This window comes from Asterias rubens, chromosome 6 (assembly GCF_902459465.1).
Source record: "Asterias rubens chromosome 6, eAstRub1.3, whole genome shotgun sequence".
In the NCBI taxonomy this organism is placed as follows: domain Eukaryota; kingdom Metazoa; phylum Echinodermata; class Asteroidea; order Forcipulatida; family Asteriidae; genus Asterias; species Asterias rubens.
Genome location: NC_047067.1, coordinates 9450318 through 9520899, shown reverse-complemented (window position 1 = coordinate 9520899; position 70582 = coordinate 9450318). Strand labels below are relative to the sequence as shown.

The 70582-nt window shown below is 37.3% G+C and overlaps 6 protein-coding genes across 11 annotated transcripts in view; 3 read left to right on the top strand and 3 right to left on the bottom strand.

Annotated features, from left to right (window-relative positions):
* The window catches only part of LOC117291598 (proton-coupled folate transporter-like), an 11527-nt gene extending 8601 nt beyond the window's left edge, over positions 1–2926 (top strand). For both annotated transcript variants that reach the window (XM_033773414.1, XM_033773415.1), the window contains exons 4-6: positions 1044–1127; positions 1799–1955; positions 2321–2926. In XM_033773414.1, the coding sequence (XP_033629305.1) occupies positions 1044–1127; positions 1799–1955; positions 2321–2444 (365 nt within the window). In that variant the 3' untranslated portion in view covers positions 2445–2926. The remainder of the gene's footprint in view (positions 1–1043; positions 1128–1798; positions 1956–2320) is intronic.
* Positions 2927–10801: 7875 nt separating this feature from the next.
* LOC117291528 lies at positions 10802–25304 on the bottom strand. Of its 4 annotated transcripts, none has more exons than XM_033773304.1 (10): positions 25228–25304; positions 22906–23000; positions 21197–22293; positions 20272–20319; positions 19030–19136; positions 17812–17900; positions 16040–16246; positions 14849–14950; positions 13620–13790; positions 10802–13565 (listed from the first exon to the last, which is right to left on the bottom strand). In XM_033773304.1, exons 2-10 carry the CDS (start codon positions 22972–22974, stop codon positions 12861–12863), a joined length of 2595 nt encoding a protein of 864 aa, XP_033629195.1. In that variant the 5' UTR covers positions 22975–23000; positions 25228–25304; the 3' UTR covers positions 10802–12860. The 4 variants fall into 4 exon arrangements, with proteins under 4 accessions (XP_033629195.1, XP_033629196.1, XP_033629193.1 ...); XM_033773305.1 differs by having other exon boundaries at positions 10802–13511; XM_033773302.1 differs by having other exon boundaries at positions 10802–13790.
* Positions 25305–25835: 531 nt separating this feature from the next.
* LOC117291746 (transcription initiation factor TFIID subunit 5-like) lies at positions 25836–45662 on the top strand. The gene is made up of 17 exons (XM_033773635.1): positions 25836–25922; positions 26984–27090; positions 28257–28335; positions 30794–30872; positions 31662–31785; positions 32060–32178; positions 32604–32681; positions 34273–34373; positions 34731–34822; positions 35887–36006; positions 36927–37103; positions 38705–38893; positions 40598–40709; positions 41510–41623; positions 42120–42297; positions 43341–43434; positions 44600–45662. The coding sequence occupies exons 1-17, from the start codon at positions 25866–25868 to the stop codon at positions 44721–44723; spliced, it is 1944 nt and encodes a 647-aa protein (XP_033629526.1). The 5' UTR covers positions 25836–25865; the 3' UTR covers positions 44724–45662.
* Positions 45663–47435: 1773 nt separating this feature from the next.
* On the bottom strand, positions 47436–50414 carry LOC117291588. Of its 2 annotated transcripts, none has more exons than XM_033773402.1 (2): positions 49980–50414; positions 47436–49322 (listed from the first exon to the last, which is right to left on the bottom strand). In XM_033773402.1, the coding sequence occupies exons 1-2, from the start codon at positions 50287–50289 to the stop codon at positions 48601–48603; spliced, it is 1032 nt and encodes a 343-aa protein (XP_033629293.1). In that variant the 5' UTR covers positions 50290–50414; the 3' UTR covers positions 47436–48600. The 2 variants fall into 2 exon arrangements, with proteins under 2 accessions (XP_033629293.1, XP_033629294.1); XM_033773403.1 differs by having other exon boundaries at positions 50185–50414.
* Positions 50415–52029: 1615 nt separating this feature from the next.
* LOC117291611 (tRNA wybutosine-synthesizing protein 5-like) lies at positions 52030–58267 on the bottom strand. The gene is made up of 8 exons (XM_033773429.1): positions 57987–58267; positions 57186–57340; positions 56628–56697; positions 56176–56220; positions 55140–55277; positions 54273–54360; positions 53701–53817; positions 52030–53206 (listed from the first exon to the last, which is right to left on the bottom strand). Exons 1-8 carry the CDS (start codon positions 58053–58055, stop codon positions 52956–52958), a joined length of 933 nt encoding a protein of 310 aa, XP_033629320.1. The 5' UTR covers positions 58056–58267; the 3' UTR covers positions 52030–52955.
* A 264-nt stretch (positions 58268–58531) lies between these two features.
* Positions 58532–69092, top strand: LOC117291119 (m-AAA protease-interacting protein 1, mitochondrial-like). Its single transcript, XM_033772652.1, has 5 exons — positions 58532–58960; positions 59764–59835; positions 60408–60534; positions 63161–63320; positions 68153–69092. The coding sequence occupies exons 1-5, from the start codon at positions 58658–58660 to the stop codon at positions 68268–68270; spliced, it is 780 nt and encodes a 259-aa protein (XP_033628543.1). The 5' UTR covers positions 58532–58657; the 3' UTR covers positions 68271–69092.
* Positions 69093–70582: the final 1490 nt, after the last annotated feature.

Below are 70582 nucleotides of genomic sequence, written 5' to 3'. Positions count from 1 at the left end.
CCATTCTTATTATTTACTTTTACATTTATGAATTTTTTCTACAGAAAGTTGCGAGTATACATTGTATAGACCAAGATGTTGCCACTTGTTTAAAGTTCACTTTTGTATCGCTTTAATAAAATGCATTACTTTCATTTTGACTACATGTTAGAGCATTTGGTATTATTCATCTTGAATTACTGTGATTTCTGCATTATAGGCCTACAATTTTGTATTAATCATTTTGAATTGCTGTGATTACTGCATTTTTGATATTCATTTGAATTACTGTGATTTCTGCATTTGTGATATTCAATTTGAATTACTGTGATTTCTGCATTATAAAATTTTGTATTATTCATTTTGAATGACTGTGATATCTGCGGTATAACATTTTGGTTTATTTATTTTGAGTAATTAAACTGTGATTTCTGCATTATAGGGGCCTAACAGTTTGTATTATTCATTTTGAGTTACTGTGATTGCTGCATTTTATTTTATTCATTTTGAATTACTGTGATTTCTGCATTTTGTATTATTCATTTTGAATTACATGTACTTTGATTTCTGTATTATAACATTTTGTATTATTCATTTTGAATGACTGTGATTTCTGCATTTTTGTATTATTCAATTTTAATTACTGTATTTTCTGCATTATAACATGGTGTATTATTCATTTTGAATTACTGTGATTTTTGCATTTTGTATTATTCATTTTGAATTACATGTACTTTGGTTTCTGTATTAGAACATTTTGTATTATTCATTTTGAATTACTGTGATTTCTGCATTTTTGTATTATTCAATTTTAATTACTGTATTTTCTGCATTTTGTATTATTTATTTTAATTTACTGTAATTTCTGCATTTTGTATTACTCATTTTGAATTACTGTGATTTCTGCGTTTTGTATTATTCATTTTAAATTACTGTAATTTCTGCATTTTGTATTGTTCATTTTGAATTACTGTGATTTCTGCAACATTGGACAACTGTGATTGATGTCAATGTCCGGTTAGTATGCTCTCTTTTCACTTTGACTTGATTCCTCTGTCTTGCAGTTAACGTCGCTGGATGCTTTCACGCCCTTCCGCCAGCTCTCATCATTGCCAGGATGTCAAAACTTATTGAACCATCCTTACAAGGTGGATTGCTAAATTTCTCCTACTTAAATCTGATTCGCAATTGTTTAGCCCTCAGAAAAATCTACAAAATTGTGATTAAACAGCCTAAAAAGTGTTAAAGCCTACACCATAGGTGCATGGAGGTCAGCCTTTTTACTCAATAAAAAAATCTCCTTTACGTTTTCAAGGGCCAGAAATCATACATGTACTTGACATTGTCTATTTTGAATGACCCTTAAGCCAGTATTTTATAGAATGGAATTGTCTATGTATCAATGATATCACATTCCTCATAATAAAGACTTAACTGAATGTAAACATTTTCTTCAAAAACAAAAGCATTTAGTGTGTGTGCCTACTATGCTAAACTTAAAAAAGAAGAAAAGTTTAATAGAAATTTGTATCAGCAGTTTAAATCCCATCGTTAATTGGTATGCCAGTTGACCCCCCCCCCCCCATCCCCGACAAGGACTCTGGTGTAAGCTGAGTTTCGCTGACCCTTGTTATGATAAAGTAGCTAGGAATTTTTATTTTTATTTTTTGCTTTCTCGTTTCCCTTTTGGTTTCTTTGTTCCTTTTAATGTCTTGTAATGTACTTGTTTTGTTGAGGTCGAAAAAATTAATAATAATTAAAAAAAGTAAATAACACTAAGAGTCAAACTAAAGTCAATCCTACTCTTTTCTTCCTCAAGGTGCCTTATTCTCCTTGACTGGGACTATAGAGAGTCTTGCTAACATTCTTGGTCCCTTCATCCTTGGTCTGATCTACCAGGCTACCTTAAACACATTCTCACTGGCTGTCTTCATTGTCATGATAGCTTTAACTGTTGTAGCTATGATCATTGTTGGGTGAGTACTGTTTTTTTTACTCCATGTATAAGTGACTTAATAGATGTTAAATTTGCATTAGAGATAAAGAATATTCATTTTATTTTTGTTAACCATAATATACACCGATGTGTGCCAGCACTGTACACTCAGCACTGGGTTTGAATCCCACCCCGAGTAGTGTGCCAGGGATGTGAAAAAATACATTAGTCTGTAATGACTTGTTAAAAAAAGTTCTGCCCCTGCAGCGATGGAAAATGTATTTTTAAATGATTATAATAAACCAATGATAGTAATGAAATCTTAACATCACCTTAACCCCTGTTGCTATGGCCCTTGCAGTTATTGTAAAATTCACATGTTTTTGTTTTCGTGTTAATGTACAGGATATTGATGCTAATGGAAGGTTCTCTGGATGGCCAGAAGTATCAAGAGTTCATGAGCGACAGTGAGCAAGATGATGATATGATAACATCTACGACTAGCCCAAATGTTGGCTATGATGAATAAAATACCATCGTAAATGCAACTACTATCAAATCAGGTTTAAGCGACTATCATTACCCCCCCCTCCCTCCCCATTGCAGAGGTTCATTGTTTGCTAGCTTAATGACAGTGAGCAAGATGATGATATGATAATGTCTACGACTAGAATGTTGGCTATAATGACTAAGACCATCATAAATGCAACTACATGTACTATCAAATCAGGTTTGAGTCTGTAGTGACATTCTTCTCCAAGTCCTAAGAAAAACAGACTGAGATTTTCTCCGGAAGCAAATGTTCATGAGAAAACGTTTTTGGTTGGAGTTTTTAAAAAACAATTTTTTTTAAATATATTTTTGTTTATAAATAATTTTTGGACCACATTTCCTCATTCTGCGATAAGTCACTATACTACAGAGGTCTTTCTTTTGAACCACCCGAGTAATATGCCTGTAATTTCTTGTTCACACCGCTCAGGAAAGTACTGAGTATACAGTGCTAATACACATCGGTGTATATATGGGTAAAACCAAAAATGAATATGGTGTATCCCCTATGCAAATTTCCATCTGTTGAACCAATGATGTAAACAAAATACAAAATTGTTGGCAATATATGACAAAAACCCAACGTCATTAACCTTTTTTATTTACTATTTTAGTTGATACAATCATACATATATAGTGGTGTGTACATATGAAATCGTAAATTGAAGAAATGTATAAGTTATCTTCAAAATTGACATGGACGGCGTGTTGGTTATATCTTCCAACTTAAATGAATCCTCCAATGAAACATTCATTAGGAAAACAAAATAATCAATTTAGGACAATTTAGGTAAAGGTAGCTTGCAAACATAGCTAAGGTTGCAAAGTAGTACAATTTGTACCTTTGATTTTATGATTGGGTTCTCCAGATGTTCTGACTCTGTGAAGGATACGTAATTTGAAATGGATGGTGAGTTAGGTTTGTTTAATTGTTTTGGAACTGCAGTATGTAAAATGTTTGTCTGAAATAGGAAACCAAAGGAAATGGAAAAACAACCTAAACATAACTTTTTTATTTGGCTTGTTTTTGGTTGATGTAAACTAACTGTGTCAAAGTCCGGTGAAATATTTTATATTAGTTTTGACATATTTCCTGTGGTGTTGTATTTTTAAGGTTGTTTGAAGATGGATTAGATTATAAGATTATATTTCTTTATATCTGCATTGAAATTGTATTCCGTTGGCAACTGAAACATTAGAATCACAAAACAACTCTTATAAAAACAACCACAGTAGGCTTAAAGACAATGGACACTATTGGTAATTGTCAAAGACCAGTCCTCACTTAGTGTATCTCAACACATGCATAAATAACAAACCTGTGAAAATTTGAGGTCAATTGGTCATCGAAGTTGCGAGATAACAATGAAAGAAAAAACACCCTTGTCACACAAAGTTGTGTGCGTTTAGATGGTTGATTTCGAGACCTCAAATTCTAAATATGAGGTCTCGAAATCAAATTCGTGGAAAATTACTTCTTTCTCGAAAACTATGTCACTTCATCAGAGGGAGCCATTTCTCAAAAAGTTTTATACCATCAACCTCTCCCCATTACGTGTCACCAAGCCTTGGTTTTATGCTAATAATTATGTTGAGTAATTATACCAATAGTGTCCACTGCCTTTAATAACAATACACATTGACTACCAAGATATAGAAAATAACAAACAATTACCTTACAATTACATACAAGCGTGACCTTAAAAGTTACAACATTCCAAAAGTTCAAAAGGTTGCTAACTATGTTATACATGTACATATACCACCCTCTCAGTGGATGCCAGAGATGTGTTATTTACCGCCTGGTTACAGAATTACACAGACGGATAAAGTTATGAACAAGGATTTCTGATAGCAAGGGGGGGGGGGCGGAGTCTAGAACCAGAGCGATTTAAAACAAAGCAATTACAAAGTTGGTTGGTCGAGTCCTTCATGTTTATAGAATTTAGCTTGGCAAGCAGTTGTCTTTCAAACCCTAGCTCTAAGGGTGTCAAACTTGTGCAACAAGGGTTATTATTTTCTTGCACATTCGATGGATTGAGTCAAAACTTGAGATATACCAAGGGAGCTGACTACTGGTCTTTGACAATTACCAACAGTGTCCAGTTCCCTGAACATATAAATATTATTGATTTGTTTAGTTTTGCCAATTCTCAGCTGACAGAAAGATCATATTTTAGCATCCTCTCAATGTTGTTACATACAGAAAGGTTCAAAACTTAGACAATCTATCAATGGAGGAAGGTTGAAGGAAACGTCTAGTACATTAGGTAAAACTGAACAGCAAAGTTGTTCCACGTTATGCTCAAGTGTTTGCAATGATAAAGTAGCCTCTGTATATTTTAAAAATAATTTTAGGTCAAAGGTTGCTTATCGGATGGGGTCAGTTGTCACTGGACTGGAATTGTTGAAAGTTTGTTGCTAGTAATATGAGGACTTTTCAAAATCAAGATAAACTTATAAGCGACCTGTGGAAAGTAAAGGTCACAGTTTTGATCTGTAATCAATGACGAGGCTTAAAGGCACTGGACACCTTTGGTAATTGTCAAACCATTATTATCACTTGGTGAATCCCAATTCCCAACATATGCATAAAATAACAAACCTGTGAAAATTTGGGCTCAATTAGTCATGCATTTTGCGAGATAATAATGAAAGAAAAAAACAACCCCGTTGCATTAGTTTGTGTGTGTTCAGTGGCATAAAATAAATGTGAGGAATCGCCTTTTTCTCAAAAAAATGTTACCTCAGTGGGAGGCGCTTCTCTCAATATTTTATACTATCAACAGCATCTCCATTACCAAGTAAGTTTTTTTTGCTAATAATTATTTTGAGTAATTACTAATAATGACTTTCCAGCAGTTGAGGAGTAAAAAGGGAGACTTATGTAATGATGTATGACACTATGCTGTAATGTTTGTAAATTGGTTTTAGTTTTGGTCAGTTTTGGTCGTTATTTGTTGCTGGTTTTTATTGGTTTTATTTGTATAAACCATATTATAGGCTGTAATCCATGAAAGGTAAAAATGCACACTGGGATGGAAGATTTAAGGGGACACGCTGCCTCGGATCATGCGAGTTGGTCTATGAAAAGCGTTTGAAACCATTTGTTATAAAATGCTTATTGTTAGAAAGATGTTTTAAAAGTAGAACATAACGATCCACACAATCATGCCTCGAAATGGCTTGATTTTCCCTATACTTTGCATACTAACACGGTCGGCCAGTTTCTGGAGGAAAAAAATATGGCTCCATAAAATTGCGTGTTAGTTCACAACGTAAAAAGGCATATTTGTGTGGATCATTATATTCTACTTTTAAAACATTTTTACCGTTATAACAAACGGTTTAAAACACTGGTCAAATACCAAACCTGCCCAATCCAAGGCGAAGTGTCCCTTTAACTTAGTTCGTTTGTGCAGTGTTAGATTCAATACTCTGAAATACACCCTCACTCACTGTTTCTTTATAAACCACTGTATACATGTAGTTTAGTTTTTGCACATTATGTTATCCATAATTTCTGGACATGACTATATTCAAATGTCTTCTAAATTTGATTTGATATGATACCTTGATTTTGATATATACTTTGATTTGTTTGCAGCTAATTCAATACCCAGGTCAAAATTCCAGTTGAACCTAGTTAAACTGGGTTTAACTGGAACTAGTTGAAACCAGTTGATAAACTAGTTAAACACAGTTAAAACCAGTTGGTTTAATATGGAAAATGGACAGAAGCCAACTGGTTTATAATTTCAACCTAGTTGAACACAGTTAAACCTAGTTCAAACCAGTTGGTTAATATGGAAAATGGACGAGTTTGGTCACTATCCAGTTGAACCAGTTGACCCCAGTTAACTAGGTTCAACTGGAATTTTGACCTGGGTATGTGCAAGTACATGTACCTATATAGGCCAAGAAGGCCATTTTAATAGAGGTTGAATTCTGGCTCATTTGTATTGATCCAGTAGAATGGCAATTGATGACATCATGGGTGGGTTTTGTTTTTTGTTTATTGGAAACTTGATGTTGAAATATATTTTTACTTTTCAGAAAAGAAGAATATATTTTCTCTTTCTTAAAAATTTAAATATTAAGAATGTTATCTCAGCCTTCAATCTATCAAGTGCCTTGTTATGCCGAGTGGCTCAGAAACGGTCAGTCAAATGTGACCATGAGGGGAATTTGGATACTATGGGCCCAATTTCATAGACTACTGCTTCAGTGAAATAATGAGCAGGATACCAGTCACAAACTGTACATGTGACATGGTAGTTTGGGTGGTAACCTTATTCTAAGCATAATTTTGTTGTGCTTGGCTGCTTTTTGTGTTTACGCAGCTCTAAATTGGGCCTAGTTTCTTATTGTCTGATCAAGATCTTAGTCTTGATTTGCGACCCTGTTTTTGTATTGGCCACTGGTCAGGGGCACAACATCAACTGTTGAGGAAGCTGACTTGGAGAGACTGGGAAGTCTCTTAACCTGTTATTGACCTTTCCATTGTTGATAAACAAAGTGTGTCCGTCAATGCCCCTTATTTTTGACCGCGCGTGGGTGCTGTAAATAGTATTTTTATCACTTCCGAGGGTACACACGATTCGCCCTGCACAAATTAAAAGGCGTTGATCTGTCACTTTTGTTGCGCCGTAGTTTCAATTTGCTTTAGAGGTGGATTATACTGGCTCCTTTAAAAGTCTTATTGTCTGTGATGGATTAGATGTCTGTGGTGGTAATGTGTTCCAATCTTTAAAAACTGTTTTGGGTATGAATGAATATACCCCCGGAAGTGATTGAGAGCGCCCTCACACGGTCAAAAATATGGCCCATTGCGTTTATAATAATTGTGACCAAATTCAACGTTTTCTGTAAAGATTCATGAGCTGAAATATCTCATTATGACTTGTTGATTTGTTTCCAACAAATTCAAAACACTTTTGAATATTTGTGTAGGCCTAATGTTTCTACAAGCTATATTGGCTCTCAGTTTTTGGTTTGCCTTTATGGTTCTCCTTGATTTTCCAACCTCGGTTGGTAAAAACTTTGGCTGTGACGTTGCAATAGAAAGGTCTATATAAAAGATGTTTGGTTGGTACTATGTCTTATCCAGTGATTCGTGTTGGGCACATTTATTTTGTGTCGCAATATCAATGACGACTATGTTCACAAAAACAACATTGACTTGTATAATAAGTAAAGAGTTGATGAGTACTGTTTCAGCATGGTAGATGTAACATGAGTAGTGATCTAGCCGTGGTGTTTGGAAAGTATCGTCTATCCTTCAAAATGGCTTACCTTAAGTATCGGATCAGGAAAATGTTTTTATACTGAAATAGCATACTTCAATGTGCAATATTTCATTGAAAGATTGGAAATTATGTCAAAGGTAATTTTTTTGTAAACTTATTATTTGGTACAGTGAATTAACTTTGTAAAAAAAAAAAACATCGACAAATATTAATTTAAAAAAGTTAATAAAATGAACTGCATACTCTTATTATCCCGTTGTAATCTGCTTAGCAATTTTATTTGTTTGTACAATTCGTTTTTAAAATTATGATTCCATTCAAATTCAATTCAAATTCAATTCAAGAATACATATATTACCATACTTAAAGAGAAAGTTACTTTTGGTAAATCAATAAATGTCAATAAAAAATAACAAATAACGTCAATAACAAAAAAATTGAAAATAACAAATAACGAGGACCTCCCTCTCCCACTGGAGAGCACCGGTCATTATGGTAGTTACTCAAAATATTTGTTTGCATAAAAACTTACTGGTAACAAGCAATGGAGAGCTGTTGATAATAATAACCAATTCTTATATAGCGTATTTCACAATAACCGTATCAATGCGCTTTACATTAGTGCCCTGGTCGTAGGGCCAATAACATCCCTTTTAATGTTTCTCTTGGGAGTATACAACCTGGGCAACAGTTTATATCGCTCCAAAGGCTTTTTTCACTCACAATATCAACCTCTACTCTCACAGGTACACATGTACAATGTACCCATTTATACCCCTGGGTGAAGAGAAGCAATTATAGTTACGTTTCTTGCTCAAGGACACAAGTGTCACGACCGGGATTCGAACCCACACTCTGGTGAATTAGCACCAGAACGTGAATTTGATGCTCTTAACCACTCGGCCATGACACTCTACATAGAGTATAGAACATTGTGAGAAACGGCTCCCTCTGAAGTAACATAGTTTTTGAGAAAGAAGTAATTTCCTCAGCTGCGGTCTCGAATTCAAGCATCTGAAAGCATACAACTTGTGCAAATTCGATGACCAACTGAGTTAAAATTTTCACAGGTTTGTTATTTTATGCATGTTTTGAGAAGACTGTTCTTTGACAATTACTACTAGTCCAGTGCCATTGACATACCCATCCCCCGCCCCCCCCCCCCAAAAAAAAAAGAAAAAGAAAAAAAAAGAAAAAAGAATGAACTAAATTTTGAAAGGAGAAAAGCTCCAACAAGAAGGTTAAAAAGTCTTTGAAAATGTATACATCCTAAGAATCCTAATCCCAATCAGCATGAGAAACGGCTCCCTCTGATGAAGTAAGGTAGTTTTTGAGAAAGAGGTAATTTCTCACTCAAATAATAATATACTTCAGTTGAAGCCTTTTATTATGCAGCTGAAAGTATACAGAGTGCAGAAAGGGTGTTTTCTCATTTTCGCATGCAAATTTGATTACCAATCGCGTCAAAATTTTCACAGATTTGTTAATTTATGCATATGTTGGGATATACTGGTCATTGATAATTGCCCAACATGTCTAGTGCCTTTAAGATGCATAATGCATGCATGCCATGCTTTTATTGGAGAACAGTCATGTTAAAACTACCCTGTGAAAGTTTCATTGCTAGTTTTCTAAAATAATTTCAACAGGCAGTTTTAAAACCATTATAGTGACATACAAGTACCAGCACAAACTGATCTCTAGAAATAAATCGTGAAAACCAGCCAGTTATACAATGCAAATTTCAAAGTTCCCAATTGTCAATCCAGGTACGCATGTAAAATATTAAAAGAGTAATAAATCTTTCATTGATTATTTTTATAAAGTAATAACTGAAAGTGCCCTTTCCTTAAAAAATAACATTAAAGGCAGTGGACACTATTGGTAATTGTCAAAGACTAGCCTTCACAGTTGGTGTATCTCAACATATGCATAAAATAACAAACCTGTGAAAATTTGAGCTCAATCGGTCATCAAAGTTGCGAGATAATAATGAAAGAAGAAAACACCCTTGTCACACGAAGTTGTGTGCGTTTAGATGGTTGATTTCAAGACCTCAAGTTCTAAATCTGAGGTCTCGAAATCAAATTCGTTGAAAATTACTTCTTTCTCCAAAACTATGGCACTTCAGAGGGAGCCGTTTCTCACAATGTTTTATACCACCCACCTCTCCCCATTACTTGTCACCAAGAAAGGTTTTATGCTAATTATTATTTTGACTTATTACCAATAGTGTCCACTGCCTTAAAGCATAGCTAACGCACACCACTAAACTACTTTTATCTGTTAAAATGTTGCCTTGTTGTTCTTTGAATTTACCAATAGCGAATAGTATAAGGAAACAAGGCGCCTTGTTTATAAATGTTTATAAACCGTTGCTGTACCCACAGCTAACACATAGGATTCGAACTGCCTCTAGCAACAGGGCTAGCTCGGTGGTCAGGCGGAAAGACATCTGCTCTACCAATACAAAGGTCTTTGGTTCCAATTCCACATTTGCCTGTGGATTTTTTTCACAGAACTCGGGGAAAGTACGGTGTTTGAAACGCATCGATGTAAAGGGTAAACAAATTATATTGTTTGTTCAAGATGGACTAGTCAGCAATACAAGTGTTACGGCGTACTTCATGAGATGTGCTACTTGAGAGCAATAAGGTTACTAAAGTAAGTAAGGTTTGCGGTGACACCATGAAAGAAATCTCTTTTGTGAGTAGTGGTTGCTCTGATCTGAGATGAGCCATTTTCTGCTCGACTTCTTAATCAATGTGCTCTCTGACCGTGAGTAGTGGCAGCTCCGAGAAGAGTGGTGGCTCTGGGAAGAGCTAGTGTCTGTTCAATGTTTTGACCAGTGTGCTTCACCAGAAGACGGTCTGAGAACACTTGTTCGAAACGTCAAGCAAAAACTGGCTCTTCAAAGAGCCACCACAATTTTTGTATATTAATTGTTGTTCTCTTAATGATGTCCTTTTAATCTTTTTAAAATATTGTATCATAGTTGCAATTCAGTTTTTATGCTGTGATTGCTATTGTCAATAAACCTTTTATCTATCTATCTATCTATCTATCTATCTATCTATCTATCTACTCGCAGGAGAATTCTTACATGGTGTCACTGCAATCCGGACTTACTATCTTTCCACCATGCATATAGCCTTAAGTCTTATCTAACAATAAGAAAACAAAACTATAACATCTATTTTGAATACATAAACTTAAAAGTTTAAAAAACAAAAGGACGTAATTAATTATTTAGTACGATACATAGCAATTTCATTAATGAGCAGCTGATTATGCAATATATTAACTTATGTACTCAAGCTTTACACACCAATTAAAAAGAATCTACACCAAGACTGACAACAATGTATTTACAGGTTAAGTTTTAAGAAAAATTGTGACTTTGCATGAATTATATAATTTCTAAATATTTTCACAACTCAAACAAAAAGAGATGTAAACATGGTTCTACTGCAAACCTCACCTTAATATATTTCCAGTTGTGCCTTAATAACATTTAATTACTACTTGTTGCACCAAACTTTTTAACACTCTGCGTATAAAGGCTTATGAAACGAAAATGTCTTTATGACAAAAAAATTAACTCAAACTGCTTAGTTTTTAAACAAACACATCGTACCTAACAACAACAACAACCCCAAAACGGTTCCTAATTTGTAACGTCAAAACATTTCCAGATACGTAATATTATAGGAATTGGGTTTGAACAAAGATAAATTGACTGCGCCGTACAATCGACCTCCAGAATAACCTTGCCCAGTCAGTTTTCCTTGGTGGCTTTTATGACTTGATATTATATGAATGTACAGTTTATTGATAAATAGCGAAATCTCATTCCTGGTCACTAATATTAGGTGGTATTCAATTTGGCGGCTGCGACAACGACTGTTGTTAAGGGTGTCGCTAAGGACGGCCGATACTTCAACATGATGATGTGGAGATCAAGCTTTAGTCCTAGCCATATATGCCAAATTGGACATGGACTTTCGCTTTAGATGTCTAATTTTAAACCCTTATATAATTAATGAGAGTACCAGTAAAAAAAAACAACTTCAGTCTAAAACTCACAAATTCTATTTTAAAACTATTTCTTAAATTCATTGTATTGCACTAAAGCATTATTTATATACAGGAAAAATTAAACAATCTTTGTATATCAACAGATACAGCATGGCACTTTTCTTGTAATAACCAAACAAAATAAAACAGCATTCTGGGCAGCATTGATTCTGGGTATTCAAACGTTCTTAAAATATATGACTTATTGGTTCTAACACTATCTAATTCCTTTAAGAAAAATTCCATGACAAACAACATTACATTGTAGTCCAGAGATATGTGATTGTCGCAGTACAAGTAATAATCCAAATGCGGATAAGATAGTTTAGTTTTTTTGTACAACTTTTTAGTTTTTCTTTTAATTTTTTTTTATAGATTAGATAATCTTTAAGTTTTAAGGCAGAAGATACACATTATCGACATTGAATTGATGTAGAATGTGCAAGTCTGGTGCAAATTGAAACATTTGGGAAACCTCATGTTCAATACAAGTTTATTCTTCCAAGTGTGAAGAATTTATTTTTTAAAGCGAGTCTAAAATAATGTTCAATTCAATTCATGCAAAGTCTGTATACAGCTGCATACATGGTTTGTAAATTATACAATTATAAATATCATACAATGCAACCTCTAAAAGCTACACATCTCAACAAGCAAGCGTTTTGTAATCACTCTTAACATTAATGGCAACAAAAAACGTTCAGTTTGAAGCATAAAGGAGCTTTTGATAGTATAAAGCATTATGAGAATCATCTAACTTCGGAGTAATGTGATTATGTACAAATATATCAGTTTTGACGCCCACAAATTTGAATCCGAGAGGAGCTTCTCAGATTGTGTATTCCTATTAGGGATTATCATTTCTGCATGGACATAATACTATCTCTGGATTTTTTGTGGGAATCTAAAAAACGTGACTGCCTTTTGAAATGAATTGTTCACATGTTAGTTTTATTGTATAACATCTACATATTACTGCTTACTTCCTCATCTGAAAAATGCCAGGCTTCCTACACTATGGGATTTTGGTTTCTTCCCCATTGAAGAAGTTGTGACTTCTTCACTACCTAACGATGTTTTGGTTTTTTTATCTTGTTCTGACGCGATTCCTTCTTAGTTTTCTTTGAAGATGTTGCGTTTCCTGCACTACCTATTCGTGCGTTGGTCTCTTCCTCCTTTGAAGGAGCTGAGGTTCCTTCATGGCTTGATTGTGCCTTGCTTTCTTCCTCCATGGTAGACGCTTCGCAGTCTTCCTGGTTTGCTATTTTCTTCTTATTCTGACGCGATTCCTTCTTAGTTTTCTTTGAAGATGTTGCGTTTCCTGCACTACCTATTAGTGCGTTGGTCTCTTCCTCCTTTGAAGGAGCTGAGGTTCCTTCATAGCTTGATGGTGCCTTGCTTTCTTCCTCCATGGTAGATGCTTCGAGATCTTCCCAGTTTGATGGTGCCTGGTTTTCTTCCTCCTTCGAAGAGGCTTCGGTCCCATCCCGGCTAAATGGTGCCTTGCTTTCTTCCTCCATTGTACATGCTTCGCTATCTTCCAAGCTCAACGGTGCCTTTTTTTCTTCCTCCTTCAAAGCGGCTTCGGTCCCATCCCAGCTAAATGGTGCCGTGCTTTCTTCCTCCTTCAAAGAGGCTTCGGTCTCATCCCGGCTAAATGGTGCCTTGTTCTCTTCCTCCATTGAAGATGCTTCGGTCCCATCCCGGCTTAATGGTGCCTTGCTTTCTTCCTCCATTGAAGATGCTTCGGTCCCACCCCGGCTAAATGGTGCCTTGCTTTCTTCCTCCATTGAAGATGCTTCGGTCCCATACCGGCTAAATGGTGCCTTGTTCTCTTCCTCCATTGAAGATGCTTCGGTTCTTTCCAAGCTTGATGATTCCTTTCCTCCTGGCGGTGCTTTTGTTTCTATTTTCTCAAACCTTTCATCTGGGTATATGTTTCGGAAGGTTAGATTGATGCGCAAAGTCTTTGGCTTGGACTCTTTGGGAACTTGATGCTAAATTTTACAAACAGAAAATAGCACAGTTCACATCAACGTAGTGGCAATATTGAGTTCCAAACAAGTCAATTAATAAATCTTAAAATACTGTGAGATGCTCTTTTAAGAGAGTCAGCACTGCATGTATGAAACGTTTAGGTTTGGGTGGAAATGGCTTCAAGATGTCAATCTTTCTCATAGATGAGCGGTTTTTTATTTTTGGCTGAAAAAAATTGCATGGAGAGGTGCATTTTTTACTAGAATCTATTTCTACCTTTATACAAATTTAGCCGATAAAACCTAAATATTTAAGTTATTACCTTTTTATAGCCGACTAAACATCACAGATACCGGCTAAATTTGCATTAAAGACAATGGACACTATTGATAATTGTCAAAGACTAGTCTTCAAAGTTGGTGTTTCTCAACATATGTATAAAATAACACACCTGTACAAATTTGAGCTCAATCGGTCGTTGAAGTTGCGAGATGTTAATGAAAGAAAAATAACACCCTTGTCACACGAAGTTGTGTGCTTTCAGATGCTTGATTTCAAGACCTCAAATTCTAAATCCAAGGTCTCAAAATCAAATTCGTGGAAAATTACCTCTTTCTCTAAAACTACATTACTTAAGAGGGAGCCGTTTCTACCGATGTTTTATACTATCAACCTCTCCCCATTACTTGCTACCAAGACAGGTTTTGTGCTGCTAAGTATTTTTAGTAATTACCAATAGTGTCCACTGCCTTTAAGGTGGTAAGAATTCAAGTAAAAAATGCACCTCTCTGTGCATTTTTTCAGCCAAAAGTAAAAAAGTGCTCATCTATAAGAAAGATATAGTATTCGACCCCTTGAAGCCAAATTCCACCCAAACCTATATGTTTCATACATTTATTGCTGATTTTATCAGCAAAAAGACAATCAACCAAACAAATTTGTTTACTTGTATACAACCCTTCGCATTGCCTCAAACGAAGTTGATTTTAAACTTAACTCAAATGTACTAAATATAAACTTATAAGAAGACACATACAAAGAGGGAACTAAATACGGAATCTAAAAAAAGACTGCTCACCTGCCAATCATCCTGTGTATGTTTGGACATAATGAGAAAGGAACCATGCGTAAGGGGTACCTTCAGCTTCTCACAGTTGGTATAGTCCCTTGATCTTCTATCCTGAAAATAGAAGAATTACCAAAAAATTAAAAGGCAGAGAAAAATGCGGGTACTTATCAGAAAAAAAAAATACTCATGTGGGTTTAACCCCAATAAATTGTTTCAATCATCCTGAGATATATTTATTTGTAATTTTTTTTTTTTTTTTGTAGTCATGTTTAGCGACGAAAGCTCTGTGTTTTGTCCTGCAAGGTAAGGTGTGTGGAGCATCAAGTATGAGACCTTTTCCTGATGATAACACCATTTAATGCTTTACCAAAATGCTTTATTGCTGTGTCACAATATGCTGCCAATCATACCAGGAATACCGGGGCAAACCCGCTCTCTTTTACAATAAGTGCTCAGCCATCGATTTTACAAAACTCTTCCTAACTTAAGACTAATCTTACAACTTAGGACGAGTCCCAACCCTGCACTGTAGCATGCAGACCTTAAGATTAATCCTAAGTTAGGACGAGCAACTCGAGATAGACGAGTCCTAACTCTTTGTGAATTCGGCGTCTGGGTTCTTTTAAATGCCTTACAAAACAAACGGGACCAACAGCCTTACATTCCATCTTGAGGACGCAGAAATAGTGGTTAGCGTCTTGTTAAAGGACACGAGACACTCTCCTGATCAGAAACACCAGAGCTTGAGTTCTGCGTTCTTATCCGCTCGGCCAAGACACGCCACTTCCAAAACACCATACAAAGCTTTTAAATCTTACATGGGTAATGTGGCCGAGCAAATAAGAGCACTGAACTCGAGCTCTGCTGTTTCTGTTCAGTAGAGAGAGAGAGTGGGTTTGAGTCCCAGTCAAGACATTTGTGTCCCCGAGCAAGACACTTGCTTGTGTCCACCCAGGGGTAAATGGGTACATGTGAGAGCAGAGATGGTTCTTGTGATTTAATAGCTAAGTAGTGCATGTTTGTTGCACAGGCTGTATACTCCCCAGGGAGCTGAGATGGCTTAAGGAATGAATTAAATGACCCAGTAACCAGGGGTAATGGGGTAATGATGTTGGAGGACTTTAAGAAGCCCTTCGTGTGTAAAAAGTGCGATATAAAAACTGATTATTATTATCATAAAGTAAATATTATCAATGATACCAATGGTTTCTTGCGCATTTCAAACATCCTTTCCTCTCCCAGTGAAAGTGAAGCAATAGTTGGTTGATCTCTCAGTCCGTATTCATCATCACTGTGCCATGCCACTCCGTCGTGTTGATTACGATACTTATTGCACAGCACCGAGTTGAACGTCATCCCCGCTTTAGCCTCAATTCTTTTTCTGACTTCAAGAAGTTCATGGGGCCACTGTACATATAGACGAAACATTAAGTACTTGAATTGTAGACCATATGGGTGAGGAAATAGAATTAGCTGTTTGCAAACTGCAATATCAACTCAAATTACCTATGCTATAAACAAAAACAAAAGTTATTGGCGTAACGTTTTGGGGTCCTAGCAGAGGCTATCTCGAAAGACAAATTCATCTCAATAAACAATCACATTTCAGCTTTTAAGCTGAATTGATTTCTTACGATTCCCGAGAAAGTTATTTATTAAAATAAATAACTTTCTTGTGAATCGTAAGAAATTTTTGGAAATATGTCTCTTGTTCAACTATTTTGTTCATTTTGCAGCCCCAGAAATTGTTTTTTCTGAATCTAAGTATTGTCATTGAGAAATTTGTAAGCTATTAAACAATTTTTTTATTGAAATTAGAAAACATTAAAAAAAATCCAGTCTTAATGGCTTGATATTAAATCTTTGAGTCTTCAGGGCTGTGGATTACAGAAATAAAATCTGATAATCTGTGAAGATTGAATTTCATGTTGAGATCAAGTTGATAAAAACTCAAGTGAAATTCACCAACATAAATAAGTCTGCATAGTCGCATTTCAATTAATCTTGACTTCACTACTTGTATCAACTATTTTTAAAACCAAAGATTGTGGGTCTCTGTAGACCTGTGGTAAACATCAGGTTGAAGTGTAAAGTATGCATCGTAATAGACGCCACTGCAGTATAAGCAACTATTTTGATGCATAAAGATATATTAGAGCAGACAATATCAAGTTGGGCTTGGCGACTAGTGAAATTCAATACCATGACTAGTGCGCTTTGATTAGTGGCACTGCGTCACTATCCCAGTCAGGACTACTTTTTTTGAGTAGTTTGTGGAGGTGAGGTTAACAGGATTGTTGAAAAACGGTAGTCGCAACTAGACATAGCAGTCAAAAGTTGCAATTTCGACACAAGTCACACAAGTCACACATGCTACCCTCGCCTAAAGGCACTGGACACGTTTGGTAATTGTCAAAGACCAGTATTCTCACTTCAGACTTGGTGCTCCCAACATATGCATAAAATAACAAATCTGTGGCAATTTGGGCTCAATTGGTCATCGAAGTTGCAAGAAAATAATGAAAGAGTAAACACTCATTTGAGTGCTTTCATCAGATGCCTGAGAAAGGCTTCAGGCCTGCAGTCTTTTACAGATTCAAACATTTTTATTGAGAAATTTAGAGTCGTTCTTCGCAATGCTTTACACTATCATTGAATATGACTGTGTCGTCACAAAAGACACATACAATTCAGAAGGGTGCGGGCATCACTTGACCTTAAAAAAAACATGGCGGCACCCATACGATTTAGGCATCATAGTATAGATGAAATGAAATCTCTCAAATGCTTGTTGCCAAGCAAGTTTTTACGCTAACATATTTTTTGAGTAATTACCAAACCTGTCCAGTGCCTTTAAAATGAATCTTAGAGCTTTGCAAAATTTGATACAGCTTATCAGTTTTTCGGTTTCTATAAAAACCTCTTCAAAAAAATATAAAAAAAGTATAAAATAATGCATTTAAGGAACCTACTTTCTGATTGGCTTTCATTTGGACTTTGGAGTATGCGTATGGATGCTCTCCATACCAGCATACCTGACGAGGTTCTTTGTAATCATCCCCTGAAGAGCAATCAATAAAAAAAAATTGATTAGAATTATGAGTAAAAAATATCAGAAACTCAGGGAATAACACCATTTTGCACTATTGACCCAATGCACCTGACGTCATCATAAGAATAATCTTGGATGTGCCACATTGGTGGGCAATGTTTCATCATGCGTTATTCAGTGAAGTGCGCATCTTGGCGACGCAGCATTTACACGCAAACCCATTCCCCACCAAAATGGTGAGCGTGGCACAGTCGCCACGTGTGACATGTGTGCAAGGGGTCAATAGGCTCTGCAACAAAACTAATAGGGTAGCCACTTAATAGCATTTAACATACAAACACACAAAATGTTTTTGAGTTGAAATACGGTTAATGCTTATAATAAATGGCAGTAACAACTTCAGAGTGTCCTGATTTGGTTGCGGTCAGTTGACCAACTGACGTGAATGCACCTGTAAGCACCTACTGTACAAAGCTGAGCAAAGGGTACTAAAATAGATGCTCGAAATCTCCCTTCTCCGAGGGTTAATGTGTTATCCCTGGTTCAAGACCTTGGTCTTTTTTTTGTGTACAAAAGACGTTTATGGGAGATATATTGCCAGCCATTGTTATTATGTACATTGTAATTGGCATAATGGAGGTACAAGTGTATGTTTGACATTCCAGCATACCATGGCTAATTATCGACACAATAATTAACTCACCCCAGACCAAAGTCAACAAGTAGATGATTAGCAATAACAATACTAATAACGGACGAATGGATACTACGCCAGTATCTGCCTTATTTAATGAGAAATTAAGACAACACACACACAATGCTTGGTCAGTGGACCCGTCTTTATCCGCAAGGATAAAGACAGGTACCTGTTGCTCAGATCCAGTTATTCCAATGGATACAATGATATCATTGGATAAACGTGCAGTGACATGAGCTTTCCATAGATGCCCAAACAGTATAGAATTTGACTGTGTATCTCTACGTGAAATGAATGTAGGTCAAAGGCGAATGTAAACGCCGGCTGGACAGGCCTCTCTCTCTCAGTATTCACAAGCCTCGAAGTGTGACGTCAGATGTTCAGGCTAGGTTAGGACAAATAAAAAGCAATGGTCATGATGACTTGTATTAAAACACTCACCATATCTGTTCGTATTTGTTTGCTGATACCAGTCAATTTCCTTATCGAGAATCTCAAAGATTCGATCAGCTTCCTCTTTTGTTAAGAAGTCAAACATCAGTTCCACCCTTCAACAAATGAACAATGTTCAAAGTCAAACCAATTTCAAATGTAAAACATGCTGAGCAATGCAACTACTTTCTTATTGCACTATTGGTAATTACTCAAAATAATTATTAGCATTACTTGGTAACGAGTAATGGGGAGAGGTTCCCTTTGAAGTGACGTAGTTTTCGAGAAAGAAGTAATTTTCCAAGAATTTGATTTCACGACCTCAGAATTAGATTTTGAGGTCTCGAAATCAAGCATCTGAAAGCACACAACTTTGTGTGACAAGGGTGTCTTTTCTTTCATAGGTATATCGCAACTTCGATGACCAATTGAACTCAAATTTTCACAGGTTTATTAGTTTATGCATATGTTGAGATACACCAAGTGAGAAGAATGGTTTTTGACAATTACCAATAGTGTCGAGGGTCTTTAAAATTAAAGTGCTTTCATTTAAAATTTTAGAGGATAACACACCAAGAAAATAAAATTAGCTGTTGCAAAAGTGCTTGCCAACCAAAAGGACCTGTAAATGCAAAAAATAGTAAATGCCTGGATGTTTTGACCCTAACAGTGTCTTACCTTTTTAGCCTAAGAGAAAGACTCTGCTAGGGTCGAAACGTCAGGCCATTAACTATTTTTTTGTAGGATAATGAAACTTTACAAATATTTTGTTTGTGGTTGCAAGTGATCCTATCAACAAGTAACAGCCATCTCTTTTGTTTAAAAATAAATAAACTATCACTAAATCGTCATGACAATGCAGTGTTTATGAACCTCAAGTCATACTGACTAATTTCATTTAATTTCATTTCATTAATTGATTCTGGTTGTGAAGCCAAGGGCTCTCAGAAAAGCAAACTTAATCACTAAACTAGCCAAGAACCCAAATGGAGAGAAGACAATAAAGTACAGTTTTTAGATCTGGAAGGAAAACCCCTGAGAATGATTAATCCGGGGAAAACCCACGCAATCAGGTAGGGACTTAAAACCATATATCCATATAATGCCCCGGCATGATTCAAACCGGGGGTCCCAGAGAAGGAAGGCAAGGAAAGATACCACTACGCCAAAGTGATCGCAAAAATTTGCTGTTTTTATTCACTGTGGACTCAATAATTATTTAACAAAAAATCAAACAAAGATTTTACTTACACAGACTGCCCTGATGGTCCTTCACTAAGGATATGCCTTCCGTTTTCCCTGCATAAAATAATTTAAGCAAAAATTGTTTATGAATAATGATAAATCACACGATAAATCATAATGCAATGAAGCAAAATATTTTAGAAGACAACTGGTCCAAGACCCTAATGCGTCAGTGGTCCTTGTTTGTACAACAAACGGGCATCTATAGGTTAGAAATTGGGGCTAACACAATTATCCCCGTGAAAAAAAACAGAGACTTTGAGTATGCAACCACGGCCCAATTTCATAGAGCTGCTAAGCAGACAAATTTTCTTAGTATGAAACTTCTTCTTCGATAAAAACAAGATTACCAACCGAATTTCCATTTGTTGCATATACTGCTTGTTACTGGTATTCAGCTGTTGTTTACTGATCCTGAAAATCACGTGGAAATTCGGTTGGTAATCCTGTTTGCATCAAGGAAGAAATTTCATGCTAAGCAAATTTTTGTGCTTAGCAGCTCTATGAAATTGGGCCCAGGTATCCTTTGATGTACGGGGAAAACAAAGTGCAACACACTACCGATGCACAATGTGATGTCTGGAGGGTGTTAACATCACACACTGTTGACATCATACCCAAACAAAAACTGGTTCCGGTGTGTTTACACGGTCAGCCATTTTGTGGAGTCAAAATTTTTAATTAAAAAAAATGGCCGATTGTGTTAGTTCGCGACGTAAACAAGTAAAACCATGCAATTTCGAGGGCATGTTTGTGTGGATCATTATATTCTACTTAAATTATCTATCTTACCATGCATTTCATAACAAACGGTTTCAAACGCTTTTCAAAGATCAACTCGCCCGATCCAAGGCAAAGAGCCCTTTTAAAGAGGCAGCACTTTACTTGGATTTGATTTTGAATGGAGCAGAAAAAACAACAGTTTACTTACACTATCACTCTCTCTTTAGCCTTTGTAGGTATTACGATGTGTTCAGTAGGTGTCTCATATGTAAACTGAGGTCTGTCAGTAAATTGCCGAGGTCCCCTTCCTCTTCTGCCAAACTGCACCTGCTGTGGAACACCGCATCGTTTAGTAGACTTAGACTGCTGATTATAACCTCCTCCTCTGGCAGAGTTTGGTCTCCTCTGGTCGTCATTCCATACTCCACCAGGTTTGGGATGCTGGTTGTCAGCATTCTTTGCTCCACGGAAACGGGGAGGCTGCTCATCATTCCATACTCCACTAGATTTGGGATGCTGGTTGTCAGCATTCTTTGCTCCACGGAAACGGGGAGGCTGCTCATCATACTTCCTACCTCTATCGGACTGATCTTGCTGCCAAATACCCCTTCCTCTACCTCTGCCTCTACCAGATTGCGTCTGTTGCTTATGACCCCCTCCTCTACCATGCGTTTGTTGCTCATGACCACCTCCTCTATCATGCGTTTGTTGCTCATGACCACCTCCTCTATCATGTGTCTGTTGCTCATGACCCCCTCCTCTACCAGATTGCGTCTGTTGCTTATGACCCCCTCCTCTACCATGCGTTTGTTGCTCATGACCACCTCCTCTATCATGCGTTTGTTGCTCATGACCACCTCCTCTATCATGTGTCTGTTGCTCATGACCCCCTCCTCTACCAGATTGCGTCTGTTGCTTATGACCCCCTCCTCTACCATGCGTTTGTTGCTCATGACCCCCTCCTCTACCATGCGTTTGTTGCTCATGACCCCCTCCTCTATCATGCGTCTGTTGCTCATGACCCCCTCCTCTACCAGTTTGCGTCTGTTGCTCCTGACCACCTCTTCTACCAGATTGGGGCTGTTGGTCCCTTCCTGAAGAGGGCTGGTGTCCCAGATCCCCTCCTCTACCAGATCGCTGCTGGTTATAATCCTCTCTGCTAGAGCTACCAGATTGGTGGGGCTGCTTTGGGCCGATTCTGCTACCAGTAGAACCACCTCGTCCTTGTGATGTTACTGACGCGGTTTGCCAGCTGGCTCCCTGGATCCGACTTTGTTTACGCTTATTCTTACTACTATCATAAAACTGCACAAACAGATAAAAATGGAGTAATGCTATGTAAAGGGTTATTGTTTGGTAATGACTCTGAACATGAATGGCAATAAAAACTTACGTGGTAAGAAGTTAAACAGCTTTAAATAGTATAATGCATTTTGAGAAATATTTCACCTCGAAGTACAGTCTCATTATAAAGAGCACTATTAAGAAGAGGTTCTGCATACATAGGCCTATATTAAGTATCCAGAATCTCATTTCAAATTTTATGTTTCTTTGCTTTGCTGTCCTCTTACAACAAGATTCCTATTACAAAAGATGCAATTTGGCCAGTCCAAGCGATCTTGTTTGAATGAGAATACTGTATACTACGGTTTTTGAATAAGATAATATCACCTTTCAAATTTTGCAGATTTGCAGCCTGATGCCCAGTTCCATTTCTTTGTGTGCAAGAATAGCGTCATAGGTTTATAAAGTGCAGCCAGGGGAAAAACGGAGCCAAAATAACAAAAGAAAAAATTTAGGAAAGGGGAAATAAGAAAAAATGGATGTCTCATGAATGCAGAAAGTTCTCAGACCTACTCAAAATATGAATGACATTGAGGGATTTTATTTACTGCAACCCTGAAGAGAAAAACTCACTCTTTCAAGTGGTGGAAAATCTTCATCCTTCTTGGCTTGATACTGTTGAGATTCTGATGAAGAGGCCATCTTCAACTTCACTGATTTTTAAAAACCTGAAACTTGACAATTTTAGTGAGAATTAAGACAATGTCCACAGATTTACATTAAACTTACACCGTTTGAAGATGATGATAGTAGAAAGCGTACCTTAAAATATTAGTTGCTGAGGTGCTGTAGTTTTGGAGAAATTAGTAAAACAATGTCATGAAAACACGTTTTTACATCCTAAAATAATTTTCGTCTCATGATCACGAAGACGAAACTTTTTTTTTTACATTGTTTTACTCATTTCTCAAAAACTACAGCACCTCAGCACGTAATATTTTCAGGGAAGCTTTCTACTATCATTATCTTCAAACTGTGTAAGGTAAGTGTAAATCTGTAGACATTGTGTTTTTTGTCCTACAAAAGGAAAATGGACCCTTTAAATTCAAGTCCCATAATGTTATCATTATTAAATATGTTGCAACAAACATGTAACGGTTCACAGATGTACTGATATAGGCCTACAGTTGTTTGGAGATAATAGAAGAATGAACCTCATAGTTCTAGCATCAAAGACCAGTGCCTACTCTATGGTTCTAGGACTAGGACTATACCGTTCAGTGTTGGTTATCTATTTAAGACAGGGCTGGGAGGGGGGTTGGTGCTGGTAAAAACCTTTAACATTTGTAAGGCAATTGTTACATTGTAGAAGACATTGGGGCAGTTGTCCGAAGTGGTAACATACACAAAACAAATCATACCAGTATCTAGTTAATGTAAACCCTCTTCCTTCTTCTCTGGGAAAGAGGAGAAAGTTATCGCAACTAACCAGTACCACAACCAGGTAGGCCGGGCCTGTAAACCCCTGTATGCTTCAGTTTTGAAAAGGCAATGTCACCAATTAGGCCTAGTGGAACATTTCAAGGGGAGAGGGCAATTAAGATGATATGGAGGCAATCGCCTTGCCCGTGTTGCCTCCACGTGAGGTATCCGACACTATCGACCCCGACCTGACCAGGAGTGACATGGTTGAAATTAACATGCTCATTATTTTGTGCACACATTAAATCAGTTTCTAATCTATCTAGATTCAGACTATCGTACAGCATCATATGTCATCAACCCTCATATGTTTTCAAACTCATTCCCGTTTACTACGAGACTGTGCAAGCTCCACCGGTGACAGAAGCTCTGCTGTTTACTCACGGTCTGTATTTTTGTCAGGCTTAATCATGCTGAGAATAAAGTTTCCTGTCGAAGGTTATGCTCAAACATGTATAAAATGATGATTTTTTGGTATAAATCACTAGTGCATTATTATGCCAACAATTAAATGAGTCTAAGAAACCTCTAAATTTCAAAACAAAATTATCATCTGCTAGATTGAGTTTCATTCTCCTTAAGTCACTAGATAGATCACATGATGTTGTTGCTATTAGGGATTCTACGGTGTGCCAATATGGGGGAAAAATTAAAACATTTTAAGTGAAAATGAAAAAAAACATATTTTTTTTCATTTACCGCAGACAGTAATAAATTCTGATAAATGTAATAAATAATATGTCTACATTAGAGAGACAATACAACAGATTGGTTTCTTAGTTATGAAACCAAACATTGCTGGTCTGAAATTGGGGGAAAACGGATTGTTTTGAAGTGTTTGTGCTTCAAGGGGTTGGGGTGTTTTACTGTCATGCCTTGCGATATCTCCGGATTCTAACCAAGTAGCCATATGTCTTGGGACAAAAATGTAATTAAGTTTGTCTAATAGTAATTGAATGAGCTTTTTTATTTATTTTGCATGCCATGCTAGCTTCTGAATATTCAATAAAATACCAACCAATGAAAGGTTTGAAAACATATAACGTCGCTCCAATGCAGTACATGCATTGGAACTGTAAATAGTGGATTATCTCTCCCAACAGAAAAACAAAACTTTTAAGATTTCAACACACGATTAAGTGTAAGTGTCATTGTAAACAAGTTGGATAGATGATTTTTTTTTTAAATCGTTTAGTTTTTGATTGTGAACAATTTTCCTGTTATCCTACTGAAAACACATGACACCAGGATATATCTTTTATAAAGGGATGTGTTGTTTTGTTTACTGATTGTCACACGTACGCCACGTAGCCTACCATTACTTTGTTTTAAGTAAAAGTTAAAATATTCTTTGTAAGATTCACCAACTGAACTAGGGCACGACGTGTCAGGTTCCCATATTAGTGTTACTGTAACGATAAATAACATTTTGAATTGGAAGTGGACTAAAAAATGTGCAAAATACAAACTTACCAGGCTTCAAATTGTCGTTGTTGCGCCACACTTTAGATCGTTGTTTCTGTCTAGGGGAATTTCCCTCATTGTGAAAGAAGAACGGCTGTGTCCGAAACGGCGACTTCGGCTACAGCTACGGCTAGATCGCGCGCGTCTGCTATTCTTCAACACTGGTAGACGCACTGATCTAGACGTAGCTGTAGCCGAAGTCGTCGTTTCGGACACGGCCTTCGGCCGACAGGTGTACCGCCCTCACTCGACACATTATTTTTAGGTGCCTTTTCGTGCGCATCTGATGAAGAAGTATCCGAAGTAAATAATAGTGCGCATGGCACTTTTACTAAACATTACCCATTCCATCCAGTATTATTATGGGTGTAGGTCGATTAAAGTCTTTAAAACGGTCAATCCCTTTATTTTGCCCTTTTTCGTTGTTGTACATCCCAACGACATTTCTTTTACAGAGGCTGATTTTATACATTTTATTCAGGCCTATTGGCTGTAAAATTAGTATCATGTGAACGGTTAAAATAAGAAATGAAGTAAGGGAAGGACTTTAGGAAGTTTATTGTAGCACAACCGGGAATTATTGTACTGCGGATACTTATCGTGTGTGAGCATCGAAAAGCACCAAAAACCGCCGTTTTGACTTCGCAATGGACAAACAAACTCTAGCAGCCGTTCTACAGTTTTTACGGAAAAACAACTTAGCGGTAAATATTTCCCTAGTTTCTTAACAATCTTTTGCAGGACATAACCCAAGTTAGACAAAACACAACGATAACACAGGGCCCAATTGAGCTGCACAAACATAAACAAAACAAAATTATCACGGATGAGTATTGCTAAGCCGAATAAACTTGTTTATATTATACTGATATTATTACATTTATTTTTTAGTTACATTACACTTATAAGTCAAAATACATTGCGGTATTCTCCATTATTGCTAATTAGGGATTTTGGAAAAGTTTCCCTATGGCGCCACCACTTTTTCATTCGATATGAAATAAAATAGTATCTATTTACCTCAATAATGAGATATCCCTTTTTGTGAAAATTAGTGAAAAAGTGGTGGGGAATTGACCTCAGACCGAATTGCATGTCTTTGGATCAGGTTGACCATTAGTACCCGGCCATAGCTAGCTAGTTGCTAGCCCAATTGCATTATGCAGAAAAGTAGTGATAAATAGAGATAAAACCATTCAAATTAAAAAAAATTATAGTTTCATTTAATTTTAATTCATATTCGGCTTACCTGCTTTCGAAAAAAAACCAAAAAAAAAACCATGAGTCAGTGGCTTTATCATTGCCATTTTAACTTATATATAACATACCTCAGTTTAACTTTGTGAAGGGAAGAGTGTTCAGACACAATAATTTCAGAGAAATTTCTGTTATATAAATCTGTTAACACTTTTTTTCACCAAAAGCAATGCATATTGTGTATTGAAGTGAGTGAAACAGTGGTGGCTGGATATGGAAATTTCCATAATTTTTCAATAAGAAGTTGTCTCTGAGTTAATTAGTAGCTTTCAGATCGTATGACAATAAGGAATCCAGGCCTAGAGTTACATGCATGGCACACATCACAGAAGCCATGGCCTCTGTTCCCCCAGTCTTTGCCTTGGTGACCCCTCAAAAGTTTCCCATTAACTTTAATATTCTCCAAAGAAAATGCCCTTTTTAAAAATGAAAACGGCCTTGCCCTTTCAAAGATGAAATTCCAGGCCTACAATTGTGTCATTATTTGTCTTCTTTGTTGAACCACCAGGAAACCGAGGAGTTACTCAAGAAGGAAGCTAACGTAGAGGATACCGATGAAGGAGTGGGTACCAGTACTGATCAAGATGTCTCCTCAGTTTTATCCGCCTATAACAGGTGATTATATTAGCTCAGACTCATAAAATTTTACTGTTTTATAAACAAGTTTATAATGTCAATTGTGCTGGCTGATAATCAAAGATTGTTTGCTTTTAAATTGAAAATATGTACCCCATGTACCTAATACCTACCCATGTACCTAATACTAAACCTACTTTTGTTGGCCTGTGAAGACACCAAACATAGATGTATTACTTCTTGTTAAAGTCACCTGGAAGTGGTATTTTTTCAAAATAAAGCTTTTGTCACTAATATATGTGTTTTGAAGAGTGGAATGTGAATAAACAGTTAACTAAGGTTTTAAACAATCAGTTCTTATGTTATTTACAAATTTAAGAGTAGACCCTGACCCGAGAGGGCGCTGTTCGTGACGTCAATCGAGGCAGACTTTGCCTGTAATGCGTAGAGTAAACACATTTGCAAAGTACATGTACGGACCAAGTCGTGAGTTTGTACGTTTCAAATAAAAAAAAGTTTTTTTTTTCCCGGCAATGCCGACCAGGTGTATTGCTGCTGAATGCAGAAAAACACTTTTTGAAACGTACCAAGTCACGACTTGGACGTACATGTACTTTGCACGTGTGTTTACTATACGCATTGCAGGCAAAGTCTGCCTCGATTTACGTCACGAAAGGGGTAGGCGGAGTCAGCCCCCCAAACCACTTTATATATTTTTTAAACATATAAATCGTGACAAACAATTACTAAACAAATTGTTTTATTGTTCGTAAGCATATACTCTTATGTTTGAAAGAAAAACAATTCTATTTCCAGGTGACTTTAATAATTATTGTTTGTCATTATAATATTATGGATTTTTTTTTGCAGTGGGGGATGGGGGAGGGAAGCCTAAGATTTTAATGTAAAAAAATTCACTTTTAAATCTGGCTGAATTGTTATTGTTAATCTTGTTTTATTTCATTGATTGGAATTATCCATGCTCAGGCCTCAAATTAACCCACGACAACCACAGGAATTGCTGCTGTACTTTTGCTGTGGTGCACTTTGCAAAGTTCCTATACAAATTTACATTTTACTCCATAGAGTGGCCCTTACTTGAGGAAAATTGCTGTCCACCTTCAAGAGCAAAGTTCGGTTTGCATGCCTATATGAAGAATTTTCACACCAGTTTAACTTTGTTGTTAATCTTGTTTGACTTACAGCGATGGGGATCCTTGCCTATATGAAGAATTTTACCGCGGTTTACAGAACCTTGTAGAATCCTCACTTGACTCCAGCAAGGTAAGCTTAAACAACCTCAAGAAGTAAATTAAAGAAATGGGTACATATTAGTTGGAATGTTCACAAGTCCAGATGATCTCAAAACCACATTCGAAACCCCCTCGTCTGCCCCAAAAACCCACGTTTTTTTTAAAGTACATTTTGTTTAAATATATTACTAATAACTTTAAGTGATCACAGTGCAAAATTTAACAGTCTGAAACTCCCATGGTCAACATATTAGGCCTGTGCGAATAATTTGAATATCCGGTTAATGGCGAATAGGTTTTCCTATCCGTAACCGCGAATGCCTTTTTTTTCTTTACCGGATATCCGCAAGGGGCGCGAATACCTATTTATAAACCGGATAGTCGTGTAATTACAACCAAGTAACCGGATAATCCTATTATCCACGATTGTCGGGGCGACAACTGATAGGAATGTTTTGTCTGAAAACTTCTATTAAGACACTAGCATAAACAGCATACATTAAGTATTTAATTATGCTCACCTCCGTGAACAGTTAAAACAATGACATTTCTGACTAATTTGTTCAAAGATTACGAAAGTTTTCCTTCACGTAGAGCCAATCATGATCAAAAGAAAAAGCAAATTGTCATCTTTAAATTAGATCCGGTTATTTTTATGAATCAACCGAGTGACACTGTCTAAAACTAATATCAATCCGCCCATAAGATCTCATTCACAAATGAACAGCGCCCCCTAGTGGCAAAAAAAAGTGTTTTTTGTTTTATTTTAATTTTTTTATAGCGCCCTCTAGTGGCGGGATAAAATATTCGAATATCCGGTTAATTTCGGATAGTTGGCCAGCGGTTAACCGAATACCAAATTTCACTATTCGCCCAGCACTACAACATATTTATACTGTAAATTACCAACCCTTCCAAACATCAAAGAGAACAGACGATCAAGTTGACACAACCTCTGGCTACCAGTGGCTGCAGTCACTGCAAACCAATCTGCAAGGGTTGGCTAGATAGAAGTACTGCCTGATCATAAGGGGGATGGAGTTTCCAATCTCTCTCAGGACAAATGACAATACCTCCATTAGATATGCACCCTAACAGTGCAAATGCAGAGAACACATAAAATTGAAACCACCCCCTCCAGGACAGCAACAATGCTTTAGGGAGAGTACATTATGTATGCAGCGTTCCCTCTTAACAGTGGTCCACTGGCCAATAGCTAGTTCAGACACCCGAAGTCCAGTCAAAATTTACTCCAAGTAGTCCAGCTGGCTAGTTCAGTGGTGAAAAGCATCCCTATTTGATAGGAAATATGGACTCTAGTAGAAAAGCTGGTGGACTAGTGAAATGACAAGCTACAGTAATTGGTCCCGCTGGCTAGCCACTGAAGAAGCAAACCCTGGTATGCCATGCAGAAACCATCTAATCCATGCTCAAGGCACACAGTTGAAGGTGACGCTCAAGGTGCTCAACAATATGCAAAACATGTATGTAATATAAACAGGAGTACTAAGTAAATTGGCTTTAAAGACACTGGACACAATTGGTAATTGTCAAAGACTAGTCTTCTTATACTTGGTGTATCTCAACATGCATAAAATAACAAACGAAGTTGCGAGATAATAATGAAAGAAAAAACACCCTTGTTACACGAAGTTGTGTGCGTTTACATAGATGGTTGATTTTGAGACCTCAAAATTCTAAATCTGAGGTCTTGAAATCAAATTCGTGGAAAATTACTTCTTTCTCGAAAACTATGGCACTCCAGTGGGAGCCGTTTCTCACAATGTTTTATGCCATCAACCTCTCCATATTACTCCTTACCAAGTGAGGTTTTATGTTAATAATTATTTTGAGTAATTACCCAATAGTGTCCACTGCCTTTAAAGGAACACGTTACCTTCGATCGGACAAGTTGGTCTATAAAAGCATTTGTAACCGTTTGCTTTAAAATGCATAATTTATGGTTAGAAAGATGTTTTAAAAGTAAAATACAATGATCCACACAAATTTCCTCTAAATTGCGTGGTTTTCCTTTTAGTTTGCGAACTAACATGGTCGGCCATTTATACACAAATTTGACTCCCATAAATGGCCGACCGTGTTAGTCGACGATGTAAAAGGAAAACCGTGCAATTTCGAGGCATGGTTGTGTGGATCATTGTATTCTACTTTTACAACATGTTTCTACTCATATGCATTTTATAACAAACGGTTACAAATGCTTTTCAATGACCAACTCGGCCGATCCAAGGCAACGTGTTCCTTTAAAGTGTGAGCAAATAGGTTATGAGTAATGTTTGAAAGAACTGGCTGATGAGGCTTGATGAAGGGGAAGTAGGAGACTGTTCCAGAGAGTAGGGCCAGCATGGGAAAAACTGGAGTCACCCCAGAAATGTCAATATGTAATCATTTACGTTGATTCTCTAGTTTGCATGTATGTATTTTCATATTTGTTTCATACATTTTTATATCTGATGCTTCAACCACAGAGTGAACTTTCCCAGGTCTTGTATCCTGTCTTCATTCATATGTATTTGGAGCTTGTCTACAATGGCCATGAAAACCAAGGTGGGTGATGAAACAACACAGTGGACTTCTACTGTGTGTAGATTTTGTCGCATAGACGCATTTAGCCATTGTGCATATTGTAGGCCCACTGTGCCTGAATTCTTGAAGTTTAATTGAAGTTTACTATTTTGTAATTGCTCAGGTTGGTTACAACTATTTGAGGAAAATTACAACATCAATTGGTTCTTGTAAGGTTACATTTATTCAAGTTAGTTTGTGTGCACAAACATGAAGACAACAAAAACAAAATCTGTTTTTTTATGATACTTGAACCTGTAAGATAAATAAATAAATAAAATATAACAAATAACAAAATAAACTTTTAAGTTTGTTATCGGGGCTGATTCCTTTTTACTTGCCATCTTTTGTTTAAATTTTTACTGCAATTTTAGAGTGTTTAATGTATAGTATAAATGTGTACTTTTTATGAGCTAGGTCTGGGAGGGCACATCTTTTTGATGACAGTTTTTTTTACTTTTGCTCTTCCCTGGACGGCCTGTGCTTGTTTTGTTTTTGTTTTTTTGTCCGAAGAATTAAAATAAAATTAAATACTTAACGGAGGCAACAAAGGCGATTACCTCCATGCTCTTGGTCATTGCCTTGGTGCCCTTGTAATGAAATAATGTAGAAATTTTCAATTTCCTCATAGGATGCCCTCATAGGAGAAAATGCCTTGGTGCCCTTCCCCTTTCAAAAACGAAGCATACAGTCATTACGGAGCCTAGGATAGAGGTTACTTTGATTTGGCCTATACTTTCTCAGTATCGTCATCTTGTGTTTTCAATTTAGCCAAGAAATTCTTTGCTGCCTTCAGTGAGGACCAGGAGGAACATCATCAAGAAGATCTGACTCAACTTGCAACTGTAGCCAAGAAAGAGCATATGATACACAATGAACTCATGATGAATTACAGGTACCAGACCTTCACAGTTCGGCTTCTGCCCCTTGTCTTTTTTTTTTGCAAAAAATATTTAATAGCCTGACATTTTGACCCTAGTAGAGTTTTTCGAAAGCTAAAAAAGACTTGAAGGCTAATTTTAGCCTTCGGGACAGACTCGGGTCAGACGTCAGTCCATTAACTACTTTAACGTCCTTTTGGTTGATAAGCTGATTGCAGCAGCTAATTCTTTTTTTTTTTCTCCAACAAGTATAGGTTTTGACGACCTTTCTTTTGTATCTCTGACTAGGACCAGTAAGTACGTGATTCGGATGTGTAGAAACTCCTACCAAACATTGAAGAAACAACTGAATGATAAACAGATTACTATGGTACTCATTATAGTAGAGGAACATCTCTTTATTGATGGTAAGTACAATGAGGCATCAAGAATGTCATAAACTTGTATAAATGTGTAGGCCTGGCTCGCGCCTCAAATAGTCGCGACTTCGAAATTAGTCGCGACAAATGTTTAATTCCCAAGATGCATTGCTGCATAATGTTTGCCGCGGGTGCAATAGTAAAATTCACGCTGAAAGGATTGAAGGAGTGTGTCAGTGATGGCTGATTGTGTTACAGTAGCGGAACATCCATTTTGCACCTTTGAACATCCTCGGATGGAAATGGCGCACAAGAAATGAAATAAATTATTAATATTATTATTATTATTATTATTATTATTATTATTATTATCATCGAAATCAGCAAATAGGCTGTTTTATTATTTTTATTTTTTGTTGGATTTAAATTTTCTTTTGCGTTTGTAATGAAGTTGTTTGGATTTGAATTGACAGTTTTTGATGGAGTTCCACGGAACAAGCAGCAAATAGAGGCTACTGCAGGAGGCATGGTTGGAGAAGCGAGAAGAGATGGTAAGATTCCTTGTCTGTGTTATTTTACATCAAGTTTATTATATAAGCATGTGAAAGCAGGGCTCAAAATTAACACTGGGCTGCAGGCCTGAGGTCAGTGATTTTAGCCTTGGGCCAGTAAACCCACAACCAGACAAGCCTGGTGATGTTATGTTTTTTTCAATTGAATGAAATGCCTCATTGTGTAACACTTATATCTTTAACGGTTGCATGGCTTCTGACTGGCACCACCGGGCACAGATATTGAAAAAAATAGGGATACCGACAACATAGATAGCTAGATAGCTCACATTAATCTGAAGGTTGTTGGTTCAAGTCCCACTCTAGTAAATTTTTCTTTGTTCAACTCTTAATAAATTATTTAAAATTTACCCAGTCAGTCTACCTTGTGGTTTATTTCTATCTTATATAGTATATTTTTGTTGTTGTTGTATAGACCTTATGCACATGGCGTCATTTCAGTAGGGTGCCCTCACCTAGAGGTCAAAATGAGGTTGTTCATTGGCCAATACTGTGCGCCGCGCGTACAAATCTGTGCATCTCGATTGTTTTGTCACCGATTTTCCTCTAAGATGGCGGCTGGATGACGTCAATGCATAATGTCCATTGTGTTGTGATTGCACGTATTCAAGGAAATCACTAGCCCTGGGCCGGCAGTCCAGTGCAAAATTCAAGCCCTGCTATGGGTTGCAGCTCATGCCACCTTTGAGCATTCCTTGGTTTTGTTACCAGAAAGTTATGATAATAATATATGCAATGTATTTTGGGTTTCTTTTCTCAGCCAATAAAGGAAGGGTTTATTACGGGTTACTGAAAGAACCCGAGATTGCTCTTCCTATAGAAGAAGATGACGAAGGAGGAGAGGAGAAAGTTATGATAATAATATATGCAATGTATTTTGGGTTTCTTTTCTCAGCCAATAAAGGAAGGGTTTATTATGGCTTACTGAAAGAACCCGAGATCGCTCTTCCTATAGAAGAAGACGAAGAAGGAGGAGAGGAGAAAGTTATGATAATAATATATGCAATGTATTTTGGGTTTCTTTTCTCAGCTAATAAAGGAAGGGTTTATTACGGCTTACTGAAAGAACCCGAGATAGCTCTTTCTATAGAAGAAGACGACGAAGGAGGAGAGGAGAAAGTTATGATAATAATATATGCAATGTATTTTGGGTTTCTTTTCTCAGCTAATAAAGGAAGGGTTTATTACGGCTTACTGAAAGAACCCGAGATCGCTCTTCTTATAGAAGAAGACGACGAAGGAGGAGAGGAGAAAGTTATGATAATAATATATGCAATGTATTTTGGGTTTCTTTTCTCAGCTAATAAAGGAAGGGTTTATTACGGCTTACTGAAAGAACCCGAGATAGCTCTTCCTATAGAAGAAGACGACGAAGGAGGAGAGGAGAAAGTTATGATAATAATATATGCAATGTAGTTTGGGTTTCTTTTCTCAGCTAATAAAGGAAGGGTTTATTACGGGTTACTGAACGAACCCGAGATCGCTCTTCCTATAGAAGAAGATGACGAAGGAGGAGAGGAGAAAGTTATGATAATAATATATGCAATGTATTTTGGGTTTCTTTCCTCAGCCAATAAAGGAAGGGTTTATTACGGCTTACTGAAAGAACCCGAGATCGCTCTTCCTATAGAAGAAGACGAAGAAGGAGGAGAGGAGGGAGATAAACCAAAGGTAAGACCCGTTTCAGACCGGCGCGCCAGAGTCTACCCGAACCAAATAGATAAGGAGCGACTCTAATTTCTCGTTACCAAGTAAGGTTTTATGCTAATAACTATTTTGAGTCATTACCAATAGTGTCCACTGCCTTTAATTCAATGATTTCAGTTTGAACAATGTTTGAATGAAAATGTTCTGTTTGTAGATTTAAGTGACCATTGAAAACTGTAAACAGAATGCTTTTAAATCTTGGCCCAGTGGGCGATTTGTGAGGTTTGTTTTTTGCCAACTGTTGGTTCAATGTTTTTTTCTTTTTCTAACTTTATACTGTAATTGTTTACTTTATATTACTGATTTCTTTTGAATGAACAGAGAAAGAGACCTAAGAAAGATTCAAGTGCCAGCAAGAAGAACAAACCAGATCCAAACGCCCCACCGGCCAACAGAATACCTCTTCTTGATTTGTAAGTTGACATTTTTCTTAAGTGAGAAAATAGTATTAGCTGTTGCAAACCAAAAAACCTGTGGTATAAACAAAAAAATAGTTAATGGCCTGACATTTCGACCCTAGCGGAGTCTTTCAAGGATGCTGTAGTCAATGAGGCTGTCTAGTTTGATCTGTCAGCGAGACATATACATGTACAAAAATGATTTTATCAGTGAAGATCAGAATGGTCAACCTATACCTATGACTTGGTCCTTTATTTAACAACCACTACCCTGCTGGTCTCAAACCGCCATTTTTAAAAGACATCAGAACAACATTTTACAATAACAGTATCAATAAGTTCCTCTTTTAAAGGAACATTACAGAATTGGTTTTTGCTAACAAAAAAAGTTGCTGGCAGTGTAAGCACTTTATGTAATCCACCATATTGACCCTTTGCACGCGTGTCACACGCGGCGACTGATGCCACGCTTCCCATGTTGGTGGGCAAGTTAGGTTTACGTGTATTAACGCCGCGTCGCCTAAAACGCGCACTTCACTGCATCACGCACAGCATACTCAATGCATAGAGTTATATATGAAAACGCACAGTGAAATTGCCCACCAGTATGGCGCATTCAAGATTTTTCTGATGATGACGTCAGGTGAAATGGGTCAATACATAAACTTACAAACCTGTAGAAGTTTGAGATCGATCGGCCATCTGGGTCACGAGAGAATAGTGAAAAAAAACGATTACAAATTTTGCATTGCATCGATGGCAAAATAAAAATGATTAAAACGCTCACTGAGCGATAAACTCCAAATACGAAGTAAGACAGTTTATTTCTCATCAAATATAACTTTTAAGACAGAAATATTTCAAGGGATGTTTTCAACTATCATCATCATTAGACCATGTAAGTTTTATGTAAATCTGTGATCTTCACGATTTTTGTTTCTTACCAATTCTGTAACGTTCCTTTAAGCAATTTGTAAAACTTGTGTTTCTAATCGCCTAAGTATACGGTAAGCATTCTCTTTTCACTTTAAACCTGATTGGATTTTTTGCAATAATAATCTTATTTCACTGGTTATCAGGAAAGACTCAGACAAGATTGACCGTGCTATTGCTCTGAGGGAGTTATCCAAAAGGATAAGACTTGGCCCCGACTGCCTGCCATCCATCTGCTTCTACACGTTCCTCAATGCATACCAAGGGTAAGATTGAATATACATAGGCCAATATCTCTCAAACTCTTCAGTCTGCTAATGCTGAGAAAATGTTGAGTCAAATTAAGAACTCACTCCACAGTAGTGAAGTTAATATCAAGAAGTCACCTCAATCCACCAAACCAAAGTAGTAGTCCCTGCCAATTTCCTACCTTCTGTTTGGGTAGTAGTTAAAAAACAGGGCAGTTCTTTTCAGAACTGAGAAGTTTCCCGATTTCTGAAAATCTACTCGGTAGTAGAATATATACATGTAGCAAGAAAAGTTCTCAAAAGAACGTAATAAACCCATAGTAGATGTATACACATGGTGTTACTGCAAACGAAATATACAAGATTAAACATTTCCCTTTATTGACAGAAACTGGGTAACGTAGGTCGAGTGGCTAGTCGCTTGAGTTAGGTTTTTTGTATTATTATATATTTCTGGTAATGAAACCAAGGTCCTCATTAGTGGACTTAATTAATGTAGCTTGCAAGCCTGAGGAAATTTGTAACAAGGGTGATTGCTATGTGAACCAGAAGCTTTGGGTGTTGCACCTACTCTTCCCCGATATTAAGTGTTCTGGGTTCTTGTATGGCACTACCAACCCTAGTTTCTGACTTAATGTTTCATCCGAAGGACATGAAGCAGTTATGGTAAAGAAACTTGCTCAAGGACACAAGTGCCATGAGTGGAACTCGAAATCCACACTCTGCTGACCACAAAATATATGAAACATGCGAAATCGTTTGTACATGGCTGATGAATGTGAGATAATGCTGGGATCCCCAACAATAAATCATTTTTAGTTTTAAATAGCTATTTAATTATCTAAAAAAAAAAAAGAAGAGAAAATAGCCTTAGACAAAGACTCCAAACGCCGGGCAAATAACTATTGTTTTACTTTAAATTTCATATTTGTTTGCAGTTTAATATCCGTAGATATCAGTGATGACTCTAGTCTGATGGTGGCTGGTTTTGCTGATTCTTGTATCCGTGTCTGGGCATTGACCCAGAGGAAACTACGTAATATGAAGTCTGGTAGTGATCTTGCTCTAATTGACAAGGAGGCTGATGACATCATGGAGAGGATTATGGATGATAGGTGTGTATTATTATTATTGATTATTGATTGGTTTATTTGATGGTGGCTGGTTTTGCTGATTCTTGTATCCGTGTCTGGGCATTGACCCAGAGGAAACTACGTAATATGAAGTCTGGTAGTGATCTTGCTCTAATGGACCCTTCCCATGAAATATGCTAATTACATTCAGCATGCGTACAGACCCTGTTGGTTGGCAAACACCATAGAGTTGTGCACTAAGCAGACGCGCAATCACGTGTGCGTCTCGCACCCATTAGCCGTGTACAAAACAGCCCGATATTGCCTCATTTTGCCAACCAAAACGTTAGTTTGCACGCGCTATGTGCAATTTACATATTTCATGGGAAGGGTCTATTGACAAGGAGGCTGACGACATCATGGAGATGATTATGGATGATAGGTGTGTGTTTTATCCATATAAAAAATCATAATAATAAAAAACTGATTTCTGATATTATAAGTTATCACACAAGCGCGAGTGGATTACGGAAAACTATAGCGCTTCTGCATCCCATATCCACAAGCGCGCCTGTGATAAGAAGTTTATCTTCAAGCAAACTTCAAGCACACATATGTGTGACTATCGGCATTTGAGGCAAATGTGTCACTTTTGAGTTTACACTAACTTCTTATAAGCTGTTCGTTTTGCGAATGGCTTATAAAAGCGCAATGCGCAGAGTTAGAACACACAATACCCAGGGTGTGGTGTGGGCCGTGCAATAATATAAGTTGATATCACACTCCTTGTAGCTATGGATCGACCAATCAGACGCATGGATTCAAGCCTGCTTGAAGATAAAGCGCTTTCTCACACCTGGGGCCAATTTCATAGAGCTGCTTAAGAGCAAACAAATTGCTGAAGTTTGAAAACAGCTCGCTTATTTTACACATGTTACTGGCCAAAATTTCATGCCATATACATTGCTTGTGACTGGTACTTAGCTGTTGTTTACGTAGCATAACAATTGAGTGGAGTCTTGGCCGGTAGTCTGATTTTACTAAGCAAGGATATTTTTGCTTAAGCAAAATTTTGTGCTTTTCAAAGCAGCTCTATGAAATTGGGCCCTGATGGGCAGACCATAGCGTTCAATAGTACCCTGAGAAGGCAGTGTGTGTAGTTATCATGGCCCAGTTTCATAAGCCTGTTGAGCAGAAAATATTTCTTAGCAAATTTCTTTACTTGGCAAAAAATGAATGTAGCACCAGTTGCAACAATATAAGCTTTTCAGAATTTTGGTTAGCAGCCAGTTGCCAGCAAGATTTTTCTGTGCTGAGCAAGTTTTTGTACTCACAGGCATTATGAAATTTGGCCCTGTGTGTATCTGCTTACAGGCAACTTGTGCAAGCTGACATTTGAGCTCTTCCGCAGACCCCTGCCCTTCCCAAATGCTCAAATGAATGGTTCCATCAATTAATTATGTCTTTTCACTTGCTTGCCCCCCTCCCTCAAATAAAAAAATATTTGGTTACACCTCTGCCCATTGTTAGTTGTGATAGCTTCTAATCCTTGAGTCCTCAAACCTTCTACATGTAGTTCTATCGGACATTCTATTTTAACAAAAAAAATTATCCATGTGTTTTTATTCTGTTTCTGTGTACAGGACATCATCAGATTGTCGTACATTACACGGTCACAGCGGTTCAGTCTATTCAGTTAGTATTAGCCCTGATAGAACCTACATTGTATCAGGGTCTGAAGATGGTACTGTCAGGGTGTGGAGTCTGTACACATTTACTAATCTAGTCTGTTATAAAGGACACAACTACCCCGTCTGGGACGTCCAGTTTGGGTGAGTATTTTACACGAAAACTATGCAGTGGTGAAAACCAAGATGCCTAGATCCGCCTTCTGACAACCAAAATTGTTCCAGTGGCCCATGTAGGTGTATACGACAGGCATGGCATTTCATCATTGAAAGGGCAAATGCCATTTTCATTTTGCAAAGGGCACTTCTATTGTAAAATTTGGAAGTCTGTGGGACACTCTTGAAGGGGCACCAAGGCACCAAGGTCAAGACCCAAGACATAATACTGAGGCTTTTGTGGCCTCCATGTAATTCCAGGCCTGATACGACTAACAAGAACTAGTTCCCAATGAACAAAATCTACAAAGCAAAATCTACACCGGGCGATTCTAATAGTTTAAAGTTATGTATAATGGTCTTTGCATGTCTGTCTCAAACATGGTGTCGTGGCCGAGCGGATAAAAGCACCAAACTCAATTTCTGGTGTTTCTGTTCAGCAGAGTGTGGGATTGAATCCCTGTCATGACACTTGTGTCCCTGAGCAAGACACTTTACTATAATTGCTTCTCTCCACCCAGGGGTAAATGGGTACCTGTGAGGGCATAGATGGTTCTTGTGTTTGGTTTAGCTTAGTGTGCTACATATTTGGCGGCACAGGCTGTATACTCCCCAGGGAGCTGAGATGGTTTAAGGTATGAAATGGCCCAGTGATCAGGGTAATAGTGTTTGAAGCGCTTTGAGACATGGTGCATAAAGGGCAATATAAAAACTGAATATAATTATTATTATTATTATTATTATTATTATTATTATTATCATTAAAACAGTTTAGTCTACACATTTTTTCATCACTGATGATTGAAAACCTAATGTTTTGATTTTGTTATTAGTGATTATTGTAAACCTATTTATTTTGATTTTGTTATAAGTGATTATTGTAAACCTAATGATTTTGATTTTGTTATAAGTGATTATTGTAAACCTAATGATTTTGATTTTGTTATAAGTGATTATTGTAAACCTAATGATTTTGATTTTGTTATTAGTGATTATTGTAAACTTAATGATTGTGATTTTGTTATTAGTGATTATTGTAAACCTAATGATTGTGATTTTGTTATTAGTGATTATTGTAAACCTAATGATTTTGATTTTGTTATTAGTGATTATTGTAAACCTAATGATTTTGATTTTGTTATTAGTGATTATTGTAAACCTAATGATTTTGATTTTGTTATTAGTGATTATTGTAAACTTAATGATTGTGATTTTGTTATTAGTGATTATTGTAAACCTATTTATTTTGATTTTGTTATTAGTGATTATTGTAAACCTAATGATTTTGATTTCGTTATTAGTGATTATTGTAAACCTAATGATTTTGATTTCGTTATTAGTGATTATTGTAAACCTAATGATTTTGATTTTGTTATTAGTGATTATTGTAAACCTAATGATTTTGATTTCGTTATTAGTGATTATTGTAAACCTAATGATTTTGATTTTGTTATTAGTGATTATTGTAAACCTAATGATTTTGATTTCGTTATTAGTGATTATTGTAAACCTAATGATTTTGATTTTGTTATTAGTGATTATTGTAAACCTAATGATTTTGATTTTGTTATTAGTGATTATTGTAAACTTAATGATTGTGATTTTGTTATTAGTGATTATTGTAAACCTAATGATTTTGATTTTGTTATTAGTGATTATTGTAAACTTAATGATTGTGATTTTTTCCCCCAGCCCATATGGTCATTACTTTGTGTCTGGTGGTAAGGATAGGACAGCAAGGCTTTGGTCAACAGAAAACTACCAACCACTCCGTTTACTTGCAGGTCACTTCTCAGATATAGATGTACGTATTTTACTTGGGATAATTTATTGTTTGGCAGCTTGATCTAAAGTTCACATTCCGCTCAATAAAACCACTCTCTCTCCCTCTCTCTCTCTCTCTCTCTCTCTCTCTCTCTCTCTCTCTCTCTCTCTCTCTCTCTCTCTCTGTCTCTCTCTCAACATTTTATTATGTTCTTAAGGCAGTGGACACTATTGGTAATTACTCAAAATAATTATTAGTATTAAACCTTACTTGGTAACGAGCAATGGGGAGCTGTTGATAGTATAAAACATTGTGAGAAACGGCTCCCTCTGAAGTAACCAAGTTATCGAGAAAGTCTTCTTACTTGCTGTATCTCAACATATGCATAAAATAACAAACCTGTGAAAATTTGAGCTCAATCGGTCATCAAAGTTGGGAGAAAATAATGAAAGAAAAAATACCCTCGTCACACGGAGTTGTGTGCTTGTAGATGCTTGATTTCGAGACCTCAAATTCTAAATCAAAGTCGTGGAAAATTACTTCTTTCTCGAAAACTACTCCACTTCAGAGGGAGCCATTTCTCACAATGTTTTATACTACCAACCTTATGCTAATAATTATTTTTGGTAATTACCAATAGTGTCCACTGCCTTTTGCTATTGCAGTTAAACTTTTACTAACACTAATGATTATTATGAGGGTTTTTTTTGTGCACTTTTCATACATTTCTGATTATATTTGTTGAAGTTGGAAGTGACATACCCATCAAGCTTTTTTTGTTAAAATTGAATTGACTTTCAATTAAAAATGCTAAGTTGACTTTATTTGATTTGATTCAGTGTGTTAAATTTCATCCCAACTCCAACTACGTTGCTACTGGTTCAAGCGATAGGACTATTCGTTTATGGGACGTACAGAATGGAAAGTGCGTTCGAATCATGACTGGACACAAGGTAAGTTACAAGCCACATTTCTTAATTTTTTTTTGTATGTGATCAAATATATATTTTGTTAAATTGTGTTTTTTGTTTTGCTTAACAATAATAATAATAATAATAATGAACCATTTTTGTAGAGCGCATATCACAATCACAGAGAAGTCCCTATGCGCAACAAGTTTGTGCTTAGCAGAAATGAGCAGGATACCAGGCACAAATGTTAGTGATATAGTATTTTGACTTGTAACCTTCCTCTGGAAAGCTACCTTTTGTGCTGTAAAGGAAACACAGGAAATCTACCATTCCACTACTTTACCCAAATGTTGTAACAGTTTGTTCTTTAGTTTTATAAATATTTTACTTTTGATATTTTTGGCCCTTGAGCATGTGTTTGTATTTTTACCTGTGTTTGTATTTTGTATCATTGTTAAGTGACCCTTTCAGCTACTGCTGATGTTCATTTTAATTATAAATACCAATAAATAAATGCATAAATTATTATTCTCTCCAGGGGCAGATACAGATCCTGTGTTTCTCTCCGAATGGTCACTATCTTGCTTCAGGAGGTGCCGATGCTAGAGTTCTGATATGGGAGCTAAGACATGGTCACCTAGTAGCTGAACTTACTGAACATACAGACACTGTCTACGCTCTGGCATTCTGCAGGGATGGTAGCGTACTTGCATCAGGTTGGTTTGTTTGTTTGAATGATCTTCCCACATCAAGGGAACTCGGCAAACTTCCACATAGGGATATAAACACAAAGCTGGCAACAGCCATTCTCTCTCATTCAAAGGTTGGTTTACACATATCAAAAAATTGTGATTCATTAACTAGACGGCAATATTCTAGTCTTTGTGAAATCAGCAGTTAGCTGGGGATTTGAACCCACAATCTTGTGATTGCAAGTCCTGCAGTCTAACCACTTGACCGAGGTTGGTTTATATCACTCCCTATGTAGCATATCACTCCCTATCTGCTCACACAGACTTTCACCTATGTTGCTTTCACCCCAATTATGGAACAACCTCAAAGTATCCATTAGAAATTGCCAATGTTCAAGAAATCTCTTAAAACTTATCTGTATCAAATGTAATATGTTGTAGTTTAGTTCCATTGGTTTTGCTCACTTTAAAGCGCTTTGATCTTGATGTAAAGTCGCTTTATAAATGGCTCTGTTGTATGTATGTATGTATGCAATACTATGTCATTGATCTTTATAAAATAGAGTGCAGAAGCGTATTGTTAATCTTGTTTGTAAAGTGTTGGAATCAATGTTACAACCTCTTTCACTAGTTTTACTCATTGTAAATAATGTGTTTGGTGTTGATGAGACTTGATATATATCTGTTAAAGCCATTGGACACTTTCTGAACAGAACAGAAAATTAAAAGTTCACAGATTTACAAATAACTTACAGGGTTTACAGAAGGTAATGGTGAAAGACTTCCCTTGAAATATTGTTACATGAAATGCTTTACTTTTTGAGAAAACAGTAAAACAATTAACAATTCCCTATATCGAGAATAATGGATTTATTTTAAAGACTTGTCATGACACGGCGAAACGTGCGGAAACAAGGGTGGGTTGTCCCCCGTTCTTTTCTCCCGACTCCGATGGCCGATTGAGCCTAAATTTTCACAGGTTTGTTATTTTATATGTTAGTTGTGATACATGAAGTGTGGGCCTTTGGGCAATACTGTTTACCGATGTTGTGCGATTGTTTTAACAGGTGGTATTGATCACTGCATAAAGCTATGGGATGCTAAGAAAGTAGCTACAGAAGTAGAGGCTGAAGACATGACCACAACACCTCATATAGTACAGTGAGTATTTCAAAGAATGCCTTTTCAGACATCTTCAAAATAAAAACCTGTTGAGAAACTTTAAATACCTCGCCAATTTGACAACCGGTTGTGCTCAAATTTTCACAGGTTTGTTATTTAATGCATATGTTGGGATACACCAACTGTGAAGACTAGTCTTTGACATTTACCAATAGTGTCCAGTGTCTTTATAATACCTTCTCCATATTATCATTCTTAGTACAGTTGGAATGTGTCGTCATACAATTTGTAACTTTGTGAATTGTCTATGCATAATTTTTAATTTTTTCTATTTCACATTTTATTCTTAAATTTGTACATTTTTTCCTTTTGATTTATTTGTTTATTGTATAGTCAGTAGCACTGGAAAGGAAGGCCTTCGGGCCACACTTATTCGTCTAAATTTTTCTTTTCCTGAAATGTGTCTTCATCCTTCGACGCCTTTATCATCTTAGCATCTTCTTTACTGTTTTGTTATTATTGTCATGTAATGTCTACCGAATAGATATCAACAATGACAAGTAAACATTTATTTTTGTGTGTACCTATTACTTCATGATGACAAGGTTTCTTTGACAACGTTTTGCTGTTGTCGTCAATTTCTTTGCTTGTGTACCTTTATTCCATGTTTTTATGGGGGTGTAGTGGCCGAGCAGACAAGAGCATCAGACTCAAGTTCTGGTGGTTCATTTGGGATGTGGGTTCAAATCCCGGTCATGACACTTGTGTCCTTGAGCAAGACAATTAACCATTGCTGCTCTTCACCCGGGGGTAAAATGGGTACCTGTGAGGGCAGAGATGGTTTATGTGAATGATTTAAGACCAGGGGTAATAATGTAAGAAGCGCTTTGAGACGTCTTTCAGGCTGTGATAAAGCACTATATAAAAATGTATTATTAATATTATTATTTTAATGTAGTAATAATATTTATTTGGGCTAAAAGTTAACAAGAAAGTTCTTGTTTTACGTTGCTTGTCGTGTGTTTAGTTTTTTTTATTATCCAGTATTTAATTCCCTGTTAAGAGCTTTGGGCTTTATGCTTGAGCTTCAATGAGTAACAGATAGGCCTATGCATACTATATAAAAAGCCACTTTATTATTTGATGTAAGGTGCTATATAAGTTCTATTAACTATTCATATTATTGTTCTGTTTCTCTATACAGATCAGAAAAGAGTAAGTTGTTACTGGGTTCTTATCCAACCAAGGCCACAGCTGTACACTATCTTCACTTTACAAGACGGAACTTACTCCTGGCTGCTGGTTCTTATACAACTGTCTCCAGTTAACAACATAAATGCAGGCTTTGAAATAACCCACTGCACCCGCACGAACTGCTGTGGTGCCCTGTACTTTTGCCAGGGTGCCCTTTGCAAACTTTCAGTACAACTTGTAATTTTCTCATAGAAGTACTCTTATAAGAGGAAAATTGCTGTGCCCCCTCAAGAGGGAAGTTCAAGGCTTGTAAATGCCCTCTGGGTTTGGATTCTTACCACTTAATGTTGGATGACGTGTTGTTTTGCAAATTGTCTTCGAGCAGACTTGCAGCAGACGGTCGTAAGGTCTGGATTTTTGTGGACAGCGAGAGGGCTGACGTTTATTTCCCAGTGTGTAGAGTTCAAAGGCATGTACCTGCCATGATACACTGAGTTTCATCCAAACAGTGAGGGATAACAGGTTCTGGAAAACATGCCTTGTAAAATCCCTTTCTCAGGGGAGGGGGTATTGTTTAACCCGGAGATGAGAGTCACTGCTGACAGTTTGAAATTTGGATCAAGATCTTAGGATGTATATTGAAATGATGGCATGTCCACCTTTTGGTAACCCCTGGAGTTTAAGGCATGTAAGGCCTATTTCGAAACTACGGCTTCAGCTTTGGATTCGGCTTGAGCTCCGTTCCTTTGTCTGAAACCCTGGGCGCGTATACGCAAAGCACGCGCAATTGTCAAAACAGCCGCGGGGCCAGGCTAGCCTGAGCAGAATCCAAAACCAAATCCAGTCCGTTTTGGAAAGGGCCATAGATTCAAAGGAGCTTTTGACAAAGAGTCAGACTTAATTAGAAGAAAAAATACATATCTTTTTTTTTGCAGGCAGACTTTAAAAAGTCTGAATTCAGATGAAAGTATCAAATTCCTCATCCCTGGTACCCCAGACCTTTGCCTGTGGTTTTTGGTTGTTGTCATTACACTGGATCAATAGGAGTAAAGTCTGAGCGTACTGAAATTCCAGTACATCATAGAAGAATACCGACTTCAAATGGTGGACAATGTATGGGCCCTTTTTTTCAGTTGCGTCAACAATTTTTTCATAACCATATCACGCTTCTAAAAATGCTTTATACTATCGAAAGCTGATGTGGGCTTCTAACTAAAAGTTTTGTTCCCATTAATTTTTAGGGTGGTTACCAAACCTAAACATTACCTTTAACAGGGATGTGATTTCTCCATTTTGAAACAGAATGTTGTTTTTGTTTGCCCTAAAAAAAGGATTTTCCTTTTTTTTTCTTCTACGTTTCTTTTGAATAATATCAACCCACTCTGTGAAAGGTTGTGTTCAAATGTTAGCATTGAGTTTGATAAAGTATCTTTCAATTCTATTCTACAAAGTGTACTTGACCCATAATGACAATGAGATAAATCCTCTCCTCACAAGTCTTTTAGTAATAAGTAGGCCTACTTATTTTTTCCCTCATTTTGATTCTAGTCTTGTTGAAACAGTTTGGGTCCAGTAAACATTTTGAGCAACAAGCCCTGTGGTCTTGTGGACCCCCTCAACCCCCGCCCCCCCCACCCCCCCCAATCCCAGCCCCCACACTGTGCATCAATATGAAATAAACTACAATGTATATATTATTTCCTTAGCTTTAAAGGTGTACATTGTATTTGAAGAGAAAATAAACTTTTAGGGAAAGAGAAAAACCAATCATTTTACCTCTGTACATCTTTTTATTGTTGTCATATACTTTAATATTATCTCAAAATGTTGCATCATGATTTCAATTCATACTGACTTGTCCAGGGCACAACTTCATACACTGCCTAGGCAGGAAATATTGCTTAAAAATTTCTGCTAAGCAAAAACAAGTGCAGGATACCAGTCAGAGATAATTCTTGTGACAAGACATTTTGACTGGTAACCTTAATCTGATATAAGAATAATTCTGTTGTGCTTACACTTAATTACTTTAGCTCAATAAAATTGGCCCCAGGTGGTAGTAAGCACCCTATTTGAATCTGAAAAAAAAATTCCCTTTGGGAAAAATTAAGATAGCCAGTTAATGTGAATTTTAACTGACAAACAAAACAATACTCAAATTAATGTTATCGCTGTAACCACCAATACAATAATTTTAGCCAAACCGTTACACCATTGGTAAATATGTAAAAATATAAACTTAATCAATAGACCTATTGAGATACAATTTCAACATCTGACATGACTGAAAGAGCCCAGTACACAACAAATAGTGTTGTTTTGCTTACACTTAGCTTTAAAGACAGTGGACACACACTATTGGTAATTGCAAAGACTATTCTTCACAGTTGGTGTATCTCAACATATGCATAAAATAACAAACCTGTGAAAATTTGAGCTCAATCGGTCGTCGAAGTTGCGAGATAATAATGGAAGAAAAAACACCCTTGTACACAAAGTTGTGTGCTTTCTGATGCTTGACGACCGATTGAGCTCAAATTTTCACAGGTTTGTTATTTTATGCATATGTTGAGATACATCAACAGTGATAGAATAGTCTTTGACAATTACCAATAGTGTGTGTCCACTGTCTTTAAAGCTAAAATTGAATTGAATTGAATTGAATTTCAAGACCTCAAATTCTACACTTGAGGTCTCGAAATCAAATTCGTGGAAAATTGCTTCTTTCTCGAAAACTACGTCACTTCAGAGGGAGCTTTTTCTCACAGTGTTTTATACTATCAACCTCTCCCCATTACTCGTAATAAAGAAAGGTTTTATGATGACAATTATTTTGAGTAATTACCAATAGTGTCCACTGCCTTTAAGCTCAATGAAATTGGCCCCAGGTGGCACCCTATTTAAACAAAAATACCCTTTGGGAAAAAATAAGATATAAACAGTTAATGCGAATTTTAACTGAAAAACAAAACCATACTCAAAATGTTATTGCTACAAACACCATGCAATAATTTAAACCAAACAGTAACAACATTGAAAGATGTAAACTTGTAAACTTTATCAATATTTAAATACAAATTAATCATCTACATGTTTGGAAGAGCTCAGTTCAAAGACAATTTTTGTTTGTTAAAGTTATAAATAGATAAAATATCATTTGTCTGACCATTACTGTATGTACTGTATGCTATTTCAAAACCCAGAAGAACCTGTTTTGACCACTGTACATGTTGCTGCTGCGATTGTATAAAATTATTGTAAATAATAACAATGTAAACAAAAATGTTCTGTCAATAATGTTCAGCAAAACTAATCCTTCCATTGATAGAATATTACCACCATTCAAACTCCTCACACTTCAGCTTGTTGCGCACACTACAACTTCACCACTCGATCAAAGTGTACACAAACACAATTAGGTCATTTTCTTCAGCTGCACCAGGCATCGGGAACTCTCTTCCAATTCATCTTGGCTCTGTACCACAACATTCAAATCTCTTCTCAAAAATTATCTTATGTCACAGGTTTTCAAGGACTAATTTTGTTGCGCCTGTTTTCTTTCGTTTTGGGTTTTACTGCATCTTGAACTCCCAGTGTATCAAGGGGCCAATTTCATAGCAGTTGTCAACTGGAAGCACTTTTTATTTTCCGTGCTTACTATAGCAGAAAAGTTTGCTCGTAACGGCGCAAGCATATTTCACAGGTTTTTAAGGACCAATTTTGTTGCGCCTGTTTTCTTTTGGGTTTTACTGCATCTTGAACTCCCAGTATACCAAGGGGCCAATTTCAGAGCGCTGGTCAACTGGAAGCACATTTTATTTTTTCGTGCTTACTAAAGCAGAAGCGCAAGCATATTTCACAGGTTAGCCAGTTTCATTTTGCAATGCAAAGGGTGCTTACATTGGAAAGTCAATGGGAAACTTTTGAAGGGGCACAAAAGCCAAGACCAGGGGGCAGAGGCCTCTGCCTCCATGGCTTGCGTGTACGTAATTCCAGGCCTGCGTTTAAACCTCATCTTCGGCACTTGTTATTGACTGCGTATCTCAGTTGTCTTTCAAAGTCTGGTGAAGTCATACTATTTGGAAACTCCTTCTCTGCTTCTGCCATTAAAGCAATGAAAGGCTCTTTATCTTTCAGCTTGTCTTTCATGATGTGATCCGTTCCGTTATAAACTTGTCCACCATTAAAGTTGGATCTCTTGAGCTGTTCGGTGCTAAATACTTTTGGTAAAAGTTTCACGATGAAATCTTTGGGATTGTTTACTTGATACCACACAGTGAAGTAGTCATTTTCATCTAGTGTGAGAAGAGCCGTTTCTTTAGAACCAATCTGCACTTGACCATCCCCCATAGTTACACACTTTGGGATTCGATCAGGTTTAGTAGAACGGACGTCACGTCGACCCAAACACGAACATGAATGCGCCGACACAGTAGCCTGAAGATCAGAAACCTGTTTGGAGAGCTGTCTTAACTCTGTCAAGATCTTTGTCATTTGTGTCATCATTGATGGTTGATTTGAATGATTAGAGTTCATCGGACTGTTGTGGTGTTTTGGATGAAGCTGGCTGGTTTCACTAGATGAAGGCATTCCTTCGTCAATCACAAGGTCCTGGTCTGGAACAGCATTGACTTGGTCACTGTATGAACTTTGATGTTTTACTTTTTTGGATGAAACTCCATGTGCAGGAAGACTTCCATCACCAAAGCTGTTTCGACGTTTTATTGATACTCCTGCAAAGTGAAAACTACAAGTAAATTTCATTTCTACTATTTTTACAATTATTGCCTTTGAACAACACCTTCAATATAGTTTTTCATAGCAGAACATCCATTTTTCTTCTTATTATGAAACCAATGAGTGAGAGACAATTGCATAAAAAAAACAGCACAATTGCAATGTGATGCTCGCACATGAGTAGTTGCGATAACGTAACCCTCCTGCCGATGAAGCCGTCGCAGGAGGGTTACGTTATCACAACTAGCACATGAGTCATGAGGATTAACATTGGATTGTACTGTACTTCAATTGGTAAAGTATAATTAAGGGCACAATTTACATTGGTACATTTCAAAGGGGCCGCACCACGGCACTTGACCAAGGTGCAGGGACAATAGTTATGCCATAACTTATGGTAGCCCAGGTTGGACTCGATCCTGCGTTGCAGGCAATGGCACTGACTGACGTCCTACCAGGGCTAGGACTAGGAGGCAAGGCAATTGCCTCTGTAATGAACTTCATCACCACTCAGACTCAGAGTCAGTACTCACTTACTCCACAAGCTTTTTTGTTGTGTGTATTTTTCGGATACACAATAAAAGTTATAAATAACATTATAAATACAAACAATGATGACAAAGTGCCCTAACCCTGCTTTCCTTTTTACATACTTTTGTTTGGGATACTGTTTAAGTGTCCGTTCCTCAAAGTAGTCGAAGTATTAGTAGTAGTGGCTCCTCTAGTTGGGCAATGAGCAGTGGTTAGGCAGTGAGAAGTACTTTCATCATCACTATCACTACGTCCATGACGAGTGATTTTGAGAATCTTTGCAGAATAAATATTGTACTGCTGCTTTAACGTGCATACAACCTGTACCTCCATGCCGATCTTGAGTGGGTTGGGTGTCTTTATGCGAGTTCTTGACACCTCTTCCTCGTAATCTACCCATCCTTCCAGCCACTTAACCGTTACTTTATCCATTGAGGAAGGAAATCTATGCTTTATCGGATGCAGAAGGAGACCACAGACTCTACAAAAAGTGTGGATTCGAAGGGACTTTGGCGAGAGTTAAAAAGACCCACGCTCGTCCAAAAAGGCACACTATTTACGATGGCGCCCTCTGTCGACAGAGTCGCTCGCAAAAGTTGTTTGTGCTGTTCTGCAGGGGTTTGTTGCACCCTCTGTTAATTGGTACGCTCAGCTTAATAAGGGCCGATTGATGGTGGCAACTAGTCACTAATTAATAAGTTTTTCCAAATGGCATTGTCATGGGGGCTTAAATTTCCTTGATATCCTATAATGTATCATTTCACATATCTAAAAAGTGGGGTCAGGTCCCAGATGTGTTAACAATTCTTTTTTTTTTTACAGGGGTAAAAAACAAAAAGGATGATTCCTGCAAAACTCAAATAAACTTAGACAATAGCTGAGCATGTAAAGGAGTCACTGATATATATAAAAATTTATTGGAAGATGAACATACTTCTTTAAATAAAATATAATTGCTGTCATCATTGGCCCTTTTGCTACCTTGAGGATAAAGTTGGGGGTGTATAATTGCCACGCCCCTAGCTAATTATAATTTAGGTAATAAGTCAATTACTGGTTAACTAATAAACCCACATAATTCTAGACTTTAGCTGGGAATGTTAAGAAGTCATTGGGTGTAAAAAATGTTGGGAAATATTAACTTATAAATACCTTAGATGGTACCGCGACCCTGATAAATATTGGCCATTTCAAACATTGGAGTAAACCTTGTTAATTATTGTTTTGATTTATTATTTATTTTTACATTTTTTTTTAATGTCAACACACCATTCAAGACAAAGTGTGATAATATTGCTCAGTTTAACATACACTGTAACTTGTAAAAAATGAAAACCTGTTCTGGTTATTGAAAAAATAAATGATAATAATAATAGTTTTTTTATGTGACATAAATATGTAGGAAAAAGGAAGCAAATGCTTTTTTGTTGCCCTTCTCTATAAAGCATAGACTACAGAAACGTATACAGGGAAACCGATACTGGCACGTACAGAAAAATGGGGACGCGGACAAGCTATGCATTATTGAGACTGGGACTAAATTATTATTTTAAGTTGCATAAAATTAAAGAGCTAGGCCTACAACAAAATTAAGTGGTGTATAAAACGATCAATATATTATTCTTTATTTTTTTTATGCAAAGATAAAACACTGGCTGAGTGTTTAAGTTCTGCATTCAGACAATTCAAGTAAAGGACTCATGAAAGACACTGTTTTTAACAAACTCAGTTCTACTTGGTTTTACAAATACAAACAATTCCTTTGGCTAAACTAGGAGTATGAATTTTAACAGCGTTTACCAAACACATACCTTCCTATTAAAGGGGACCCTTCTGTGACATTTTTAACAAAACGCTTAATGATGCTACGCCGTCAGATTTTTGGCCCCAAGCATTAAAAAATAGATTTTTTTGAGTGAATGGTATTTCAAAGAGTATCACCTGCTCTAACGAAAAACAGTTTAACTTTTACTTTTAATGGTCAGGAACCATGACAACAATTTAAACCGTTTCTTATAAAACACATAAGAATTGGTCATGTGATATATTGTCGGGATCCCGACAAAAACTAATTTTGAGCACTTTATTTCACTGCTACTAATAATTGGCAGACTTTTTCGAGCAATGGCTTAAATGAAAGCTTGTAACTTTCTCGACCCCCATCAAAATACCTATTGGATTTTAAATCAAAATTTTTGGGTCAAACATGTCAAATCGGCAAAAAATCTGACATAGCATCTTTAGAACAGTTTGAAAGCTGTTTATACCAAACAACTTCAAGCCGAACATAAACTACACTGTAGAGATATTTGTACATAATATACGCCTCATTAATAAATACCGGCCATACAAGCCTCTGATTAAAAAAGTAACTAAAAGCAATGGCGGCATGCCTTGATTCCGCACACTAGTAAGTGCATGAATGAAGTCTCCTGATAACATTTCGCAGCTCAGTTGAACTATGCTTTCATGTGTGTGTGTGTATTGATTTCACCCGTTTATTGTTAATTTCTGTTTTCTTAACTTTGTACAAACTTTGTCAATTTGTAAGGTGTCAGCCTTTTAAAAAAAATTTTATACGAATAAAATAAATCATGCTCATTGTGCTTGCTACAATAATAAAGTTTCTCTGTGCACAAGCAAGAACAAGTTAAAAGAAGGGCTGCAGCATAAAATAAAAACAGCAGCAAAATAAGCAGTAATCCCAATCACCAAAGAATTTTCGGAATAATGATAATAAAACGGCTTTTATATCTTTTTGAAAACAACAATTCTGTAAAAAATATGTGTTTTCAAGGCTGTTTTTGAAAATTGTTCCGATTATTGAAAAATAAATGATAATAATAATATTTTTTTATGTGACATAATGTAGAAAAAAGGAAGCAAATACTTTTTTGTTGCCCATTTCAGACCTTCCCCGCAGCTATACTTAAAAAGAACGGGATCCCCATAAATTATTCATAACATAGGCCTATTCCACAAGGAAGAGTTTGTCAGCTGCTGTACGTCGTCTTTCACGACCTGGAATGTAAATGGCTGGATGAAAGACAGATGTTGGAGTTTTGATGTCGAGTTGCTCATCATTGTCTAACCGTCTTTCAAGACTTCAAATAAACTTTAGACTCGATCTGAGACACCATCCTCCTGCCGTAAAAATCCCTGTAGTTGTCCGGCAGTTCTTCGAGGCACTTCAGAGCTCTGTTTAGAATCTGCAGAGCTCTTGCAGCTGCTTGCGGGTCTTTGTTACCGTAAGGGTCCTTGGTGTCATAGCAATTTGCTTCTAGATGCCTGAAGAATACATTCACAGCAACACTGAAGTCTAAGGAGCGGACATTGTGAAACCAAAGTGCTGTAAAGAAAATAAATCAGAGAGAGGGACATGCCACATGAATATACTTGGTATACATATAAACACTACATTTAGAGATCGTTTCCCAAGTGTCGTGGCTGAGCGGGCTAGTTCACCGGACCCAAGCTCTGGAGTTGTCAGCAGCAGAGTGTGGGTTTGAATTCCTGTATTGACACTTGTGCCCTTGAGCAAGGCACTTATAAATCCATTATTGCTTTGTAAAAAGTTGGGAAGATATTGCATTCTGCTCTACCAGCCAGACTCCTGATAAAAACTCATGCCTACATACATCCCTATGGACTGTGAAGGGGGTAACCCTGTTTTAGCCTGATGGGGAGTAGGAAGTGGTACTGGTGACCCACCCTCTCTATGACAGCAGCAATGCTTGTAAGAGATAACAGCAATGCACGATGCAAGAAAGCAAAGCACAACATGGAATTAGTTGTTTCAATGCATCTGCTTCCTGGGGGTGTGAGTCAATTAGCACAACTCACCAGGTATAAAGAGAACATCTCCTGGTTGTAAGTGACACTCCATTGGTCTTGCATGTCTGAAAGCTGGGTATCGACTGAAGTCTGGATTCTCAATGTCTAACACTGCTGACTTATCTCCTGTGAAGAGAAACAAACAAAATGTCAGTATTCACCTGCAATCCTTTAGCGTCCAAAAGAATTATGCATGACAGAGACAAGTCAAAAGACAGATTAAAAAGAAAATTAGCACCAGCAATAGATAGAACACAAAAATGATTAGCACCTGCAATTTCTAATTCATAACAACGCATTTAAACAAGAATGAATATACATGCAAAAAAACAACAGTTAACTGAGCAATAAGTAAGTTTGTAAAATTGGGTACTGTGTAGATGTGTGCTGTTGTGGAAGAATTGTGTTTCAATAATTCCAATATCAAAAATAAATTGAACAACAAACTGAATTTAATACATTTTTGTACAAAATAACTTGAGAAATACTTGCAGAAAACCATTCAAGTTGTCTATACAGTTACATGTGTAGACTGACACTAGAAAATGACCCCAGTAAATTTGTACACAGAAAGAGCATACCTGTGAGATATAAATTAGTGGCATCTTGAGGACTGAAGAACACGACTCGCTTGTGACCACTGATCTGAATCAAGAGGTTGTCCATTATCTGAAAGAAACCTTTTTTTCATTTAATTTACTCTGGGACTTTCAGAACAGTAAATTTAATCACTTCACTAGCCAACACACCCATGGAGACAGACAAAGAAGGAAGTGTCAGTTTAAAATGCGGGAGGATCTTTGTCACAGTCCATTAGGATGTATGCATGGGTATCAATTAAGCTTGGGCGATATCGATTTATTTTATTCACGATATATCGCCGACAATATATCGCGATATTCGGTATAATCGCGATTAATTAAATTTGACATCATCAGTCTTCAAACTCCAAGTGAAAGTTGTAGAAGAGACAGTCATAGCATAAGAGAGGTGTTCTAATGACCTATTTGTCTGATTTTACTCCAAACCTATGGGGTGCAAGATGTCTCAGCTAGCAAATACATCGCGATATTGAATCGATATCGCGATTATCGCGATATATCGATATTTCAATTAAAACCAAATCCATCCAATATCGAAATCGTTTCCAAATTAATATCGCGATATTCGATAATATCGTGATATCGCCCAAGCTTAGTATCAAGAGCCTGGCTGGTATGACAAAATGTACAATTTTCTCTACTTTTCACAAAGTAATTATGGTTAACTGCCTTTCTCAAGGGCACAAGTGTCATGACAGGGATTCGAACCCACACTCTGCTGCTGACAATACCAGAGCTTGGGTCCTATGAACAACACCGGTCAGCAACAAGATGCCACACGCTGAATAAAATGTAAGTACACAATTGGACTTTGCTTTTCTTTTACAACAAATACTTGTTGCTTACATCGTAATGGGTCCATAGTTGCACCCCAGCTGATCCTAATCGGAGAATAGTGGAGAACATTGTGTCTGCTTCGAAGAACTGAGGGATCGTTACATCAGGTGCTAGAGACGGAAACTGTTTAGTTATATCTGCGGGTTCCTGAAGGAATTCAAACAGTTGAGAAAGTGGATCTTAATTGCAAAAGCTGATACAATGGTCACAATAAGTATTTTGTTTGTAGTAACGCCATGTGTGTGTATCTACTTGCCTGGTAGATTTTGAGAACTTGTCTTGCTTTATATTCTACTACCGCGGAGTAGATTTTCGGAATTCGGGAGAATTCTCAGTTCTGAAAAAAGTTGTCCTGCTTGTTAACTACTACCTGGGCGGAAAATTTGGCAGGGACTACTACTTTAGCTTTAGTGGATTGAGGGGACTTCTTTTGATAAACTTCACTACTACAAAGTGAGTTTTTAATTGATCCCAACGCTTTGTCCAGCTTTCTCTAAGTATGCTATACATTTTTTAAACGAATGTTAAGGCCCAACAGAAACACTTCATTAGTAGCTTCAGAGAAACTCCACTTTCAAAAGGCATTGAATAAATGAGTATTTACTGTAAGGGAAGAGTAGTCCTGTAACTTGTAACAAAACTTTGTTTATAACTTATTCAACTCGTGACACTTTTAAACTTAAATTTGACAGAATTCTCTGTCAACAAATAAACACATTATCTTTGTCCTTGTTTGCTCCTTTGTTTGTTTGTTGTTTGTTTGTTTGTTTATTTGTTTAGATTATCTAGTTGTCAAAGAAAATCCTCAAATCTCCTAAGGTGAATTAACCCCCAAACTGGCAACAGCCAATCTCTCTCATACAAACACTTTGATTATGAATTGCACAAATCAAGACATTGTAATTCAGTAACTAGACGACAATACTTATTCTAGTCATTGTGAAATCAACAGTTGGTTTGGTAGGATTCAAACCCACAACCTTGTGATTACAAGTAGTGCAGTCTAACCACCGGACCACATTGACCCTTTTCGTTGGGTCCTTACCTTTCTTGGGTCGCCTCCAAGAGCACGGAAGTAATACTTCTCATCCTGGAAAACAAGTAAAAAAAGTTGTAAAAGTTTTAGCTGTTTCAGAAATTTGATATGTGTAGATGGTTGACAAGATTCAGTTCCCCTCTAGGATTTAGTATTCCCAAATACACTGATGAACATCGTTAAAAAAGCTTGTCCAATAACAAGGAAACAGATTGACTCAATATAAAACAATACTGGTGGAATAAGAATTCAATTCTCCTCAAAAAAATCAGAGCATACTTGAGATGATAAGTTGTCAACCACTGGTTCTTTTTCAGAACCAATACTACTCAAAAGAGATTTACACAGGGTGCCACTGCAAACCTCACCAAATCATACTCCCAGCCACAATGCAAAGTTTTAAATCCTACTTTAGAAATCAACTGTCAAAGGCATTTGGTAACAGTACAAATTGTGCTTACCGGTTCAAAGAAGAACTCATCATGTTTAGATTGAGCAGCACGTCTCAAAAACTTGTCAAATGGCAAAGTTCTAAGGATAAAATAAAATAAGAAATACACACAAAGTCACAAACAGTAGCAGGGCTCAAAGTTTATCACTGGACCACAGGCATCAGTAGTTTTAGTGTGTCACCTCATGACCAGTCAAGTCCAATAGTCTGATAACCTTGATTTTGGCTCTACTTTATGAAGTATACTTAACCTATAAAGACAAAATGAGATCTATCTTATCTTTATAAATAATGTCTTACAATAAACTCAAGTACTTAAAACATACACTCTGTGTATATTTTGATTCAGGTCTTGTTAAAAAGAAATTCTGGTCCAGTAAACATTTTGAGCAATAAACCTTATGTGTCCTGTGTGGATTTTACTCTCAAATTCAGCCCCGAGCGAGAGGGCCTTCATCAAAGGCCTTTGCAATCTAAATTAATGCACATTTTGCTCTATGGTATTGAACGATCTCTAACTAAGTGAAGACGAATCAGTGGATTCCAGTGGTTTTCATCCCTTTCTCACCTGTATGCGTAGTTTTTGTTTACAAAATCCATATTTGCTGAAGGGCTAACATGAACTTTGACCTCTTGAGAACCAACACATTTGCAGAGGTACTCTTCTGTCCATTTTGTTTTGCATTCACCAATATCTAGACCTCTCAGGACAGCAGGTTTCCTCTGCAAGTAAAAAGTTCAAATTTATGATCTGAGAGACCTAATATAAATAGAAACACAACAAGGTTTTCTTATGTAGAATGATCAAGTATAAAGTACATGAAATATCAATTTGCAGGTATGTTTTATGCAGCTTAAACACGAGGGCATTCCTTTTCTTGAGAATGTGGTGCTCTCACAAGTGCTATTGCGGGCTGTTATATGGCTCTCTTTTAAAGTCGGTCTTATGGCATGCTGCGACTTTGATGATAAGACAATATTATTTAATAATAAAAGAGAGCAGGATAACAGCCCAATATTCACTTAACCAGACTCCAGAGTGTTCGATTACGAGATAGGCTTTGCTTTGTGTAAAGGAAAAGTTTCATGACTGGAGCACACAATAATTGATTAAGGTCTCATCATGCTCATCTCCTTTTTGAGCAATCTAATAAAGGTTTGGCCGAAACTTGAGGCTCATGCCCATTTACCCTCTCTATTATATTTAAAAGTAAAACTAGTCTCTCTCTTCATGTGACATCTGACTTTGTCTGGAACCTATTATCACTTAGAATTTAGCACCATGCCACTCCCACCTGGTCACCCCACTGGCACTAGCAAGAAAATATTAGGACAGAATACATAGGCAAACTGTTGTATGTATACGAACCTGTGGGTAGATATCACTGGTGAATAAATCTTTATCAACTCCTTCAAAAATGCGCACACTTTCGGCCATAACTGAGTGATAAAATAGTTTATTTGTTGGAAAAACAAAGCTGAGGAAGTCACGTCATGAATAAATATCCAGCAGGCACACTCAACAAATGAACCACCGACACTGACACTTGACAGGGGTGAACATGCAGAGACAGCAGCATGCAAAATCTTGTAAGAGACAGTTGTTGTTTACCTTTTTACTTCATTCAAGTTCAACAAGATTTTGTTTTGCTGTTGAACTGCGCCACCTATAGTTCAATTTACGCCAACCAACAAGCCCGAATTTGTTTTTATTTGTAAAAGTTATTTTTTGGAATGAATGTTTACAATTTGATAAATTAATTTATTATTTACAAAATCATTATAAAATAATTATAAATTAACGCATTAATTATTAACATATGTTTTATAATTTATCAAGAAACTAATTCCAAAAGTAATACTCTTAATTTAAAGATTTCTGACCAGCCTGAATTTTAATCCAACATGGCGGCCTCCATTGGCAAGATTTTCTGCTGCAAACTTCTCAGCGAAAAATCAACACAAACCGTTAGAAATGTTTACTTATCTCGATTTAGTGGAACAGACACAGTGCGGAGGTACCTTTCCACATCAAAGCATATGAAACGAAGTAATCATTGTGTGCCTTTCTTTACAAATCACAAACTTTTCTGTGAGTCACAACAACAAAAACCGAAAACAACACTTCTGCAACTGCAACCTGCTTTGAAATGTGTTCAAACAAGCCAGTTGCGACCGTTTTCCAGTGAGTCCGATGGAGAGAATGAGAAAAAAGTTAAACCCATTTTTGTTGCAATTCCCAATCCCTTCAAACTGATCAGAAACAAGATCTATTTCTGGATGATTCGGTCTTATTTTGATCCTGACTTCAAAGCAGAAGATTTCACTGAAGGAGCTATGCAGGTGAGAACAATGATGATGATTTTTCTCTCTCCACACCCCTTAAATAAATGCCCTAGCCTAGATTCATAAAACACTTTATGACTTATCTCTCCTCCAGGGCTTAATTTCCGTAACCAAACCTGCCACTGACTTTTTCACAAATTGTTTACAAAAAAAAGTAGTATTTCATAACGATTGGAGAAAGTGGTGGCAGTGGCAGGATACGGAACAATGGACTGCAGGCAGTGCACACCAGAGGCCAGTGGTTTTAGCATCGATTTGAAGCCCTTTTAAACTAGTTACCTGAAAAGCCCATCGCGGTCTTGTGTTTTTGTTTATTGATCAAAAGATTTGTTGACTTTTACTTTTATTCAGTTAGCTAAAAATCTTTAGATTCTGCTGAAATATAGAATACTTACACATGAGATACATCGTCTCTTATTGGTTCCTTATTTCAATTATGGCTACTGTAAGCAACTTTCTGGTCAAGTAATCATTTTAGCTATTATAAGCCCTGCGTTTGCGATCTTGTGGATTTTTACTCAAGTTTGATCCATGCCTTTGCTTGACGTCAGGTCAGGCAAAGTCAACTTTCTAAAATCCCTCTGTGGCTATACCACTTCAATCTTCATTATCACTCAATTTCTGACAAGATTTGACAGAGCATTGAGCCCTAGGTAACCACAGAGAGACCATTTGTCTGAATATGGAGAAACTGTGGATAAGGCGCCTTCAGACTAAACCCCATGATGTGAACATCTAAGAAGGAAATGACTATGCAATGCGACCACATTTGTATACCCTGGTTTTGTTTCCACTTGCAGGCAATGTGTACAATATCAAGATTCATTTCTGATGGTAACTTTGACCAACTGGAGGGACTGATGTCCAGAAAGGTATGTTTCCAGATTATTTTGGTAGGCCCTGAAAGTTAGTGTGACCATGTACATGTATGTTAACTGTAGTGTATATTAGGCATTGGTCAGTTTGAAAAACCCTCCACAGCTAAACTCAATGTAAAACTGTTATATATATATGTGCATGGCACATACTGTAGTTTTCAGTCTTTTGTTTTGTTTTGTTTGCTAAGATAAACACCAAGCTGGCAACAATTTTTATTTTTTTTACGTCTTTGATTATGAATTGCACAAATTAAACAATTGTACCTAGACTATAAAACTTATTCTAGTTATTGTGGAACCAGTGGTTAGTTTGGGGATCCAAGCCCACAACCTTGTTATTGCAAGTCCTGCAGTCGATTTGTCGAGTTAGTACGAGTAACTTAAGGTTAATCTGACATGTCTGAAGGTTAAGGTTACAATTCAGGGTTGGGACTCGTCCTAAGTCCTAAGATTAATCCTAAGTTAGGAAGAGTTTTGTGAAATCGACGGCTGCAGTCTTACCACTGGACCATGGTGTCTTGATTGAGTCTAGGATTGATGAATATCTTGTGTATTTTGTTTTATAGCTTTTAGATGAAGTCAAGGAGACATTGAAAGACCTTGGGATGAGAGATCGTGCTAATATAGTTGTCAACACGGATGACGTTCTGCATATATTCCCACAGAATGTTGCTGTCCATTACGATGAAAGTGGTGAGTTTCTATATTAGAGGCAAACACCTGGAAAGCTACAATAATGTACTGTTAAAGCAACAGATTGACATGCAATTTTTGCATATTTGTTACATAAATATTATTCTCCATATTTTAATATTGATGTATATACATAGCCTGTCGGGGTATATATGTTTTCTTATTCTTAAATCCTTGTGCGTTGTATCTTGTGCTATTTTTTTATCTGCCTGTTGTTACATTTTCATTTTCATATTTTTTTTTATTTATTTATTTTTTTTTTTACTTGTGTGAGCAATGCAATTTCTTCTTTTGGAGATCAATAAAGTTTTCTTATGTCTTATGTCATATATCTTATGTCTATCAGTTCAGTGTGCGTGAAGAGCTATCATTGGCAGAGAGTCATGTGCAGAGCGTATACACGTGTTTACATTGCCAAGGCAAGGGGTGTATTGTATTGGTCATAATATGTATTTTGTGGATACATTATGTACACATAAAATGTTAATAAAATGTAGAAGAGCAACTGCTGTTCTTAATTGACATTGGCGTTCAGCTGCGAAGAATTTCAACACTAATTTCAAAACAAAACTTGGACTCGCTACAGACCTGATGCATCCGTTGACTCATAAAAGTTCTCATTCTACCCATGCTCAGTGAGGATATGGAACCAGTTACCAGCTACCCCCCATCAGCAGTGCTACATCTGTCGTAGCATTCCAGAAGGTAGCCCTTCTTCCAGCTTTTGGGGTTTTAACTCTTGGTGCTGGCTCCAGGCTCCTGTAAATGTCTATGCCTTTGACTCGCTCCTTTACAAATTAGTTTTTCACCACTTGACAAAAATGAGCAGTGATGTCACCTGATGCAACAATCTAGTTTAGTTTCTGGTCCTTTGAGAATTGCTAAAGGAGTTATGTCTACTCTTCGGAAGACTCAACATAAATTGTTCATTTTTCTTCCAACCCTACCAAACTTTGGAAAGGTACAAGAACATAACGATCGCTGGTGTCTGGGCAACTTTCAGAATGTTGGTTTGAATCCTGGCCTGGTCAATTCTGACACTTGTGTTCTTGAGAAAGGCACTGTATCATAATTGCTTTCCTCCACCCAGGAGTAGAAATTGGTACCGTTGGGAGCTGGGGAGTCACCCATGATGGACTTGCATCCTGTGCGGGGGAAATAGAAATATTCTCAGTCGTTTGATTCCAAGGAAATAAGATAAAAACACCGTCCTGATGAGCCATAATTGCTCAGGACAGACTTTACTTCACTACTTGGTGTCTAGGCATCATTTTCCATGCTTAGGGAATACATGTAGATGTTTTTTTTATGATTCCTCGTCTGCCAAGTGAAGAATGGAAACTAGACTGGGCTCACACACTGAACTTGTGGTTTTTGTGTGAGTTATTGCATACTTTGATGCACATTAGATCAAGTGAACACATTTAGGTAAATCGTGTGTTTGTCTGAGTCCATACAACATGTTCAATAAAAACATCACATAAACACAGCATCCCAGATATACGCAGATATTAAGGTTTGTCAAAAACCTTTTATAGAGGTTTGAAGAATCTGTAAGATAACATCATTCAAAATGTCTTACTGATTTGATATTAAAGGGAAGGTATACGTTTGGTAATTACTCAAAACAAATATTAACTTAAAACTGACTTAGAAACGAGCATTGGAGAGCTGTTGATATTATAAAACATTGTGGGAAACGACTCCCTCTGAAGTAATGTAGTTTTTGAGAAAGAGGTAATTTCTCACTAAGTATTCCTATCTGAAAGCACACAAATTCGTCCAACAAGGGTGTTTTTTCTTTCATCATTTTCTCGCAACTTTGATGACCAATAGAGCCCAACTTTTCACATGCTAGTTATTTTATGCTTATAATGTTGAGATACACCAAGTGAGAAACACTGGTCTTTTACAATTACCAAACGTGTACAGTGCCTTTAATGTTGTGTTGGCTTATTCAGCACATTGAACATTGTATACAGTTAACCCTCATTATAAAGAGCACTTGTTATGATGATGTTCTGCTTATAGAGTACATTCTGAAGTCCTGAATCTCTTTTCTGCTTTGTATTTCTTTGTTTTGCTGTCCCCTTATAACAACGGTCCTGTTATAAAAAGGTAGTTTGTCCAGTCCCATGGATCTTATTACAACTTGAGTCGACTGTGCTTTGTGTTTTTTTTCCCTTTTGATATCCTCTTTCAATTTTAACAGAGTTCCTTGTAGTAAGAGGACATTTTGCCAATCCCAGTGATCTTGTTATAACGGGAGTTGACTGTAGTCACTTTTCATAACTGATCTGTATGCCACCTATGTTTGGTTGAATAATATGTGTATACCTCTTTCTAGTAGTGTTGGTTCTGAACAAAACTGGTAGTTGACAACTCAAGTTTCGATCAGTGTGCTCTGATTGTCTTCAGGAGATTCTTTAGTCTTCATCCTCCTGAAGACAATTGAAGCATACTGATCGAAATGTTAAGTTGCCAACCACTGCTTCTTTTCAGAACCAACACTACTCAAAAGAGTCGCTTCTAAAAAGAGTTACCTGCAGTTATCACTACAAACTTCACCTATAAACACTCCCACCATGCAAAGTTTTAAATCCTACTTTATGTTTGTTTTATTCAGGTGGAAAGTTTCTAAATATATTGATGCGTTTCTGGTGTCATAGCATGTCGTCAGAGGAGAGTGATAAAGGAGTTGTTGGAATGCGTATTGGTAGACCGCCCCCTGGAGTGTCTCAAGAGGAGTTTAATAACATGGGCAGTGTCATCAGCTGTACATATGAGTGAGTCCAACCAACTTCTATCATCATCAGGCACGGTACTTCGCGGAGGCATCAAAGGCAATTGCCTCCATACCTACCTGGTCATTGCCTTGGGGGCTCTTTAAAGGCAGTGGACACTATTGGTAATTACTCAAAATAATTATCATAAAACCTTTCTTGATTACGAGTAACGGGAAGAGGTTGATAGTATAAAACAGTGTGAGAAACAGCTCCCTCTGAAGTAATGTAGTTTTCGAGAAAGAAGTAATTTTCCACGAATTTGATTTCGAGACCTCAAGTTCAGAATTTGAGGTCTCGAAATCAAGCATCTGAAAATACACAACTTCTTGTGACAAGGGTGTTTTTGTCTTTCCTGAATATCTCGAAACTTCGACGACCGATTGAGCTCAAATGTTCACAGGTTTGTTAGTTTATGCATATGTTGAGATACACCAACTGTGAAGACTTGTCTTTGACAATTACCAATAGTGTCCACTGGCTTTAAATACCATAGAAATGTGCAATTTTCTTATAGGGTGCCCGTAATAAGAAGGCAATGCCTCGGTGCCCTTGCCTTTTAAAAAATGAAGCAAACAGGCCTGTACATCAAACCTTTATACAAATTATTCACACTCATTCAGTTTAAAATTCTTCTGCTCAATTTTAAAACTCTTACGGTGAGTGTCCTTATCTTTACAGAACTCATCAAACAAAAACCTCCATCAACCAGGCTGTGATATTCCACATCTTCTCGACTTCAATTGATGCCTGGGACCAATTTCACAAAGCAATGAAATTTTTCGTAGGACAAATAGTCAGTATCATCTTAGTGATTTGTATTGTGACATTACACTTTACTTAGCAACTACGATTGATTTGTAGTTAAGATCAATCTTAGCTCTTTGTGAAATTGGCCCCTGGTCCTCGTGTGAAAAACGTTACGGTGACAGAGCTTTCTCTCTTGCTGCTTCCGAATTAGGGAAAACTCTGCCTCCCTAAATTCAAAATGCTTCTTGCTTACAAACATTTCAAACTACATGAATGTTGAAGACGCATTTCTTTAAATCACTGTCATCTCAATCTTGGTAATTTTTGTAACTTTTCTCTTGATTATTATCTGCTGTTTTATTGCTTTATTTTTGTAAATTTGTATCTTTGTATTTTGGTGTTGTTAATTTTTTTACCCATCTTCATGTTTACTATTTGCTGTTTTTTATTGCATTATTTTTTTGTAATATTGAATCTTTGTTTTTTGATGGTCTGGTTTTACTAAATTGGTCTTCTAGGACATCAGCACCATAGCGTTTAGGAACACAGTATTCAATGAGGTATAAATATATTTGGTTTTGGCTTGGCTTGGCTTTGGGGTTCGGCTCACCTCGGCTAGGCTTTTTACCTAAGCTGTGGCTTGGCTTGGCTTTGCTTAGCTCAAGTCAGCATCTTGGCTCAGCAAGGGCTCAGCTTTTCTTGGCTTGGCTGGGCATTGTCATCAGCTCAGCTTGGGACGGCTTGGTTCGGTTCGGCTCAGCATGACTAGGCTTTTCAGCTTGGCTCGGCTCAGTATCGGTTTCGGCTTGGCTCGGCTTGGCCCGGCTAAGCATCTTGGCTCAGCATCGGCTCAGCTTTTCTTGCCTTGGCTGGGCATCTGCATTGGCTCGGCTTGGTTCGGTTTGGCTCAGCATGGCTTTTCGGCTTTGCTCGGCTCAGTATCGGTTCGGCTTGGCTCGGCTTGGCCCGGCTAAGCATCTTGGCTCAGCATCGGCTCAGCTTTTCTTGCCTTGGCTGGGCATCTGCATTGGCTCGGCTTGGTTCGGTTTGGCTCAGCATGGCTTTTCGGCTTTGCTCGGCTCAGTATCGGTTCGGCTTGGCTTGGCTTGGCCCGGCTAAGCATCTTGGCTCAGCATCGGCTCAGCTTTTCTTGCCTTGGCTGGGCATCTGCATTGGCTCGGCTTGGTTCGGTTTGGCTCAGCATGGCTTTTCGGCTTTGCTCGGCTCAGTATCGGTTCGGCTTGGCTCGGCTTGGCCCGGCTAAGCATCTTGGCTCAGCATCGGCTCAGCTTTTCTTGCCTTGGCTGGGCATCTGCATTGGCTCGGCTTGGTTCGGTTTGGCTCAGCATGGCTTTTCGGCTTTGCTCGGCTCAGTATCGGTTCGGCTTGGCCTGGCTAAGCATCTTGGCTCAGCATCGGCTCAGCTTTTCTTGCCTTGGCTGGGCATCTGCATTGGCTCGGCTTGGTTCGGTTCAGCTCAGCACAGCTCAGCATTTGCTTGGCTTGGCTCAGCTCGGCATTGGCTCGGCTTTTCTTTGTTTGGCTCGGCTTCCATGTAGCTCAGTTTGGCATCTGGTTGGCTAGGCTTGGCTTGACATGGTTTAGCTTTGCTCCTCGGCACGGCATCGGCTCGGACGGCATCTGGTCTCCTCTGCATCGGCTTTGCACGGTATCTCAGCTCGGCATCTCTTCTGCGCATTGGCCTAGCTTAGCTTTGCTTGGCTTGGCTTGGCTTGGCTTAGGCTTGCCCTCCCAAACTAGAGCAAAACAATGGGATAAATTTGGACATAACAACAAACCCCAAAAATCCTTTTACCTAGTACAAGAAATTGGTACATATGTGTGACCCCTCTGCCCCGCTAATCAATAAGTTCCCAAATATCCATGTGCCTCATATTCCCTTGTGAAGCATCAGGCTTTATACTGTATAGAGATGGCAGTGTGTTACCTTTCATTATAACCTACCAACTGCAACTTATTCTATCTTCATGAACAGTGCTTTCATATACATGTCTAAATATCGCTATCTTTACCTTTTATTCCAGACAATATATTGATCTTATTAAAGGCAGTAGACACTATTGGTAATTACTCAAAATAATTATTAGAATAAAATTTTCACAGGTTTGTTATTTATGCATATATGTGGAGATACACCAAGTGAAAAGACTGGTCTTTGACAATTACCAATAGTGTCCAGTGTCTTTAACTGCACTTTATTCATGAAACGGTGTTGGGGTTTATATTTTTTCCCAGGCATGATAGTCTACCCACTTGAGTCTGATTTCTGATTTTGTTGCCATTGGAAAAATCAGACAAATTTTGATTTAATAGACTGAAATGTCTACACTTGTTTTCCTGTACATTGTACAAACATGTACAAATTGTTGTTATGATAACAGCAAGCAGCTTAACATCCGTTCATCTGTTTGTTCATGAATATTTTAATGTACTAAGATGGTTTTCTGTCTGGGAACGAAGGAGGTTAATTCCTTCATGTTGTTGTCTACATTGGCGACAGCTTAAGTCACCCCCAGAGAGGCTCGAGTCTTACAGCTAAAATGTCTGATGGAAATGAGCCCATTAGAGTCAACCTTCAAGCAATCCCTCTTGTCACTAACCCTGCTTTCAAACAAAATGCTTTCTTCACAGGGACATATCAATTAGATTTCCGAACTTGATGCGCGTTTCGTAGCAAACCCATTCAATAAGGAGGAACCTTTTGAGTTTTATGTTCATCCTCTTAAAGAGAATGAAGATATATTGTGAGAGAATTCTTGCTTGCCCCGGTCTAGAAAAATTAAGATTTGATCCATTAGTGGGCATCCTTGGGCATGCCATAAAGGTCATTATGTTTACAGTGTCAGGACGAATGAAAAAAAAAAACCCACCCAGTGCAATGGTTTAATCATTTGTGTGCATACGTTGGAATTAGCCCCTCCGAGATGGGTGTAATTTGATTTACAGTGGTAATCTACTTTGGTGGAATTCATTACTGTATATAACTGTCGTATCCCATTCATGTGTCACTCACAAACCAAGTTCCATTTGTCTCCGTCTTTTGTATTCGAGCTCTAGATTTAACCTTGGCCCGCCCGCTTTTTAATCAAGATGCCTCTGCTCCAGATTTGTTCTTACAATACAGGTCAATTAGTGGCATTAAGACGTATTTTGTAGGCCAGAATCACTTCTTTAACAAAAAGTGTAGCATTTCTGAGCTTAGATTTCTCAGTTTTATATTTCGAAAACATTGCTTAGAATTTAAAGCTGGGACACTATTGGTAATTACTCAAAATAATTGTTAGCATAAAAACATACTTGGTAACAAGCAATGGCGAGCTGTTGTAAGTATAAAACATTGTGAGAAACGGCTTCCTCTGAAGTAACGTATAGTTTTTGAGAAGGAAGTAATTTTCCATGAATTTGATTTCGAGACATCAGAATTAAATTTTGATGTCTCGAAATCAAGCAACTGAAAGCACACAACTCCGTGTGACAATGGTGTTTTTTCTTTCATTATTATCTCGCAACTTCGACCACCAATTGTGTTCAAATTTTCACAGGTTTGTTTTTTATGCATATGTGAAGATACACCAAATGAGAAGACTGGTCTTTGACACTTACCAATAGTGTCCAGTGCCTTTAAATAACTGGATAGGTTAAGGAGCACACTGAAAACTAAATTGTTTAAAACTGAATATTTTCACTGAATGGTTAAACCTGCTTATTAAGTTAACAATTTATGGTTAGTAACGTTTTTTAATATTTTTATATTTTAGATCAAATTTGATTTTTACTTTTCAATTTTCGTTTTTATACGTATTACTTTAGGTTAAATGTTTTCTTTAAAATATTTCTACTCCTATCAATACAATTAAGTTAATTCAATACAATTGTACCGGCTGCTTATAGCTTTGGACTAGTGCCATTGATCAGTGCCCTTGAGCTTGCCGACACGAATAAAGTGCTATAAAAGTCTTGGTATTATTATGATTAAGAGATTATCTCCTTATCTTACCCCTGATACTTATTTTTTCTAGAGCTCCAGTTCATTATTTTATTGGATTTCATAATTTTTGTTTCAGGTTCCACCGTGACTTTTCTCCAGGAGTTGACCCTAGCTGGATGGTGACCTACATTCAGCACGGTAAATGGCTGAACACCGAGGCCCGATGGCTTCCCAAGGAATGGACCAGAGATTAGTGCTGCATGCTGAACTTGAGATTGTCATGGGTTGCTGTGTTTGTTCTTTGGTTCAAACACCAGCATTTACATTCAAATCTTTGCACCTCGCTCAATATACATGGTGTTGAAATGAAATGTAAACGTCGGTTGAAGTGGCACATTGCCTGTGCTGAATTGAAAGACACCTACACAATTCTGTCTACCCATAGGTAGTCTAACTTGAGTATCATGAGCATAAGGCTGTACTGTCACACTTTCACTCACTCATTAGGTCGCCGGTCACCAACAGGCGGGCTTGAGTATGGCTTCTCCAAGTAATTCTGTATTACATGAGGGTGGCCAGTTCGTCTGTTGATTCTACACCGTCGTCCTTTTGCAAACGGGCAGCAATAAGGCAAAGTCAAGCAGTGTTGGTTGAAGCTGAGGAGAGTAAGGGCTGCTTGGGCTGTCTAAGAACATTGTTACAAACAACTTGTTTGGATGATCTTCAGGTCGTATTGTGAACTCGGCAAACTCCCACAAGGGGATATAAACGCCAAGCTGGCAACAGCCAGTCTCTCTCATACAAACATTGGTTTAATGTTGATGATTATGAGTTGCACAAATCGACAAACTGCAATTCAGTAACTAGAAACAATACTTATTCTAGTCATTGTTGAATCCGCGGTTAGCTTGGGGAACTCGAACCCACAGCATTGTAATTGTAAGTCCTGCAGTATAACCACTGAGAACTGAAGGAAGATAGTATGTGTAATTGACATGGCATTTAAATTAAAGACAGTGGACACTATTGGTAATTGTCAAAGACCAGTCTTCTCACTTGGTGTATTTTAACATGTGCATAAAATAACAAACCTGTGAAAATTTGAGCTTGATTGGGCGTCGGAGTTGCGAGATAACTATGAAAGAAAAAACACCCTTGTTACACGAAGTTGTGTGCTTTCAGATGCTTGATTTCCTTGAGGTCTCGAAATCAAATTCGTGGAAAATTCCTTTTTTCTTGAAAACTACGTCACTTCAGAGGGAGCCGTTTCTCACAGTGTGTTATACTATCAACCTCTCCCCATTACTCGTTACCAAATGAGGTTTTATGCTGATAATTATTTTGAGTAATTACCAATAGTGGCCACTGCCTTTAAATAATTACTGAGAGTTTGGCTGACACAAGTGAGTTATTGCTACCGCCCGTCCATAACTAGCATAGCCATGGGACAATGTGTTGTGTGTATAATTGCGAGATTGAAACATGCACTTTTTGCATTACAACTCATCAATCAGAATGTCAAATATTTTCAAGTTTGTATGTGATCGGAAGTTATAAATGTGATTTTTGTCTGGTCACTTCTTATACAACGAGGGCTATCTTAAGAGTATGATAAATCTACTATTATACAGCTGATCATTCTGGGTTTTTTTTTATAACGTGATGACATACTTTTATTGAGCTTCTTTTTATTGGTAATGTCTAACAAGGTTTTTATTATTTTTGTTAACTCGTATTTTATTGTGTCTTGATTTAGCCAGTAAGGCCTTTCTGAATTAATCCGTGAGAGGTTAATTATGTATTGATAATGTTGCCAGTCGCAAACTGTGCATGCGAAATAGCATTTTGGCTGGCAACCATATTATTGTAGAGTATGCTTTTATTGTGCTAAGCTACCTTTTGTGCTTAAGCAGCTCTATGAAATTGAGCCCTGGTTATGGTGTAGGATCAGTGGTCTTTGGCGCAACAGTGTAACCAATGCACATAATGTGTGTGATGCCCATGGTATCTGTCGAAAATGAAGCTCAAGTATAAGAAACCGGGCACTGTTTGCGGTACTTTAGTAATGACTCCGAAAGCCTTTTTGTTTACAGAGATGGCATCTGATAAGCATCCTGCGAAATCATTTCGTTTGAAGTGTCCCCATTATTTAGAAAACCAGTAAAAGTATTTGCAAGATAAATTTGAAGCTTCAAAGATCGTCTTCCAACGAATTTTGGAGAGTGTCTGTTCGCGAATGCTGCGGCCAGAGATGCGGTCGGCAACCATACCTCGCTCTAAGTGGATGGATTTACTTTTTTGGTGAAAATACTGAAATGTTGTTTTTGATGACTTCTTAACAAGTACACACCTTTACTCAGCTTGAACTTTCACAGAGGACCTTGATTGAATCTGTATTGATTACGTTGACGAAAAACCACTCTCATAACACTACCTTTAAATCCCCCTTGGGCGGAGTATTAAAGGATTGCTGGTATGTAAGATTGCTGACGCTTAAAGTGCAAAATGTTTTATCCTGGTAAGATATTCTACCTTGAATCTGATTGCTGTTAAAAAGAATCATTAA

What these genes read in the sequence shown, in the direction of transcription:
- LOC117291528 (XM_033773302.1), bottom strand. Translation starts at nt 22,974, where the DNA reads ATGGCCTCTTCATCAGAATCTCAACAGTATCAAGCCAAGAAGGATGAA. An exon ending in GGACCATCAGGGCAGTCTGT is followed by an intron (nt 19,137 to 20,271) that starts GTAAGTAAAATC and finishes CATTTGTTGAAG; the next exon opens with GGTGGAACTGATGTTTGACT. An exon ending in AAATGCGCAAGAAACCATTG is followed by an intron (nt 14,951 to 16,039) that starts GTATCATTGATA and finishes TTCTATTTTCAG; the next exon opens with GATAGAAGATCAAGGGACTA.
- LOC117291746 (XM_033773635.1), top strand. Translation starts at nt 25,866, where the DNA reads ATGGACAAACAAACTCTAGCAGCCGTTCTACAGTTTTTACGGAAAAAC. An exon ending in TACGGAAAAACAACTTAGCG is followed by an intron (nt 25,923 to 26,983) that starts GTAAATATTTCC and finishes TTGAACCACCAG; the next exon opens with GAAACCGAGGAGTTACTCAA. An exon ending in TGGAGAAGCGAGAAGAGATG is followed by an intron (nt 32,682 to 34,272) that starts GTAAGATTCCTT and finishes TTCTTTCCTCAG; the next exon opens with CCAATAAAGGAAGGGTTTAT.
- LOC117291588 (XM_033773402.1), bottom strand. Translation starts at nt 50,289, where the DNA reads ATGGATAAAGTAACGGTTAAGTGGCTGGAAGGATGGGTAGATTACGAG. An exon ending in AAACAGTATCCCAAACAAAA is followed by an intron (nt 49,323 to 49,979) that starts GTATGTAAAAAG and finishes TTCACTTTGCAG; the next exon opens with GAGTATCAATAAAACGTCGA.
- LOC117291611 (XM_033773429.1), bottom strand. Translation starts at nt 58,055, where the DNA reads ATGGCCGAAAGTGTGCGCATTTTTGAAGGAGTTGATAAAGATTTATTC. An exon ending in CCAGTGATATCTACCCACAG is followed by an intron (nt 57,341 to 57,986) that starts GTTCGTATACAT and finishes TTTTACTTGCAG; the next exon opens with AGGAAACCTGCTGTCCTGAG. An exon ending in AGATGTTCTCTTTATACCTG is followed by an intron (nt 53,207 to 53,700) that starts GTGAGTTGTGCT and finishes TTTTCTTTACAG; the next exon opens with CACTTTGGTTTCACAATGTC.
- LOC117291119 (XM_033772652.1), top strand. Translation starts at nt 58,658, where the DNA reads ATGAAACGAAGTAATCATTGTGTGCCTTTCTTTACAAATCACAAACTT. An exon ending in AGGGACTGATGTCCAGAAAG is followed by an intron (nt 59,836 to 60,407) that starts GTATGTTTCCAG and finishes TTTGTTTTATAG; the next exon opens with CTTTTAGATGAAGTCAAGGA. An exon ending in TGTCCATTACGATGAAAGTG is followed by an intron (nt 60,535 to 63,160) that starts GTGAGTTTCTAT and finishes TGTTTTATTCAG; the next exon opens with GTGGAAAGTTTCTAAATATA.